The sequence below is a fragment of the Enoplosus armatus genome, chromosome 4 (assembly GCF_043641665.1).
Source record: "Enoplosus armatus isolate fEnoArm2 chromosome 4, fEnoArm2.hap1, whole genome shotgun sequence".
Lineage (NCBI taxonomy): Eukaryota > Metazoa > Chordata > Actinopteri > Centrarchiformes > Enoplosidae > Enoplosus > Enoplosus armatus.
Window position 1 is genome coordinate 8574469 of NC_092183.1, and position 60948 is coordinate 8635416.

At 40.5% G+C, this 60948-nt stretch overlaps 4 protein-coding genes across 5 annotated transcripts; 1 reads left to right on the plus strand and 3 right to left on the minus strand.

Annotated features, from left to right (window-relative positions):
• Nucleotides 1-13712: 13712 nt before the first annotated feature.
• pcna (proliferating cell nuclear antigen) lies at nt 13713-17203 on the minus strand. The gene is made up of 6 exons (XM_070904003.1): nt 16788-17203; nt 15479-15576; nt 15321-15388; nt 15035-15229; nt 14355-14478; nt 13713-14270 (listed from the first exon to the last, which is right to left on the minus strand). The coding sequence occupies exons 1-6, from the start codon at nt 17006-17008 to the stop codon at nt 14194-14196; spliced, it is 783 nt and encodes a 260-aa protein (XP_070760104.1). The 5' UTR covers nt 17009-17203; the 3' UTR covers nt 13713-14193.
• Nucleotides 17204-18862: 1659 nt separating this feature from the next.
• LOC139284129 (putative aminopeptidase W07G4.4) lies at nt 18863-24398 on the minus strand. Its single transcript, XM_070904305.1, has 16 exons — nt 24327-24398; nt 23629-23670; nt 23426-23516; nt 22811-22959; nt 22605-22713; nt 22231-22358; nt 22037-22136; nt 21787-21862; nt 21622-21707; nt 20831-20935; nt 20428-20503; nt 20198-20316; nt 20006-20089; nt 19813-19870; nt 19504-19685; nt 18863-19405 (listed from the first exon to the last, which is right to left on the minus strand). The coding sequence occupies exons 1-16, from the start codon at nt 24335-24337 to the stop codon at nt 19268-19270; spliced, it is 1554 nt and encodes a 517-aa protein (XP_070760406.1). The 5' UTR covers nt 24338-24398; the 3' UTR covers nt 18863-19267.
• Nucleotides 24399-24945: 547 nt separating this feature from the next.
• fahd2a (fumarylacetoacetate hydrolase domain containing 2A) lies at nt 24946-31420 on the plus strand. 2 transcript variants are annotated; one of them, XM_070904718.1, is made up of 8 exons: nt 24946-24952; nt 25942-26210; nt 27503-27719; nt 28862-28921; nt 29012-29174; nt 29843-29951; nt 30564-30651; nt 30873-31420. In XM_070904718.1, the coding sequence occupies exons 2-8, from the start codon at nt 25942-25944 to the stop codon at nt 30933-30935; spliced, it is 969 nt and encodes a 322-aa protein (XP_070760819.1). In that variant the 5' UTR covers nt 24946-24952; the 3' UTR covers nt 30936-31420. The 2 variants fall into 2 exon arrangements, with proteins under 2 accessions (XP_070760819.1, XP_070760818.1); XM_070904717.1 differs by lacking the exon at nt 24946-24952 and adding an exon at nt 24977-25084.
• A 1939-nt stretch (nt 31421-33359) lies between these two features.
• gpat2 (glycerol-3-phosphate acyltransferase 2, mitochondrial) lies at nt 33360-59934 on the minus strand. The gene is made up of 22 exons (XM_070904973.1): nt 59863-59934; nt 57091-57201; nt 56669-56739; nt 56463-56573; nt 55927-56049; nt 54196-54295; nt 51794-51927; nt 51394-51493; nt 49123-49302; nt 47742-47840; nt 46552-46634; nt 44438-44568; nt 44209-44279; nt 43786-43946; nt 43524-43627; nt 41908-42092; nt 41159-41236; nt 40599-40721; nt 37532-37652; nt 37173-37241; nt 36745-36800; nt 33360-33476 (listed from the first exon to the last, which is right to left on the minus strand). The coding sequence occupies exons 1-22, from the start codon at nt 59932-59934 to the stop codon at nt 33360-33362; spliced, it is 2400 nt and encodes a 799-aa protein (XP_070761074.1).
• Nucleotides 59935-60948: the final 1014 nt, after the last annotated feature.

The window sequence follows — 60948 nt, forward strand, 5'->3', positions numbered from 1 at the left end:
CGTGTTACAGCCATTTTTCACAATTTGCTGACAATTTGTACATTAATTAACTGATAATCGAGAAAACAGTCTGTAGATTTATTGATAATGAAAACAATCATTTGTTGCAGCCCTAATATAAATGAATAAGCCATTACCAACAAGCACACAGTAACATAGTGAATCAAAGAAGTGAAAATAAGAAAAACAAGTGCACATTTGTGCAGAAAATGCATCCACGCACACACTGAAGCCTGCAGGACCTCCAGCTCTGTTTGTGTGATTGATCAAACGATTTACTGACTGACAGATTGACTCACTGAGTGATTGATGATGAGCCTCATCATTCACAGAGAAGCTCTGCCTCATCCTCAGTATCCAACCACAATCTCACAATACTGAGAGCTGGGTGTGTGTGTGTGTGTTCATGCAGAGGTGGGTGTGTGTATAAGAGATGATCTCATATTTGCTGTGCATAAACAAACAAGTAAACAAAGATTAAACACACATGTTGCAGCTTCTTTTCTCCTAGTAAACAGTGTGTAACATGCAGAGAGGAGCTGCCATCATTGCATCTGCAGTAACAGGTTTGCTTTGTTTTCCAGCCCTCCATAAGAAACATTCATAACTCAACCAGAAACAGATCATTCTGGGAGCACTGATGAGCATTGCTCTGCAAGGTGGATGTCACTTCGGGGAGGCTTAGCTTTCACTTTATAGTCTATAACCTCGGATTTAGACTCACAGGCTGCTTGTTGCTGAGGACTGATCTGCTAAATTGTTTCTACAGAGGCAGAATTACAAACACAATGTCCGTCCTCTTCCTAGAATCGAGGATTTGAGGCCGACTGCGCGGATTTTAAAGCCAGAATCACTTGGAGCAACACGAGGAGGTCTCTCCATCACGGTTAAGCCACACACGTTAAAACACGGACGGAGTGAGAAGGAGGAAAAGTCGCGGTGGTGAGACGTGATGCCAAGTGACACTTGCTGGAAGGCGTCTGCAGAGAAGCGTCGCCTGCACAGCCTCCAGCGGGGATGCAATTACATAACTTCACTCCGAAACTCAGCTTTGGGCAAAAGTGGGAGCAAATGAGCCGCTGAGGCGCGTGCAGAAAAAACTGAAAAAAATATATAAATTCAGCCAACAAGTAGCCTGACGAGCAGATCCAGGCTGTTGATTTAACTCAACACGCGTTTTTTGCCTTTTCCACCAGCAAAAAAAAAATCATTTCAAACTGTCGTCTCGTCGTTCGTCGGACTAAAAAACAAAAAGGTTATATTTGTGTCTTACCTGCATGTTGTTCTGTGTTGTAACGGCGACACTGATGGCTGATTTCTGCCCGAGTGTGCGTCCTCTCTGCGCGGACCCTCAACCTCCGACTGCCGCTCCACTGGAGGCGAAGGAATGCGCACACACACATTCACACACACATTCACACACATATTCACAGACACACACACACACACAAACGGAGATAGAGAGGGGGTGGGGTTGGAGTGAGGGGTGCAGCCAGAGAGGAAACAAGTGGACCTTCTTCTTTTACAGTGTAATGATGTGAAGACAAAGTCAACAGGCTGCCAGCATATTTTCTACTTATCTTCATCATTTGTGCTGCTGTAATGATAGTTTGATCAGTTATGACATTAATAACAACATCCCTTTGGCTGGTGTTTACCCTTCATTATGACACTTGCTTTGTCTTTTGAGCTCTTTTTATCTTCATGAAGACGCCTCCAATAGACCGCTTAACTGCTTACCTTGTGGGAAAACAGCTGCAGGTAACACTTTACTGTGACACCTCCTATTTAACAATTACAAGCAGCATGTAAACACTTAATAAAATGTTTCCAACACACTATAATGTAGTTGCAAGGACATTTTTAACGTCCTATGAAGCACCCATAACATATGAACAGTTAATGAATTATTGTCAATAAACTACATCACACATATAATCATATAAAGCATGTATAGTGTGTCTTAAAGTGTAATACAATGTTATAAACAATGTATTCATTGTTTATATTGCTGTAAATTCTAAATATGTGGGGCCAAAGTGTTGCTGGGGTGCATCTAGATCTATTAACAACTTATTAACATTTACAACTTGATTAATTATTGTAAGAACTCTTTATTGATAACTTTACTAACTAACATGTATAATTGCAGGTGACTTACCGACCTTTGCCGTTGGTTAATTAAAAAGGGAGAGACACGATCATGAAGAGCTAAAAGACAAAGCAGGAGGATAAACATCACCAAATCTGGCAACCCAAAATGTGTTCTTATTAATGGCTTACAGCTGCTTTATAGAGCATTAGTATATTATTCATTAATCAATAAACATATTAGTTACAACATATGAAGCCTTTAAAAGAGTGTAAGTTTTATCTTATTTAATGTTAAATTTATTTCCTGCAACAAACGTTACCTTTGTAAAGTTTTTAATGTTCAATTTGTGTTAAGACGTCAACAATATGTCATTTTCAACACAGTAATTGGTAGTGTTATTTTTGGATTATATTGTAAAGTAATGTTGTTGAGATTTACAACAGCGCTTGAAGGCAGCATCTCAAAAAAAGAGAGACACATTCTTCACTATTTCGACCTTTTTCATTCATCTTTTCTCTCCTCTGTGATCACTGCAGCCAATTTCAGCATATCAAGTGAAGAGAGGGAGGTCCTGTGTGTGTGTGTGTGTGTGTTGCATTACATTACAGTACGTGATTGTCATTAGAGTGATTGGTACAGAAATGCAATTACAGCCCTGCTGGTGAATCCTTGTGCTCGGTGAGGAACTGAATCAATTTAGGTGACCTTGGTTCTCTGAGAAGCTGCCCGGATCAGAGAGAGAGAGAGAGGCAGAGAGACTGTAGCTAGATGCTAAATAGCAATCAAGCCAGGTCAAGCATCCTCACACATAACATTGATTGCATAATGAACAGCCAAGAAATGTAAATTGCCTGCAGGATGAATGAGAAAGGCCATCTGTCCAATAAAACTGCTTCCTATTAGCCACCAAAGCTGAAGGCATGTTTCCATATGTTTCCACAGTAATTTCAAAGATAGCCTCCAGTATGTCCACTAGTGGAAAGAGAATTAAACTCATGCCGGATGTAGTCGTGGCAAACACAATCTCACCTCCACACAGAAGCTGTCTTGGAGCTTTTAATCGTATCACAAGATTTTCCTCAGCAGGTGGAGTTTTTCTGAGTACTTTAGGGACTTGTCGTCTTAAAAATGGCTTAAAAGTTGAGACATTGTGCAAACTCCATCTCCTGAAGAAGGTCATGTGATACAAAAAGCTCCAGAGCAGCTACTGAATGGGCTTTGACGTAAGATGTTTGTCAACATCTCAACTGCTGATTTTGTTCCACCTGCACATTTTACTAATGACAACTAGTACTTCTATGCTAGTTTACTCCACTACATTCATCTGACAGCTAGTTACTTGGCAGATTTTTCATACAAAACATATAATCAATCAATAAAGTATGTGAAATTGCAACAGTATATAGAAAATAAGCTTCACCTTGACCACCTACAACATTAAGGTACGACTTACATGTCAATGCAGTCTTATTTGAAAGAGGAAATTCTGCATAAAAAGTTCTTTTAATACCTTAAGTACAGTTTGTCGCTGATACTTCTGTACTTTCACTTTAGTAAAAATTTGAATGCAGGATTATTACTTTGAAAGTATTAATATTACAGTGTTGTATTACTACTTTTACTTAAGAAATAGATCTGAATACTTTTGCTTTAAAACTCAAAACTTCTACTAGATTATGTTAAATTCTAACAATTGATATATGTGAACATCATGGTAATACAATACTAATGTCTGGATAAATCAGTAACTTTTTAATAATACTATTGGTAATAGGTTATATCACATAATCAGACCAAACATTTGTACTTAAATAAACATCTCATCATACGAGACAACCAGGGCTTTGAATACAACATGTTATCTCTCAGAGACAGAAACGCCTGCACATGTTGACACAGTTTGGTGATCATGCTGGTTGTAAATACTTTGAGGATATGCAACATAGTCAGGTCCCTTAGGAAAGGTCAAAAGGTCAGGAGACGATTATAACTCTTGTTCTTGAAGTTCTTATCTCTAAAGGGACTTTTAACAAAGTGGATTTCTTCTAATCTCAAATCTGTCAGCAACCTCGTCCTTGTCTCGCACCTTATCTCCATCTTCATCTCCGCCTCTCCTCTCTCCTCATTTTCCACTTTATCCCTGCCTCAGTCGCTTTGTGTAACACCCACACACACCACACACAACCACACACACACACACACACACACACACACACACACACACACACACACATACCAGCACATAATATGTTCACAGCTGACACAACACGAATAATTATATGTTCTCTCATTGGCTGAGCATCATTTAGAGGCCAGTGAAGGAGGACAGCATATTGATGTGTGAGTGAACGTTTGCACGGTATGTCTGTTCTTGTGAGGACCCTCATTGACATAATGCATTCCCTAGCCCCTTGCTCTAACCTTAGGGAGACTACATGATTATATACTGTGGACAAGAGGCTGGGATCAGTGTTTTATTCCCCCACCCCTGTGGCCTTGGCACCTCTTAAAGATTACATTTTTTATTTTCTTTTAATAAGAATTTTTTTTATTATTAGAAGACTTTTATGTGCCTTAAAACCCAGTCTGAACCCTCAAACAGCCCTTTGAAGGTCTGTCCCAAAGCGAGGACCAGCCAAAATGTCCTCACTCCCAAGGTCTAGAACTTGGTCCTCACAAAGATACATACACACAAAACCTTTACCCCTCTTCTGTTTCTGTTCTTTGTGTTACTCAACCATCCCAGGTTCAATATCTCATTCTTTAAGCCTCCACCTTATTCATGCAGACACACACACACACACACACACACACATTCAGCATTCGATTTGTCTTCCTCACAGCGAGGAAGGATAACAGTTATCAGAGAGAATGGCTCAGTAGGACAAACAATCAGTGTAAGGGTCAGCTCCATCTGAGCTCCACCAGCTCACACAGAATAAACATGATGGAAACAGCTCTGGTGGAAGATCATCTCTGATCCCGGTGTGTGTGTGTGTGTGTGTGTGTGTGTGTGTGTAAAGTGTGTAAAGTGTGTAAAGAGTGTAAAGTGTGTGGCGGGGGGGGGGGGGGGGGGGGGGGCATCCATAGTCTCTGCAGAAGAGGAGGGATAGCATCAGGCACACAGGAAACACGCTGTGAGAGGAGACAGATGTTGAGGCAACGCTGTGTTCGAGAGACACATTGACAGGATAATACAACCACTTAACATGTAACAGGTGTGTGTGTGTGTGTTTACATGTGTGTGTGTGAGAGCATGTGTCAGTTTCAGTGGTAGTAGTGTGAAGGTGTGTTTTTTTTTGTCACGAACTAACATCAAATTTTTTGTCCTAAAAAACAAATTCAATGTCTATAGAAGGATCGATTTGTGTAAATGTCACAGAGCCCGATAGGATGTTAATTGCTTAATTGTATCATGTGGTACACCTCAACTCATTCATTCAGGTCCTTTAGTTTGTCTGTACGCTCGCTCGTGATTTGTAATAGACAAGAGGTTGTGTGGCACAGGCCCTCAACGTCTTCCCGGATCCATTCATACTGTAAATGCTTGCAATCTATCTACCAAATATTGTCACTTCTGTCTACTCTGTATATACATCTGTTTCATGTCTGTTTGTCCTGGAAGAGGGATCCCCTCTCTGTTGCTGAGACTTCTCCCCGGCTTCCCCGTTTAACATCTTTAACTGAGCGCCTAAAGATAAAAGGCGCTGTCTGCTGTATAGATTGTAAAGCCCTTTGAGGAATATTGGTGATTTGTGGCTATATGAGTACAACTGACTTTATACTAGACAAGATAAACAAAAATAGTTTTATGCAAATTAAGCTGGCCATCATCTAAAAGTCCAATCTGAGAGAAATGAGAACACAATAAGAAGTTGGCTATCTGCTGTATTTTTACTCACAGCCTTGAAAGTCTCATTTGTCTGTGATTTATGTGCCTAATGTGGTGTACCACTGCCATTTCCTACTGGGATTAATAAAGTAATCTGTTATCATCTATCTGAGTGCAGCATGTGCATGAAGTGTCAAGTGTTAGTCTGTTTATATCAACTGGTTTTCATTAAAGACTCATTGAGTTTCCAGCTGTCACCTGAGTCATAATATACAGCTTTCCGGCATCCAGTGAAATTCATTTTTCAAAGTAATTCAATGTGTTTAAAATGAACATCAACCAGGCAAATTAATGCCATTGAAATGCGACATTACCCAGCGTTGCAGCAGGGTGATACTACAGTGTTACTTCACAAGCTTGAGGCCTCACCACAGAACCAAAGTGAACTCTGAAAGCACTGGGAAACCTCCAAATGATCTCTGTTAATGTTCATCTTCTAGACAAGGGTCATTTGGCTGTCGCACATTTGATCATTTCTGTTTAGACGAGGTAAAATTATAGGCTGGAGTTGACATTATTATCATGCCATTTTGTCTTTTCCGCATCAACTAGACAATTCCCTCCCACGGCAGATTAGCCACGGATTCACACACTTCCCCCTTTTTGCTACTGTAAACTAATGTGCATGAATCTACGCTGCGGCTGTCGGCTTAAAGCCCGTCGGTATGAAAGAAGGAAGAGGTGGTGGTGGTGGTGGTGGTGGTGGAGGGTTGGGGTTGATCATCAAAGCACTGTAAAATCCTGTCTGCTGCAGGCTGAGAGGGAGAGCGGAGATTCCCCAAGAAAGAGCCTCACAGCTCGGATGATACAGTCACTAATTTGCTTTCACCTTTGGAAGAAACAGAAGAATAACACACAGATAGACACACATGCACACACACACACACATTCACACACACATTCACACACAACACCAGCAGCTCGAGAGTAATTCACTGCTCAGAAGGATTTCATGTCTCTATGGAGAAGAATGTCTATTTTTAGGCGTGATATAAATAGATCTTTCTGTAGCTCCAACGCTTGCATTCATGTCTGAATATACCCAGCAGCCTTTACTGTATATTATTTTATGATCTCTGTGTGTCTCTGTGGACTTTGTGTGTGTGAATGACAGTCAGAAACGTGAACAGTTTACTGGGCAGGTGCAGACAATGAGCTGCTGTTTGTCTCGGTGACATTAGTGCTGAGGTGTATGGTCTCAGAGCACACTGGCACTCAGGTTGCGAGGACGACACAGAGGGAAAAGGAGAAAGCGCCAGAGTGTGATTGGTAAGAGGTTGTCACATTCGTCAATACACTTTCCACAGCCCTCCTCGGACCAATAAAAGCACCAATAGCATCAGGATAATAACCATCTCTCCACACAGAGGAGTGCTGTATCACGGAGCTGGATAACGGGCTCCTCTCCTGAGCACGAGACAAACGATACTGGTGCTTCTGTAAAAGCAGTTTGGTGTCCTGATGTTTTAAATTATGACGACCAACAGGCAGAGTTTAACAGCTGACCCTCTCCTAAGGCTAACGATTATTCTCATTATCCATCAATCTATGGATTATTTTCTAATAATATTTTCTAATCAAGCAGTTTGATGACGTCCCCTTGGGCTTTAAGAAACAGAATGTTTCTTAAAGCCCAAGGGGACGTCATCAAACTGCTTGATTTGCCCAATCAACAAGCCAAAAAACACTTTGTTTACTGTTGAAGGAGGCGAAGAAGAATAAAAGCAGCTTCACAACTGAGAAAAATGACATGATCGATTATCAAAATAGTTGCTCTAATCTCTGAATTTGGTGATTTTTTTACTTTTCACTTAAGGTTAAAGTGTACCTTCATGGGTTAAGAACATTTTCCAACTTCTTATGCTAAATAAACCATTTAAAATCCCACTGGATCATCTGAAACATGCCACAAAGCTGAAAACAAGGCTGGTTTTCTTGGCTCATGAAAGGTTTTAACGACATTACAATAATCTATGTGGTCTATGTGATATCTATACAGTATGTTTAAGCTTCAAAAACAGCAGTCCAAAATAAGATGCAGTTTTTCTTATCATTTTAATTCGGATCATCGCTCACCAAATAAAGTGATGTAATCTAGTTTATAGACTCAAGAGGACAGAAACTGGGATTTTTGTCACTGAGAACATATCAAGATCGATTACCATATTGATTATTTGTCCCACCTTTACCAATTACACTCGGCACCTCCACCTCTGCTCTTCCCTTCGCTCTTCCTCCCCATCCGCATCACCTCGTCATCTCCCTCACTGCCGTGAAATCTGAGTGACAGAAAACAGGGACAAAGAGGACATCCCATTAATATGCTAATCCATGCGGGGATGACTTAAACACGCGGGGCATAGTCAGAAATACATGTGTGTCAACTGTGAGGCACGCGGTGTGAAATCAAAGCCCAGGGATGAGGAAGAGGAGGAGGAGGAGGAGTATTGTGTGGGGAGAAGTGGGTGCATAAAATGAGGGAATCCCCACCATATATTTGCAATAACGACATCTGCAATACTCGACGGAGTGGTTTGGATCATGCAGCTGGTGTGTCCTTGCCATGTGCGGCCTCTGCGCTGCCATCAATAATCCATGCAACCTGCTCTTGTGGAGAGACACCAGAAGCACTGAGGGCTTATGTAAGAGAGTGTCAGGTCTGAGAGTGGGGTTGGGATCGACTGACTGACAGCCAAGAGGGGAGAAAACCCACAAGAACGTGCATATAAATCAGTTTACAGCGGAGAAACAAAGAGGCTTTCATTCAGTCCGCAGCATCTGTATTATACATCCAGAAATATACTTTTAGTGACAATCTACTGTATGCTTTGACACCTTTCATGTTTGTTTCGTTGCTGATAAGGCTGACGGCGGATTGAAATGGGTTTTGAGAGATGTCGCCGGCATCTCCTCAGCATCACTGACCCGAGGGGATGAGCGAGTACAACCTGCTCTCTCCTCTGTCTCAGTAAATGTACCGCGCTCAGTAGACTCGCCCTGCCTCGCAGAGTGTTTCATCCCATTCCCCTTATCTCCCTGGCCAAAATCCCCTGCCTCCAGAAAGCAATTTAAAGGCCAGACGGAGACAGAAGAGCGAGAGAGAGAGAGAGGGAGAGAGAGAGAGATGTAGGAATGCAGCCTCATGATAACACTGCAGAGATCAGGTTCACTTGAATACAACGGCCAAATGTAAGTACACTGAAAAGTTCATTAAAATATAAAGGAATCAAATACAAATACAATTTCAAATTGAGCCTGTTATGCTGTTCATCCTTAGTTTATCAAAGAAAGTCTGACACCCTACTGAAAGCCTCTAACATCACTATTATCATTATTTTCGTGCAACTTGCGTGTCAGGAACTAACAATAACACAATAATGTAGATAATTTGAATGTCTGATGAAGTGACTTGTGGAGGGACTGGCTGTTTTTTAGTTATACTAAGTTAGTTATACTTAAGACCTAGAAGACCTCAAAGATCAAGACCATCAATAACTGGTCTACTGGGCACAGAACCAGTCAGTGCCCCTTAACGTGACTCAGCTTTGTAATGTTTGTTTGTCAGAGTTAAAGTGTTTCTTCGTTTTCTTTTTGGGGCCTATTTTTTTCTCATGGAAAATCTTAACTCAGCTAGACCTAAACAGCTTTGGCTGGAGGACACAGTTGGCTGTATATTCAGATGGCACAGCCATACTTGCTTGTCTTGTGTTTCTTAATGTCATTTGTTTAATGTAAAGAACTTCAAGTTGCCTTGTTGTGCAAAGGTGTTATACAAAACAACTTAATATAAAAAGAAGAAAAAAAAGAGTGCCTCAGATAATGGGTTACTTCATTGTGCTCATTGTTAAATGAGGATTGGATGGCTATTACCACCATAGTCATGTGAAATACAGTAATTCTGAACTAATTAAAGTAAAACATAAAAAAAGAATAAGTCAGTCTGACACAGAAGTTTTGCACTTGTTTCAAACTTGACTATGTGGCTCTGGCATAAAGACATATTGTCTGTCTGGCCTGAATCTGCTTTAACCATTAAATATAACTCATAATTACCGCTCTGGCATTATTCCTCATTATGAAGCATGACTTGAATTGCAGTCTGAAATTGTGGCCCATTCAGAAGCGGAAACCCCCAATCACGTTGAACCCTCCTTGCTCTGTTCCAGGAAGTAATTAATTTGAACCTGGATGGCAGTGGTTAATTAAATATTGAGGCAGCTTAAATGGCCGCGCCGTCGCTTTGCTTTATCGGTCACTTCCTAAGATGACAGTCCCATCTCTCTTCTCTGCATCTGAAGACACGCACTTCTTGTCTTATCTGAAACAGTGGCTCTATCAGATTAACCCACGGCTGCAGAACATTGTGTTTTAGAAAATAAAATACTTTGGAGTACAGCTTAGGTTTTTAGGAATATTTCAGTACAGAGTGGAAAGCTGGTTATGGCTGGTTCGGATTTAGAAAACTCCAATAGACATACAGGTATTTGAGATTATGAAATACATTTATCAAATGTATTTGGAGTAAATAAATCCACAAAAAAATACAATCCTCTTTTCCTACTGCATGGATGCAAGCTCATTAGAGTCCGGCCCTTTCAGCGGATGAATTTTGATATTCCAGAGGAGTCTGGGATTACAGTGGCAGGCAATCTAATGGAAGGTTATAATCTGTTCTGTCTATGCTCTGCTGCCTCTACCTCAGGCTGCTTTTACTCTTTATTCAACCACGACAGGTAATAGCAAGATCACATTTTATAGTTTATAGTGAAAATGAGAAAAGGCTTCTTTATGGGAATAAAGGAGAGAAAAAAATAGCAAAATGGATAAAGGTGTGGTGAAAGTTGACACTTATTGGCTTTCTGGCCGAGTTAGGTTAACTACATAAGAAGATTGATACCAGTCTCACACATGTATGCTAATGTTAGAATTAAATATGAAGCTACTGCCAGCAGCCAGTTAGCTTATCTTAGCACAAAGACTGGGAACAGCTAGCCTGTCTCTGTCCAAATGTAACAAAATCTGCCTACCAGCACTTCTTAAGTTCACTAATTGACTGTGGTGGAAGAAGTATTTGGATCCTTTGCTTAAGTGAAGTACTAATACCACATTGTAAAAATACTCTGTTAGAAGTAAAAGTACTGCATTGAACAGGTTACTTGAGTAAATGTATGTGAGTATACTCTAGAAGTAAAATGTCCCATTATGTTTTATGTGACTGAATACTATTTTATATATAATTAGATTTTTATTACTCATGCATTCATATAAAAGCAGGTTTTTACTGCTATAGTTGGTTAGCATTTTTAACTATTTTGTATCGGACTGCAACTACTGGTCATGTTCATTTTGGATTAATCTGCTGATTATTTTCTTGATTCATTGATTGATTGTTTAGTATGAATTACCCAGAGCCCAAAGTGACACATTCACAATGTTGTGTTTTGTCCAACCAACAGTCCAAACCTCAAAATTATTCCATTTTGTGTTATTCGTAACTAAAGTTGTCAGATAAATGTTGTGAAGTAAAGACTACATTTAGTAGTATATAGAGTAGAAATAGAAAGTGGCATGAAAAGAAAATACTCAAGTCAAGCACAAGTACCTTATATTTGTAATTACAGTACTTGAGTAAATGTACTTACTTACATTCCACCACTGATAATTGACTCGTTATATCTTGTTTGTTTTATCCGTTTAAAAACTGAAGTGTAAAAACATCAATTCGCCTTTGACCATTAAGCTAATGTCTGGACTCTCGCTTGTTGCCTGGCAACTGGTCCTGACCGGTCCTGACCATACAGTCTATGGTCCTGGCCATAAACTCCATGTAAAAGGATGAATTGCAGTTTTTACACTTCAGTGTTCGAACAGGTTAAACAAACGAGATATAACATGTTAATTAGTGAGCTTTAGATGTGCAGGTTGGGGTTTTTTCACCTTTAAACAGAGCCAGGCTAGCTGGTTCCCCATTTCTAGTCTTTATGCTAAACTAAGCTAAGCTAACCGGCAGCTGGCTGTAGCCGTTAGCTTCATATTTACCAAACAAATATGAGAGCAGCTTCAACCGTATTATCTAGCCATACTATTTCTCAAAATGTCGAACTTCAGACAAACCAAAGAAACCATAATTAAATGTGTCATTATACACACAGTACATGCCCTGTGTAACTTACTGTAGTTCAGTTCAGTTCACACTAGAGCCAGATGTGGCTGCCAGTCAGATTAAAGCTTTGTGAGGATTAAAACTGTCTGTATGTACACTATGAACTGCACCAAAACACAGTAAACATCAACCAGCTGCAGACAGACAGGCAGACAGTTTGTGTCTCTTGTGTATTTCAGGCTTCGTGTTGTGAATTCTCTGAATATTCAGCAGTTTTATTCAGTTTGCTCACTGACCTGCATGAGAGCAGACCTGAGGCTCTGAAGCTGCCAGTCTCTGATGAAATCCCTGTAATTTGGTAGAATAAGGAGTATACAATGAGGCAACTGATGACATGTCCTTGACACTGGGGGTATAAAGAGCTTACCAATTTGATGCCGAGTGACTGACAGGTGCTTTCCATCCTGGAGAACAAAATGAACCCACATGCGTTTTGATTTGTTTTCATCCTGTAAAAATGGAAATTGAGAATACATTTCTTCAGAATAAATGATTTCACAAATGTGACCTGACAGGTGACTATAATTTACTCCCACTGACGAAAAACCAAAAGTAGTAGAAGAGCAGCACCTAGTGGCTACACCTGGTTACTACTGCAGCCACTGTCTTCATGTCCTAAGAAAGGACCTGAAACCATTTACCAGAGCTGGACAGTAACTAAGTACATCAGACATACTCCTGTAGTGTACTTAAGTACAATCTTGAATTTTCCATTTTATACCATTTATATTTCTACTCCACTAGATTTCAGAGGGACATGTTGTACTTATTAAACGGCTATAGCATAGTATCTAGTTACTTTTCAAATTAAGAAAAAATATATATGATATGCTTGTAAAATACTGTTAGATTCAACAGTGGTACTCTATATTTTTTACTTTTTTTTACTGACAAAAACATTGAGTTAGGGCTCCTTGACACGTTTCAGATGTTTTTGAGTTGTTAGTCGTTCCATCAGACATTTCCTCCCTAAACTTCTCATATGGGTTCATTTAAATAATTTGTATTTACATCACTTGTGTAGCAGAACTTCTCTTTTGTTCTTTTCTCTCCCACTAATCATCTCAAAAGCATTTATCTTGTGAACCTCAAACTATGTATAAAGTAGTTAAAACCTCTACCAGCAACAGTAAAATGCTGCTTACAGTATTAAGCTAATAATGTAATTAAGAAAGTTTTGATTCTTGAAGAACATTTTGCTCTCTGTGAATACAGATAACAAGGCAAGTGCAAAGGGAATAAAGTTGATGTAAAAATAAGGCCTTTCCCCACCAGGCTTAAGTTTAGCAGGCAAGTATATCAGATTGAGTTTAAGGGTAATCATTAGCTTGGCTTTGGGTTTTACACGAGATCAAAAAGAGTATAAATGAGTGCAGCAAGATTGTTGAAATTCAAGACTCTAGAGGTTCAAACTTTAAAACTTAACTGGACTTTTAAGGCCTCATTAATTAAAATGAGTCCAAATTGAAACACTTTGAGAACATGTACGCACCAATAAGTATACGTCGTCAGTCTATAACTATAACAATTTTATCCACAAACGTCAGAAACATAAAAATGGATGTTGGAAACAACTTGAATCATTTATTTTGGACTGAATCAATGAATACAAAAACATTTGAGATTGGCTGACAGTGAGGAACCACAGGAAGTATTTACAAATGCGTTATCTACAAGGAGGAATGGGATACTTGAAATCTGTTTTCCCAAAATGGGCACAAAAAAAAAAGAAATAGAGCAAGAGACACAAAAGTGGAGCGAACAAGTGCTGAAATTTACACTGGGGCCGTCTGGACCACATCCAGCCGCTCTGAACACCATCTGAAGCTTCATCACACCACACAGATGGAATCATTCATGCGGCTGACTGTTAATAAAAGTTGACACTACACCTCCCGCTGTGAATCTCATTAGACAGGAGGATGTCAGAAACCTCAGACAAACGATCATTACGAGATCACTTCAGCCCTTCAAATCACTCAGGACAAGTCCCAGTCGCCTGCTTTTCTCTATTCTCCCTTTTTGGGCCAATAATAAAACAACTTAGGAAGCCTCTTCATCGATCTTTGGTGCCAAGTAATATTTGACGTGTCCCATATCAGCAATCTTGTACTCCACCACTGTAGAGAGACAACAAAAAAAGTAAAGTTAGGGCCACGACAACGTCTGTAAACCTCGAGACTCCAAATGAAGACTTCACTCACCGAGGGGGATGTCGGCCGACATGCTGAGGGTGACGGTCTTGGACAGCGGTGTGGCCTTAGTGAAGAAGTTCAGGTAGTTGAGGGCAAAGATCAGTTGGACGGGTTCATTCATCTCAATAGTGACCTAAAAAACAAAGTGAACGGGAATGGTCAAAAACACATAACATCACAACGGTAAAAGTAGGGAAGCCAACAATCACTTTAATTATCAATTAATCTAACAATCTTATTTCTAAGTAGCCCAAGGTGACATCTTTAAATACATTGTTGCCTGACTAACAGCTGTTGAAACCATAAACATATTCTGATTATTCACACATAAGACAAAGAAAAGATTTTGAGAAGGTGGAACTAATGAATGATTTTTTTGCTTGGAAAAAAATGATTATCAAAATAGTTGCACATTAATTGTTTCATCTCTTAAGTAAAGCTCGGCAAATAAATAATTTGAATAAATCATCTTTTGTTTGAAAAAACGTTTATAAAAAGCTGAAATTGACATTTGAACTCGACAAAGACATTGATAGGTTACTTAAAAACCCCACTATCATTAAATCTTCAATATCTTTGGCATTTCTATACAATAATTTATTTTTAACCGGACTAAATACAAGATACCATCCACAGATTTATCGTCTGGCTTCACCATTATATTAACTCAATCCGACATTCATACTCACTGCCTCGTCCTCTTTGTCTACGTTGCTGGTCTGGGACAGCTTGACGTTTCCTGTGCCCAGCTCTCCTGTGGCGGAGAACTTGACTCCGTCCTTGGCGCAGGAGATCATGACGGCGTCGCCGATCTGGGACAGGTCACGGCAGATACGGGCGAACTCCCCAGAGGGCATCTTCACCACACAGCTGTACTCCTGCTCCTGTGAGGGACAGACAGAGGGAAGGTCAGAAACAGTGCGCATGCGGAGTATGTTGGACTCAAAAGACAAAGACAGGCCACAAATGACTTACTGGAATGCCCAGCTGCTCCACATCCAGGTCCATCAACTTCATCTCATAATCTGAGACTTTCTCCTGGTCTGTAAGAGTGAAAAGAAAAGGAGGTAAATAAGACACCAATGCTAAATAAAAAAATATGGATAAAAAATGCCAATAACTCAAAAACTTACTGAGCGTCTCGAACACAAGGGCGAGTGTGTCTGCATTGTCTTCTGCTCTAAGGGTGATGATGTCTTCGTTTCCTGCACATTTCAGGATTTTTGACATACTGTGTGGGAATGACAGGGAGAAGAAAAACAGTCAAAACTGTGTTACAAACCACAAAAAAAAGGAGATGATGCCCTGGCAGCATATTTTGTAATATCAAAGACTAAAACTTCCAATTTAAAATGCATTACTAAAATGTGACACCAAGATGACGAATCACGTAATCAACAACTATTTCAATGATGGATTTAGGACATAGGGAAAATGAGAAATGTTAATCAAGTGCGAGTATGTGCTAATTTTCAGTTTTATACATTTAAAATGTAGCATAGAATTGAATATATTTGGGTCTTGCAGTGCTGTTCAGGCACAACTATTTGATGTCAACTTGGGCTTCATCGTTACATTTCAATTAATTTGCCCATTACTTTCACGATTTATTAATTGGTTCATAAAATGCGTCCTCTTTCATACTAGATTTATTTTGGCTATGTCTCAACTAAATGTTTTGTGCTCCAGCGGTCAAGTTATAATAAATGTACTGCATTGTATGTGCAGCAAACAAGAAATGGTCAAAATGTGTGTGACTGTAATACATGCAGCCACAAACAAATTCTGGATAACCAAAACTATCCTGAGCGCCGGTGTCACGTTTCAAAGAGAGGCGGCAGGGAAACGGAAGTGGAAGTTCCCGGGTTCAACAACAATTCCCGCCAACCCTCCCTGCGGAGAATTTGGCGCTCAAATGACGTCGCTACGTAATCACAGTGTAGCTGTTGTCGCTCAAACTGCGCCAGGTGTAATTTAAAACACAAAACAAAAGTTAGATCAATCGACTTATTTGTAAATGACGCGTGTGTACACCGCTGTAGTTGAACAGTAAAGGGTTAACTGTGAGCAGGTTTAGAGTTCAGTCTATTAGAGACATGCCCGGGCAAATCCGCCAAGATGGCCACCTTCTTTGTAAGCTTCAGATATTTAGACAGACCATTAACTTATGCTAACTAAATATACTACAGCGAACGTTTGACCGTGTGCAACATAAGCAGTTTGCGATGGGCATAAACGCCGCTCAGACAAACCAAACCTCTAGTGTTTTTACACCGATTTTTGCAGCATCCAAACTTTGACAACTCGACCTGTCAAACAAGCTAGCTACATTAGTCAGCAGATTATTTATCTCTCTGAGAGCCAACAGCCTAATAACGCAACAGATTTCATTTTATGTCCATGTTTTCTAGCGAAAAGCGCGGTGTGTAATGTTTGCTCCACCTGCTGAGGTTGACTCCCATAGCGAGGTTTCTGTCGCAGCGGTACGAGTCAAAGCCATCGTGCCGCAGGGTGAGCTGGACCAGGGAGACGTGAGAGGAGTCCATGCTCTGCAGGGAGATGCCGGACGAGCTGACGTCCCAGCAGGCTTCTGTGATCAGATCCTTCAGAGCCTCCAGAACCTTCTTCAGGATGGATCCCTGGACCAGGCGAGCCTCAAACATGGTTGCTGTAGAGTTTTTTTTTTAAGTCTATGTAGATTCAAACGGAGAGATTTTGGTCGCCTTTAACGTTACTACGTCAAAATGGACACTGCAGTTTGAGTTATCGCCGAGTAGTAGAGAGAGCGAGACTCCTCTAAAAGTTCAGTCTTTGTGTTGTTAGCTAGCAGAAGTGCAGCACGCAGACACCACTGTCACCGCAGAGGGGAGGTTTGAGTGTAAGCGCGCGCTAACGTCAGGTTTTAATGATTCGGCGTCTTTGCGTCATTTCCGTGTCCTTGTCGCTCCTCCCAACCGCTAAAACGAGTGGGCACTAATGTCGGCCATATTGGAGAGGAAAATTCTGTAACCCATGGACAATAAACACGATAATCAACATAGGAAAACTACATGAAAACATGTTTAAAACCTAAAAATATAACACGTAAAATAAATAAATAAATGGACAAGTACAATTATTTTTAAGTTGTCAATTTGTTTTGCAGATTTAAGACTTTTGGACAAATTTTTACTAATGTTATTGTTTACCCTACCTCTTTAACAAATATGCCACATTGGAACATGAAATACATTTTTTTATGCGAAAAAGACACTGCTGAAAGGCTTTTTTTCTCCAAATAAAGTTAAAATATTCCGCTACAACCCATTCATTTACAAACTTGTAACTATCACAGTGGTTTTGTCCCTTGTGCCACAGCAGCCCAAAGTAAAATAGTTTGCTGACTACAATGTATATATGTGCGTAAATATATACTGTATATGAGCATGTGTATGAGCATCATATCTTAAAGAGCTCATAGTACCTTATTACCCCACTAGAGCACTCCGCTCCCAGAATGCATGGCTGCTTGTGGTTCCTAGAGTCTCCAAAAACAGAACAGGAGCCAGAGCCTTCAGCTATCAAGCTCCTCTCCTGTGGAATCGGCTCCCAGTTTGGGTCCGGGAGGCAGACACACTCTCTACTTTTAAGAGTAGGCTTAAAACTTTGCTTTTTGATAACGCTTATAGTTAAGGGCTGGCTCAGGCCTGCCTGGACCAGCCCCCTAGTTATGCTGCTATAGGCCTACACTGCTGGGGGACTTCCCATGATGCACTGAGCTTTCCTCCTCTCCATCTTCATCTTTGCACATTCATCACAGTCCAATGCATGTTACTAACTTTATTTCTTCCCCGGAGTTTCTTTGTGCTTTGTCGACTCGTAGGTCGCTGTGGATCGTGGTCCTGGTACGCCTGGGTGCTGCTGCCGCCATGGGCCTGCCTGACTCTCATCTCTACAGTTATGTTTAGTCGTAGTTCTGTTACTATTAAAGCTCCTATTATTAATCTAAGCTAATATTACAGCTATTTCTACTGTTAGTGCTGCCATACATCTTTGCCTACCTGTCTGTCTGTCTGTCTGTCTCTCTCTCTCTCTCTCTGTCTCTCTCTCTCTCTCTCCCCCCCTAAAACCCAGCCGGTCAAAGCAGATGACCGCCCACCTAGAGTCTGGTTCTGCTCGAGGTTTCTGCCTCTTAAAAGGAAGTTTTTCCTTGCCACTGTCGCCAAAGTGCTTGCTCATGGTGGGAACTGTTGGGTCTCTGTAATAACATTATAAAGAGTCGGTCTAGACCTGCTCTATTTTGTAAAGTGTCATGAGATGACTTTGTTGTGATTTGGCGCTATATAAATAAAATTGAATTGAAAAATTGAATTGAATGTGTACACAAACGCAAGTATATGTTGGGATACATGTAAAAGCATGATGTAGATGTATGAGTATACATGTACATAGTACACTTCTTCCTATTATTTCCTCTGTGATAACTTGTTCAATAAGCAAACCTGTGCAAAAACACATGTACATAAAAAACAGAGACCTTTTAAATTCCAATTTTGTTTAATTTATCAATGAGGAGTGCTTTGTTTGACTCTCACAGCGTCACTAATCACACAACCATGTCCCCAATTTGTCGCACACATACAGACACACACATAAAAAGGATGGTATTTTTATACTGCTGTTTAACCCCTGAGTATATTGATTCAGGCCACTTAACAGGGTCTTTTGACACTTGGCGCATATAACATGAATGTCACAAGGTCTTAAAAAAGAGATCATTTCTGCAGCAAAGCAATCTGAGGCGTTAAGGAATGTCAGACATGAAAAATTTCACATTTTGCATTATGTGTTGTGGCAAGGATTTCACTTATATTTGGACGGTTACAAATTTGTGTTGGGATTGAGTGCAGAGACCGTAGTCTTTTTACACTGGGGGTATCTGTTTAGAGACTATCAGACAGGATGTAGTTGGTTGCCATGGCGAGGATCGGGGCTCCTGTTGGGACACCAGGGAAAGGACCACTGGACCCAGCGATGTCAATGTGAGAGTACGGCAAAGGTTTGACAGAATCCACACCATGCTGAAAGTAATAAGACAAGTTAATCACTGCACTTCTTCCATATGATATACGTTTCATACTTTGATGAATAATAACTTATTCTGAGAATGTGTGAGCACCTTGTCGAGCCCCGAGGCCATAATGAGGAAAGCTGCAGGGGTCTGATGTCCTCGAGGTGTAGCTGAGGACGGCAGGTTGTTGCACTGCAGAATATCCTCGTACTCAGACTTGCCCTTGTGAAACTCGTAGTCCTCTCGTCTGATACTGGACACCTCGAACACATCGCCCAACACCTCTCCAGCTGCATTGGAGAGGACAAAGACCATGCGTTAGTAAGTGATGTCGAAAATAAGTAACTAAGAACTTGAATTAAGAATATTTTGCCTGTTCCCAACAACAACAAAAATTGATCTGTATAGTTTTCTCACCTTTCTGCCACTGAGTTGCGTTGTCGTTGCGATGAGCTGGTCCATTATCCATGATGATCTACAATGACACATTCAAAACTGAACTCAGAACAAACAACGATTCTTACAACAGTGGAATATTTGACTTTTTAAAGTTTAAGTTGCTGCATCTCTCAGAAAGACGCAGTATTGTCTGTGTGTCAGCAGCACTTACAGAATAGTTGGGTCCCATGGCTCTAATGGCGTGACCAGTCAGAGTAGCAATAGTAAACAGCTGAGGAGACGTCTCACGTACTGCCTGCAGACACAGATGACATGGTCATGAGAACAAGAAGGGATAGATGTGCAGAAAAGCTGTTGGGATGCACAAATTAGCTAAGAAGTATGAATAACAAGATGTTGTGACCTTCTCCTTCATCTCGCAGAGCAGGTCGACCATCACCATACGTCCCTCAGCATCTGTGTTTCCAACTCTCACCCTGCGACCCGCACGGGAAACCAGCAGTTCATCAGCCACATAGCAGTCTGAGAAAACACACACACAGTCACTTGAGAGGAGGTGCTGTAACACAGAATGTATACACAGAAATGCAAAAAGGAACATGTGTGATGGGAAAAAAAGTGGCTAAAACCAACCTGCTCCGACACTGTTCCTCACCATAGCCATGGAGCCGATGACCTTCAGATGTTTTGGCCTCAGCTTGGCTAAAATCTGGAGAGCAAGAGGGGGATTAGGTTAAAATGTCCATGTTAACATTTCCAACTCTGAGGATGTTCCAAAAACATAAATCTGAGTTTATGCCACATTCTACAGAGGGCCCTTTGTTTTCTTTTGAAGGCTACATAAGGGCTTGTATAGAGGAAAATATTACTCTCTTTGCACCTAATATGCTTTTTGTTAATCATGACTCAGCATCATCCAGGTCACCTAAGCTAAGTCACAGGAGCTGAATATTTAGTCCAAGTCCTGAGGTGTGGACTTGCAGTGAAAGCTCCCTGAGGGTTAATTATTCAGCAGCAGAATGGGGGGGGTATTCACCTGGAAGAAGCCGGCCACAGCAGCAGCTCCACACTTGTCCCTGTGCATCCCAGCCATGAAACCACCAGCCTTGATGTCTGCTCCGCCAGTGTCGTAGGTGATGCCCTGGAAACACCACATAAGAACAAACCTTTATTAAGTAGTCAGTCACATTCATATACAATACATAACCTAACCAATTAAGCCAAACCTTCCTGTCTTTCATTTCTCCCTGATTAGCTTAAAAGAATCATTATTTTCATTATCTGGTATATTATAATTTCCCACATCCCAAGGAGACTTCTTCAAATGTCTTGTTTGTCCTACCAACAGTCGAAAAGCCAAACATATTCAATTTACTATCCTGTAAAAGAAAAGCATAAAATTTAAGAAGCTGGAACCAGTAAATGTTGTAAGAAATGACTAAAACAATCGTTCGATTATCAAAATAGTTACTGATTAAGTCTTTGGCACTTAACTATGAGTTCTGTAGGTCATTCAGTCATTTTTTACTCACTTTGATATCAACTTAAATCAAATTTGTTAGGTCGCCGCTGCAGTAAGTTCACCACCACTGTTCCATCTCAGCCTTTCACCAAACTAGACTGATGAAGTCATCGTTTACAGCTCCGAAAAACACATACAACTGCCTATTTCTCCAAAGTCTGGTGATGTTTGGGGAACATTTAACGGTTCTGTTTTGTTCTGAAATGTACTCATGTTTTAAAGGGAGTATAAGACTTGATATTTATTTTGGGGTCACGTTTTCCTTTAATGTTTTAGTGGACAGAAGTATGAGAGTCTGCTCTCACCTTTCCCACCAACATGAGTGTCTTTTGGACCGGTCCCTCGCCACAGTACTGCAGCTTGATAACTCTGGCCTGGTGACGAGGTACACCTGTATGGAGGAGGAATAAGTATGCAAATAATCTTTTTAAAAATCTGTGTGATAAAGACAAAATATGTATATCTCTTACTGTTGGCACAGCGGTTGACTGCAGCCAGACAGGGATACTCCTTCTCCAGAACCTTTAGGTCGCTCACCACTTCCACCTAGAGGTTAACAAACACAGACACGTTCTTAAGTTTGGGGCCATTGAAGAACCAAACAACAGTTTCTACACATTTTCCACCACATGACGGTTGAAAACAGTTTCTCCTATAATAATAAAAAACAGAGCACTGTGTGATTCTGTTTGCACACATGATATTAATATTTCTTTCTACCTTCACAGGGCTGTCCTTGAAGAGCTCCTGGACGTACTCGGCCACGCGAGGAGCAGCCATACGTTCAGGGTCTGAGCCACCGATGTCACGACATGCCAGTCTGAGGAGGGGAAACGGGACGAGTGATGGTGAAGCAGTGAACAACACAACGTGAGAAAATCTTAGCGGGGAATGAGGTGAAGAATTTGACCCACCTCCCGCTCTCCAGAGCATCGGCCAGCTCCACCATTCTCTTTCCCTCCGCCTCCTGTGCTGCCCACAGACCCAGAACACACACCTTGTAGTTGGTGGGTTTCACGTTCCCCTCCCTGACTTCCAGGGGCTTTTGAGGAAAAGAGATTATAACAAGGTAGTGTATTTATTTAAACTGGTCCATGCCCACAGAGTTCACGCCACAGAACACATTATATAATGTTTTTTGCAGTCTATTAGCTAAGTAGCACTTCACGATTAAAAAACTAAACTTTAGTTAGTGGAGTTCCCCTTTAAAACTGTCCACGGATCATCCGAGACACATTAAGTGTGAACTTTATGAATTATTTATCTTCACAAAAGTGTCTTTTCTCACCATGTAGAGAGCATGAAGGGCCCCGAGTGCAGCCACTACAGTGCTGTTCTTATAGTCCTTGTGTGGTGGGCAGACCAGCAGGGGGCGCTGCATGCCTGCTTTCAAGGCCCTGAGAGGACACACAGATGAGCAAGATAGCAAAGAAACCTGGGGGTAAACCAGCAACATGAGATACTAAACGGGGTTAAAAGCTCCCATCAACTGACCGTTTGATGCCATTGACGGCTGCGTCGCTGAAGCGCCTGATGTCATCGTAGTCGCGGTTTACCGGGCCGGTGGAGGCAAACACCAGGCGGTTACCAGGGAGACCAGGGACCTTCAGGACCACCACCTCCTCGCTGAGACTGCTGTCCACCTAGAGAGAGGGCAGATAATGAAAGTAACGCGACATGTTACAACACCTGGACAAAAGAAACACTTCACAGTCCACCTTTGTTTACAGTTTTAGTAGAACACTGTCAGATCCTTTAACGCAGTGTTCCCCAACCTCTTTGCCTTATGACCCCTTTAAATGCAGCAGCATCTACTTGTTTGGACTTGAATCTTTGAAGACTGAGTCACATCTGATTAACTGATAGATTGATTTTAAGAATCAATACTGTATGACTGAACTTAAAATCAGAATTCATCTGAAAATCAATTGTTTTTCCAGTCCTACATGAGAACATATTGTCTTATTCTTGATATCCCCATTCGCTGCAGTAATCTGTGTTTAGTGTGTGTCAATTTAGTCAATGTGTGAAAGAGACAAAAGAGAGATCAGGTGTTTTTATGGTTTGTGAGGTTGGTTGGCTGCAGGTGGTAGAGGAACAGAGACTTACAGAGCTGTAGTCCTGCAGTGGAGCTTTCAGACACTCAAGCTCGGAGGGCAGGGTGTCATGGCTCTGGGTCACCAACACGACGCCATCAAAACTAAGAAAACAAAAGACAAAACTATCATTTCACTGTCTGCTAAGATGCACAAAATAACCCATCAACATCCTGGCAGCTTAAGAGGAAGCGCAGCATTTCTCCGAATACTCACTTCTGGTTCTTGAGGTCGGTGGTCCATTCAACAGGCTGGACGCTGGACAGAGAAACACACAAAGAAAACAGAGTTATTTCCTGTTGTATAAGCAATGTCAGCATTTTTTAGATATCTCAGACAGAGTGAAGCAATTAGACTCTTATAATGCAGGTGAATGATAACAGAGTGGGTCAAAGTGTGGAAACCTGCAAGACCTTTGAGATCTGCTTTAACATCAACTGTTAAAAGAGTGCGACAGACAGACTGATTTTTACCAGTTTCTTTTTCATTCTTCAGACATTTCTGGCAACAAGCGACACTTGCAGAGGATACAGAGAAGTGTAGTCAGACTGAAAGTGATATGTAAGCATAATTGCCTGAGGGCCCTTTTAGTGGAAACTGAACCCTGAAGAGATCAAACCTCTATTGCAACATGAGAGGATCAGATTTATCCACTTTGAGTTGTGAATGAATAAACAAATAAGGCATTTGGCCAACTATCACAGATCGATTACATGAATACATTAACCCAGTTGAGCAAAGCACGATATCATATAGCTGGGGTGGATGGGTAGGGGGGGGTTCCTATCAATCAAAACCCTCTCTGAGTGTCCTCGGCTCTGATTTTTATCATGCACAAAGAGCACGTGGCGGAGAGCGGCGCGTTATGAAACCGTTGAACCAGAAATCAGGAGGCCAAACACCGTTAATCTCACCTGGTGCACATCGTGGTCCTCCTTCTCCGGTGCCTTCAGGGTGAAAGAGACAGCTGATAGCCGGTGATAACGGATCCTTCCCTTCAAGCTTCTCCGATTGATCACATGATCCGTGAACCTGTACCCGTGATGCCTTCGCGGGCCTCTCATAGCGCGTAATTACGATCATCCGAGTCGTAAAATGCTGCTTTTATCTGATTTAAGAGCTGTGGGTGTTATAATAATGTCAACTGAAATATTAAGTAGTTACTTTATAGCAGTTAAAGTGTGTACTAGGAGTCTGGTTATCTATAAAAGTGAAGTTGTTAATCACATTTACGGTAGCTAGCATAGTTGTGTCGTGTAAGCTAAAGTGGCTAAGTTCCCACTGCACGTTAACGCCCATTTAAGAATACGGTAGGGAATTGTAGTCCAGAAATTATTCAACAAACGCGAGAAGCAGCATTAAGATGATTATATGAACAATGCAACAATTTGCTTGACATGATATAATTACAATCATGGGTAGACTCTGTCGTTAGCTTCGGCTGAGCAATGTATCTCGCTTTCGCCAGGACTGACCTCATGGACTACAAACACTAACCGGAAGTAGTTAAAGGGAGTGTTTGCTGTGGAGAACAGGAGAGGTGAGTATTAACTAGAGACGGTCCAAAGGGCAAGAATGAAGCAGTAGCTGTCCTAGTTATTCAGTAGCAGGTTATAATGTCACTTTTATCTCAGATAAAGGCCAAACTGCAAAGCTACAGATCGAGCTGCAGGTAGGCAGAAGTTACCCGTTGCTGCAGCTGTCTTCATACTTTTCTTATCCTGGTTATGATTCACAGCTCTATTATCAAGCGATAGCAGGCAATCCTGATTGCACGTTGTGGCAGACATGGCATAACGTGTACTTGCCACATTTTGGCAACTGCTACTCTGGATAAACTAGTGTGGGTGCAGTTCACATGCTGCTCATTTCGTTCTCACTGTTCTTGTGATTTTATGAGTGTTGAGAGTTTAAGACTTTTCCTTCAGACAGTAAAAGTCAGAGAAGTTGACAGATTCTCTTGGTAAGCATGAGAAACTTAAGACATTTTATCAAACAAGCGATTTTTCTTTTATAGGAACATACCATAATTTCACATTTTATTTGCATTAAGTGCAAGTTTTCATCTGCCCAGTGTGGTATATAAAGACCTGGAAAGATCCAGTAATTTCAAAGCAGGGCCAGTGCTAAAAAAAAAGCCAATAAACTCGACCAGTCGACAGAACTGTAATCACTGGCATTTTTTGATAATTTTTTCCATTATAAACTAATTTATAAAGGAAAAATGCCAAACCTTCTCTGGTTCCAGCATCTTAAATGTGAGGATTTGCTGCTTTGCTCTATTTTGTACAATTTTTAATGTTACATTTTGGGATTTGGGACTTTTTGTTGGGCAATGTGAAGCCGTCGCCTCGGCCTTTAGGAATCTAATGGGTACTTTCCCCTATTGTATGACATCACACTAAGGATTGATTAGATTAAATGAAAAAATAAATGGAGGATTTGATTTGTTTGATTTCTGTTTTCTCTCAGCTCGTCTGTCACCTGTTTTCCTTCCTCTTCTCCTCCTTCACTTGTTTTTCTCGACAGATGAGACTTCCTCTTCGCTCCTTTCGCATCTTCAGGAGTTTGTTCTCTCAAAGGCCAACAACAAACCCACAGAGGCGGCGAGGCTTGAGCGGTGCTGCGATGCGTCTGGTGCAGTTTCGTCGCCATGGTGACGGAGGAGGCATCAGGGTGGGAGTGGAGCAAGGCGAGGGGCTCGGCGTGGTGGATCTGAAGGCGTTTGACCCCTCCATGCCCTCGACAATGAGAGAGCTGCTGGAGCTGGGAGACAAGGGTTTAGAGAGTGCGCAGAGGTATCAGACACAAACACATTCTTACATTCAGTATTCAGTATTACTACTAAACATGTCGACTCTGTTTTGACTCTGCATTAGTTCCTAAATCGCTCTCTTCTTCTTCCTAAATAATCATCATCTTCCTTAATTATGCTGTATTTCCTCCAAAATGATTGCCTTCCTCCTACTCATCTTCTGAATAAATCATCTTCATGGTTACCATCATCCATCTTCTTAAATCATCCCCTAAATCAGGGGTATTCAACTAAAATTCGAAGAGGTCCAGTTAGAGAAAATGTCCTCAAGCAAAGGTCCGGAACATCATAATGTCTAACTTGCGTTGTGATTTAGTGTGACATATATCGAAGTAGCCCAGTAGTTGTATCAACGTCTGCATGTAATCAACAACTGACTGTCAAATCAAATAAATAAAGTACAATTCAAAAACATTTTGACAATATTTATTGTCACTTAACATTGAACTATACAGATATATAATACTGTAGATATGTATAATGCTCTTCTCTCATTAAGTAAAAGAAGGGCTGCATTTCAAAATAAAATAGCTTTTGAAAAATTGTGCATCTTAAAATAAAGTGCTTAATATTAGAAAAACAAAATAAAGTATAGCAGCAGCTTGAGTTTCCCTTTTTCTTTGTTAACTGTTTCACATCTTGACTCAACAGTCTCTCTCCTCTCTCGTCTGTCTGTATTCAGAGTCGCAATGTTTAGCGCCTGGCATGCACAGATTTGATTGGCTGAGTAGTATCACGTGGGCTGGCGTAACTCGTATGCAATTGGTCTGTGAGTTTCCTGATCCGCTAAACCAGTGCCGTAAAGACTAGAAAAGCTGCGCCGGTTAAAATAGAAGCGCCCCGTCAAAATGTAAAATCCCGTAATAATTTATTGATTATAGGTCAGGGTCCCATGCCCTAAATCAACAACCTTCTCTAATGTTTCATCTTTCATCCTCATCTACTTTCTAAATTCTTTCCATCGTCTCGGTCATCTTGAATCGTCACCACCTCTCTAAATCAACACCATATGCTTGTTTAATCGTCTTCATAAATCACACTCATCGTAAAACATCACCATCTTCCTCAATCAACTGAATTGTTCTTCTTAAATTATCACCTTGCTCCTTCCTCCTTTGTTAATTAACAACTTCCTATTCTTGATAAATCATCTTCCTCCTAAATCTTCCTGAATGGACTTGTTTAAATTTAAATCTCTTTGTTCCTACATTTTTATCTTCATCTTCAATCAACTTCGTCCCAGATCATCATGTGGCACCTCCTCCTCTTCCTCAGAGCCTTGTCGTCCGGTCAGTGTGTGGTGGAGCGATCGGACATCCAGCTGATGTCTCCCGTGTTGGCCCCGGAGAAGGTGGTGTGCGTGGGCATGAACTACCGGGACCACTGCCTGGAGCAGAACGCCCCGATCCCCAAAGAACCGATCATCTTCAGCAAATTCCCCAGCGCCATCACCGGCCCGTACGATGACATCCTTCTGCCCTCAGAGAGCCAGGTGAGAGGAGCGTGCAAACTTTATTTAGATGTCCCTCTTCAAAAGGAGAGGGGACGAAGTGCTTTACAGGAAAAAAGAGGGAGAAAACAAATTGGTTTTAAGTCACTGATTTGGTGTCTTTGAGACATTGTTGGAGCACAATCACCTTTAGTTTTCAGCCTTGAACTCAAAACGGCCAGAAGTTTCCCCCCAGTGGTCAAAGAGCACAACAACTCTTTTACTGTGGGTCAAATGTAGTGTCTTCTATGTGCAGAATAACATTTTAAAATCAATCCTATAAGTAACAGGGAGCCAGTGGAGAGAAACTAAAACCAGCGTTTTTGTTTAAAACCTTGCTGCAGTCGAGATAGAGAAGAGTTGCTGAGGCAGTTGCACGAGGTGAAACGTTATAAATCCAAATCTTAAGGTGGCAGTCTGCATCTAACCATGTTTGAACCAGAAAATTTAGTTTAGGATCAAAAGTAATCCCAAGATTTTTTTGCACTGGGTTTATCATTTTAATAAGTGGGTGAATTGAATTAGAGTTATGGTGCATGACTGTGACCAAACAGATTATTCTTATTTGCCCAGATACTAATAAGTTGTTTCTAGAGACTTAAACTAGAGCGCTATTTCATTTTTTTTGTCTTGAAATAAGAGTCAAGACAAATTTATTGAAGGAAATTGCTGACATAACTTAATTTACACAAAATCCAATCACTTCCACACCTCTTGAAGTTTTGTGTCAGTAGCACATTATAGAAAGAGATGAGCGCAAAAAGACACTATCAATATGTGTTAGTGACAAATCCTGCACTCTGTTAGAGGTCCACACTACATACTAACCGTTTACAGTATGTACGGTGCAGGATGTCAATTAAACACATTTTTTTGTTTGTTTTCCAAGAATTTTTTGGAGCCATCTCACAAACAATTGGAATATATTTAAATGTTTTGCAGATGTAAGCAGTGCCTCCATTTACTTTGAGCATTGTGGGACAATAATGTGCATCAATAGCAACATTTTTTGAAATGCATACGAACTGTTTTGAGTATATTTAACTACCCTACACACTAAAAACCTGCTTAGAATTAGTATGCAGTTTGTTGCGGTGCTTCTTCATGCTATATTTGCTTCATCTCGGTCTTTCGTCTGACTGAAGGAGGTGGACTGGGAGGTGGAGCTGGCCTTTGTGATTGGACGAAGAGGAAAACACATCAAGGTGAGCATCACAACATCACCTCTGATGTCCAGGACACTCTGATGCTCCGGTGAAGCATCTATTCCGACTCCATTTCCTCTTGTTGTTCAGGAGGAGGACGCTCTCTCCTACGTGGCCGGGTTCACTGTGGCCAATGACGTCAGCGCACGTGACTGGCAGATGAAGCGCAACGGGAAGCAGTGGCTGCTGGGAAAAACGTTTGACAGCTTCTGTCCTCTCGGCCCTGCATTAGTGACCACCGACGCTGTGAAAGGTGAGATGGGACAAGAAACCACCGCAGGGAGAGCCAGACAGAATAATAATATCATTCTGGTTTCTGTAGCTGATTGGAGCTTTATAATAATGCTGAATATCAGTCATAATGGACATAATCTGCCAATTTGAAAGAAGAGATACTTCAGTGACTTCATGTTTGACAGGAAATCAACGGAACAAGTATCATTATAATGTATTTGTCCTATGTAGCCTGATGAGAAGACAAACAAATCTGTTAATCCCAGCACTGTTAAATTTGGAAAAATTATTCAAAACCATTAATATAAAAGAGAAAGTTAATAAAATAATAATAGCTACTTTCAGATTACTATTGAATATTTACTGCAGTGTTTCTACAGTGTTCACTGTGTTTAAATCTAAGACTTTTTAAGAGGTTTTTAAGACCACAAAGAATCTGCAGGTCTGATGGTGCCGACTGAAACTCATCAGTCTCACTTGTTGTTTATGCATGTAAAAACATCTGTAAATGAAACTGAAGTCTTTTTAATACCTTCTAAGGCCTTTTTTTGATGGAAGTGAATTTGATGCTTTTTAAGACCGGGTACCCTATATCTACCATTATTCAATATTATTGAGTGAGCTTTAGTCTAGTTCTAAAGTTTGAGTCACAAACAGGAATATCAACGGTGCTGCTTTTTGTATCAGATCCTCACAACCTGAGCGTCCGCTGCCTGGTCAACGGAGACACAGTCCAGAGCAGCAACACTGATCAGATGATCTTCAAGACGGAGGCGCTGGTCGCCTGGGTCTCAAAGTAAGTCCACGATTTCTGCTCATGACGATGGTGTCTTTGCTTCAGGGAGACGTGGGGTGTTTCAACCTCACAAAAGGTTTTTATAATATATACAGAACTTTTACATGTTTCTGCTTCAAAGCGTCCATTTAAAGAAATTATGCAAATCAACTCGTGTCAGAAATGAATCCATAAAAGGAGCACTGTGCGAGCAAATGGCCTCCCTTCATCATGGTCTCGAAGCTTAAATTACATGCTTCAACTAAGACTTATCCACCACGGCTGAAACCCTTTTGCCCTGAAGCACCCTGAACTGGAGCGTTCTCTGATCTGATTTGAGATTCTTGGACGGAAAAGCCTCCCTCCCTCGCCCGACTTACTGCAGACAATGACTGCGTCGTTCCAATAATGGCAGCCCACGGCAACTTTCACAGTATCTGTATATACACTGGGATGATCTGGGGAAGTTTTGCATGCCCCTGCCTAATCTAAATGAGTCTAAAAATTATACTGCATGGCCATGAGAAAAAAATCTTAATTTTCCACAGTCAATAGCAAGTCTTTGTAGTTTTGATGCTGACAGCACATGCTTTTTCCTGCTCCTGACTCTGGGCCTCCACTGTTTTCTTTCAGGTTTGTGACATTGACTCCAGGAGATGTGTTCCTGACAGGCACTCCTCCAGGTGTGGGTGTGTTCAGAAAGCCCCCCGTCTTTCTCAAGGTGAGTTGTGTGTGAGACTGACGAAGATTGTCTGCACAACTTCTTCACATCAACTGCAGCTTTACTTTCACTTTATCCAAAATAACTAAAAATAACGTAATGTAATGATAACGTATTCTTTGGGACTCTGTAAAATCTGCAACACAGTATTTTAATAGATAGTGAGGACGTGGTTCCATTTAAAAGGAGTAAAGATGTACTTTAACTGTTTCTTATTTCAGAAAGGAGACATGGTGGAGTGCCAGATTGACCAGCTAGGCTCTATAATCAACAAAGTGGTCTAAACCCTGAGACGACCTGGTGAAACCACATCAAGGAATCTCAGCTGTTAAATAAACTGCACTTCTGATCGACTGCTTCACACAATGAACTTCCCTAAAAGTTAGTTCCCCAAATAGTGTGAAAATCAGCTGGACATGTGTAAAAACTGTGTGATTCATGATGAATGTTTTATTCATGATACTACTGTAATTGAGAGGAAGGAAAACATGGTATTTTTACTACATGAAACTGTGTAATTACGTGACTCAACATGGTGCTTTTGCAGCTCGACCTCAGTTATTGAGTCATTGTCATCAGTAGCTGTAAAAATACCCTCTTATCAGCAGCCACCCACTCATGTTACAGAGCTGTGAACCTTCTTTTAATATGTAGAGAAATAAAAAGTATTTCTAATTATGTTTAACATTCAGGATTATCAAGTGTATATAAACTTTTTCTAATAAGTTGGAGAATTCAAACAGCCACTTTCTTTTAAAGAGTAAGCAGATTTCCAGTAAAATAAAGAATTTAATTGAATTAAAAATATGCCTTCTTCAACATTTGTCCTTTACATAGCCTGGGAGAAAATTCTTTATAATTACTTCAATCTGGGCTTTGATTCGTGTGTTTGGTTGCTTCATTTTCTTTTTGCTGAAATCACTGAAGGTGAAATTCCTCTGACAGAAGCAGCTTTAGAGAAATCTACAGACTAAATGGACCCATTTACATTTTGCAGTAGATGATGAGGATGAGGTGACTTGTTGTGCCTGGTAATTATGTTTGACCATTGAGTCACTTGATGTGTGAAATGATTAGATTCTAAATTTGGCTTTAAATCACATTCATTTGGCTGATTATTTTGTTCAAAGCAGCTTACATTTTCCCCAAACACACCTAGCTGTACATGGGGAGTAAATTGGACACTTAAACAGACATACAAACAGGAGGAGCCGGAGATCAAACTGCCAACAACACCTACAATTAATAACCCGCTCAACCACCTCGTAGCTTCAGCCGCCCGCAAACATTCACATGATGGGACATTAATAATAATAAATACTCCTTTATGAAGGTTATAATGTTCAGTTTCTTTTAAACTGTTGATTCAACTGTATGATCAGGATGTAGTTTGTGGTGCTGTTGAATTGTATTGTATCATTATGATGAGAGATGTTTCTATTATTTATTCTACTCTCATTGATATAAACGTGGTGGACAAAATATCAGAAACTGCATTTACATCCACCAAACAGTTGGATCAAAACAAAATGAACATCATCAGCTTCACGAAGGAGGATTTATTGCAGGACGGCATTAGTTTTAAGTTTTAGCGACGTGTGATATTAAGCTGTGTCCAAATATTATACAACATAGTTCTTGTGTGCAGTATGTAGTATAGGCAAATATAGTGTACTGTTTTTACATTTGGAATTAGAGAAATCAATATACTTAACTGTTGTATACTGACGGGACATTGCATAATGCTTGCGCTGGATGTTTATCATGCTTCTGGAACTGTTTCACCTTCAGCCACAATTCGTTTTTTCCAGCTGTGAGCAGCAATGCATTGTTGACCCAGGCATGTGTGATAAGTACTGATGCTTTAACAGTACACTCGATTCAACACTGGGTGGCAGTAGAGCTTCACGGTCAATGTGAGCCGATCAACTGCAGCTTTGGTATGTGGTTGAGTTAAGAGGACAAAAAGTCTGTCGCGTTGACTCTTGACTGTTCAAACAGACGGTTGTAAACTCCAAAAATATTCATTCTTGCCAGAAAAATCTCTACAGTCCGGTCAAAGCGATGCATCGATTCATTTCTGCATCTCGGTGTCGAGAGGTCGAACAGAGAGACTCTCCTGAGGTCTGAGTCAGCAGAGAAACATCTACACTCAGGAGGAGAGCAAGTTAGATTGATGACTTGTTGGGAAGATGTTATATCCATAAAAATTTGTATAATATACTGCTGTAAACAATTTGTCTGTGTACAAGGGACCTATTCAATTGTTGAGTTAATAAGCAAATGTGTTTATTGTCAGTATGAACATTGATTAACTTTAACCGATCAACTTGTGAAAAACTAGAAAAAAGCAAAACTAAGCTTAATGTTCACGTTACAAAAAAAAAAAGTGGCCTTCATTACAACATGAACATGGTCGAAACACAAGCTGCACCAAGTGTAGTCCTCACGACTGATTACAGGGACTTCATAATCCTCGTCTCCTGTGGCTTTATGCTAATGCTATTACTAAAGATAAACTTAAAATCAATGTCTCATCACTGAAAAATCAAAATGCAATTAACCTAAAGGCAAGAGGCTCAGCATGCGTCTTTTGTTTTTTAACACCGAACACGAGCTTCTCTGACATGAACAGAGGATGAGGTCAGACTCTGCAACAAAAACAAAGCCGTGTCAAGGCCTCGAGTCAGACTTCTCAGTTAAACACATTAATTGTAGAGGTACTGTGAAATGAAGCGGTGCAGTTTCTGCCTGTTTTCTGACAACTGGAACAAAGAACTGACGCCCAGGAAGACGCCTCCTTTCTGACGCTCCTCCGAAAGGACCTGAAGTGAACATAAACACAGCACTTTCAGGACACTCGCAGCCACAATGCTTTTTATTCAGTAACCTTAATTTGAACATTGTGAGCTTGGAGCTTCTCTTATCTATAGTGGTGTGCTTTTTTGCACAAGGCCAAATAAAAAAACTCAGAAGTAATAACAGAGATAAAAACAAGACCTTTCAAAACAAGAACACTTGAAAAAAAAAAGACCATGAAAAAGAAAAACAAAGCTAAAGATGTTAAATAAATAACTGAACCACCTTATTCAGTCTGCAAGGCCTGAAATAATGAGGCGAAATGAGAGAGCCGAACTTCAGACTGTGTTGTCCTTCCTTTTGTTTTATAGTTGCATAAACACTGGAAGCACGTTTCCTTTGATTTGACCTGTAGATCTTAAAAGTCACGTCGTCTTGACATCAGGAAGTGGAAATTAGCTGTCAAATCCTAAAGACAAGCATAATAACGAGCCTGTCTGACTGATAACCTTGATAAGAAAGTTAATAATTGCCTCATGAGATCTTTGCAGATATATAGGTCAACGATGCTCTATTTTTAAAGGCAGCGATTCCCAACACACAGACTGATAGAGGAGACTGATGGGCGCAGACACTGTCTACTTTATTGAGTTGAAAGGCTGAGTGGTAAACTGTGAGAGCAGTGAATTTGTGCCCAAATGTTGATTTATATAGTTATGGATAAAAAGACTGCATCAGAGTTATGAGTGAGCTGCTGTTTTCTCCCTTTTTCTGAATATAATACGGGTGTTTCTCTTCAGTTTTTTGATTTTAAGTTGGTGCCAATTGGCAAGGTTGCCCTTCTCCTTTTTATTATTCCTTGCTGTTGTTTGCAGCGTCAGTGCAGATGGAGATATGGAAATAACAGACGCTCATATTCCTATCTGCAAGACAAACCATGAGCTGCCTTCCTTCTTGCACTGTATGAAAAACAACATCCACAGACTTGAAAATTGCCGCAGCCCGATAATCCTTCACAATAAACATGAAGCCTTTATCTGGTCCCATCAAAGTTTCTGTTTAATCCTCGGTTCATTGTGCCTGAGTGGAGCGTTTTCATGTCAGGTCACCTCACAAGCCACAGGAAGAAACAGAAATATGTCACTGAGGAATCCTCAAAGATAAGTCACAAGAAAATGCACGAATAAGGTATATCTGGTCAGAATATTGTTAATAGCTAGTAAAAAAGCTATCACAAGGAAATGGGGTAAATAGGATCCCCCTACTCAGGAACAATAGATGGAGATAATAGAGGAAATCTACATAATGGAAAAACTGACAAATCGTCTGAGATTGCAAGAAACACAGATGGAAGAAAAACGGAAGAAATGGACACTGTTCAGGACCCAAAACAGCTATGAAGACTACAGAAACTGAGAATGGATAGACTACTGAACATGTAACTCCCGAACAAAACCACTGTTTTTTAAATTTCCTTTTTGTTTATATATCATTTTGTTTTTTAGGTTTGTCTGTTTACATGTTCATCTGTTGGTTTTATATGTTTAGATTTTATTGATGATTTCAACATCTATAAAGTGAAAAAATAAAATAAATAAATAAGTCACCTTACAAACATTTTTCCTGCATTCAAAATCTTAATCTTACATTGCATTATTATTCGTTTTATCATAACTAGTATTATAAAAGAACAGTTCAATATTTTGGGAAATACACTTGCTGAGAGTTAAACGAGAAGATCGATACCACTCTCATGTCTGTGCGGTAAATATGACATTACAGTCAGTAGACCTTTAGCTTAGCTTAGCATAAAGACTGGAAATGGGGGGAAAACAGCTAGCCTGGCTCTGACTAAAGGTGCCTTCCAGCACCGCAAAAGCTCACTTATTAGCACGTTATATCTCTCAAATCTGCTGGATAGTTTAATCTATAATAAAATCATAGTTTACATGCTGGTCATATATTTCGTGAGTAAATTCATTATCAGTAAACTCACTAGTACCTATCTATCAAATAAATGTAGTAGTCCAATATGTATGTATGAGTGCAATGTTGTGTTGCATTTTCAGTTGTCTGTCTCATGCACGTCAGATTGAAGATCAGAAAACGCTTTATCGTTATAACAGAGGTTATCTCGGGGCACCTTTCATACAGAGCAGGTTTAGACCATACTCTTTATAATATTATTTACAGAGACCCAACAGTTCCCACCATGAGCAAGCACTCTGCAGCGCAAGAAAAAAAACTTAAAAACAGGCTGAAACCTTGAGCAGAACCAGGCTCTGGGTGGGCGGTCATCTGCCTCGATCGGTTGGGTTGAGAGAGAAAAAGAGAGAGGGGGAATGAGGCTTCTACTTTGATCAATACAGCTGTCCACACAGGCCGCTCAATGCCTTGCTTTTCAATAGCACAATACGCTTGTTAAAATGACCCAAAGTGTATTTTTACGCTTCAAGTCTATTTTCTTCTGTTTTATGCTCATAACTACACTGATCGTGTGTTGGGCTCTGAAGCACTGCCAAAATACGGGTGACCTACACTCAATACTGTGCCTGAACGCATCCTCTGTAGAGACGCAGCACTGAAGCTGCTGCTCTGCTCAGAGTATAATCTAGCAGAAAATGGAAGTACTAAAGTAAAGTACATGTACATCAAAATTGTTCAAAAAAAAGTACACCACGGATCCCTGCCATGTTATTAGAGGTGTCTCTGTGATCCTACGCAGCCATTAAACGTGTGCTAAAATAAAACGTCGACACAGACAACAATAACAGGATTGTAGGTCCATAGGACACCAGTAATTCTTCTTTTTAAAAGACCAAAATGTGAAATGTAAATCACTTCTGCATGGTTAAGAAACCAAGACGAAATGTTGCCTGTACTACACTTTTCCAATTTCTAATTTTAAATCGCTTTGTCCTTGGCCCAGTGAATTCTCTTCAAAGATTGACATTTCTGCCTCAAACATAATTGGATATGGCTGGCTCGAGTTGGGCCCAGTTTCTCTCTTGTTGCATCAAAATCAGGCTGTGTTCCTGCTCATGCTAAGCTCGAGACTCAGGAATTTTGTTAAAAAGCGCTGCCAGCAATTGACCGTTTATTTGCGATTTGGGGATTTGGGTTGGATTCAGTCTCACCTGGGAGCAGATTAATGTTAAAACTGAAACTTTTTGGGAGTTGGACTGCACCTAAACTTTCAGTCCTGAGTCGAGCTGTAATTCTCCGCAGACAGACAAATTTAGGAACACACACACACACACACACACACACACACACATAAAGGCTGTCACTCACCCCCAGGTCTATTAGTGTTCTAACTGCAGTGTGTGCAGCCTCCTCTGAGCAGCTCTCTGTGAGATACGGCACAAAGGCACACATGAATCAAAAGAACAGACAGATATCCAATATAGAAAAACCAGGTCGGGATAACAGAACAAAGCCATTACCAGTGGGATAGATGGAAATTTTATACTGTGTATTATTGAAGGGTGTCATGGGTAGTTTCTGATTGTCTTATATGGTTTTTTTAAGAAGAAGATGATGTGAGTGGAGGAGCTGCTCTGTGTTTCTTCTCTGGTCTCTGCTGGCTTGTTACAACACACGCTGAATCAGTGGGAAAAGGCGAGGTGACAAGCTTTTGAAGTTATGACACAAAGAAATGGAACACCTTTGTGTGTGAGTGTGTGTGTTTTTGGGAGAGGGGGATGTCAGGTTGAGCTCACCGTAGTGCTGTTTCTTCGTATTTGCTGTGTCACACAGATGGGAGTGTGTCCGAGCCACAAACTCTGCCTCTGCAGCAGGACAGACATGAAAATTGGGCCAATCATTCCACTCAAAGCAAAGTGAGGACTGAGATACTATATGGAGATTTTATGGTATAATACTGTATATTTATGACTGGTGGCCACTGCAAATGACTCAGGGTGAAACATAAATATCAGAGACATGAGGAACATCATTAGCATTTATTTTGACTTCATGTGACACGAATGCTTTAAGTATTAGCTTTAACTAAATACATGAGTGATCCCCAACACCAATCAAAGATGAATGCTGTCCCTAAAACATATAGTACACATACCTGGCAGAGGTGTGAGTAGCAGGTTCAGTCCGGTGGTCGTCCAGCAGAGCGCCCTCAGATGACCAGCTAGCATACTGCAGAGGAAGAAGAGCATCTCTGGACACTGACTTGGCTGGCTTATCTACAAAAGTACAGAGAACGAAGCAGGAGTGGTCAGAAATGACAAAATGAGGATGAGGAGGAGCGGGGGGACAGGAATGAAAGAGCATTTTCCGCTACAATGAGCACATAGTGAGAAGTCAGTTGGCCTGTCGGCCCCAGAAAGTAATACAGCTGCAAGATACGGAGGCACAGTATTATAAAAGTACCACTTGCTAGAGCAGCATACTTTTGTGTGGGTGTCCCAGAGTCAAAAGTGAAGTAGGTTTTGTATTTGGTTTCAAGCGGTAAAACATTCATGTTTTTATGTTCATGTAGACTTACACCTATAAACCTATTAGTCAAAGACATAAAATATACTAATAATGTACAGCAGTCTCTCAGTCACCATAGCCCAATTCAGCTCCAAGAGCGTTAGTGAGGTCAGGTACTGATGTTGGGTAACAAGGCCGGCTCAGAGGTCAAATTCCTCCATAAAGGTGTTGGGTGAGGTCGAGGTCAGGTCTCTGGGCCGGCCAGTCAAGTTCTTCCACACCAACCTCAGAAAATGGTTTTATTTATGGACAAAAAGCTGTAAAATTAAGATTTCCCTTACTGGAAGTACATGAAAGTATGTGGAAAGGGGTGCCCACATACTTTTGGCCATATAGTGTGTACTGGACAACTCTTCCATAAAGAAACCCTTTATCAGTTTGAGGGATTCAGAAGCTGGAAATCTACTTCTGCTCTGCATTCATGTATTGAAACATTTACCATAAATACTGAATGTTAATGTTACATCTGGTAAATGAGGGAGGCCATAAAACTATGGGTTCATAAAAGCACTTCATAAATAGTTTAAGAGTGTGTATGGGGCCACTATAATCATGTAATATGGAAATATGTGGGAGCAGAGTTTTGTATTGTAGAGTGCAGCTGGTCTTGTAACATTGCCTTGTATTCCTTGATTATTACAGAGCCACACTAAACCAACATGAAATGTTAAGTCTCTCAAGGGATGGATGCTCATACCAGTACAGCATACTGAACAGGCTGCAGCAGATATAGTATCATGGCTTTATTCTTCTGCTATCTATAAATGCGAACTCATCCTAGTGTAGGAAACTTATCAGATCATTTTGTTTTTGTCATTGCCGCCTTGTTTTGTGCACAAACTATTTCACAAAATGTTCTTAAAAACACAAATCAAGACTTCATAACAAAGTAATGTTTCATTCAGCGTGACATTGTAAATGGAGCTCATCCAACTTTTCAATGAGCAGTCGCCATTTAGTCAATGAGGCTAATTCAATCTGCGTTAAAACAATCATTACGTGAATGTGCAGCACTTAGATTTAAAATCAACATGGCAGAGAGGAAAGAGAGAGACAGCAGTCTGTACAACAGTCATTAGCTGAGTTGTATGAAGAGTAAAAACACATTATAACAAAAAAGGGCAAATCAGGAACTATGAACAAGGTCAGAGAGGCTGCTTGGCAAAATAAATACTAATAGACGGAATGAGCAAGAGGATGAAACGCACTCTCAGCATAATATCTAAAAAGCCAAATAAGCAGAAAGTGACTCAGAAAGAATATGGTAGCAAGTAAAGATATAAACACTAATATATCGGCCAATATCAGCTCATCAGATGGATCTGTACCAGTGTATATGTTGGAGATAAGTAACAAGAAATGACAGATGTCAAAGAAATGTTTGATGTAGTAAAGAAACACTACATTACCTCACTTGTCCGATAGAGAGCACTTTTCAACTGTTCAAAAAAACTGTTTATTTTTAAGCTGCAGGTCATAAATTAATACATTTTGTGTATGTATACAACCATGTACATCGTTGCTATGTGAGGGAATACTTTGTTTCAGAGCTTACATAGCTGAGCAATATCAATAAATAAAACATGTAAATGCCTTTGGAAAAACTAAAGTTCTACATGTCAGTGAACAAAATGAAGCTTTTAAAGTTCAGTTGTTTGGGCATAAATCTCTAAACTTTGAGCCTACACAAGACCAGTCTTCTTCAACTTGCCAAGCCTGCTGTGAGACCACCTGAAGTGAATTCAACCAGCTTAACCGATAACAGGCAGTAGAGGAGGAGGTAAGGGGATAGCTAAGGGAATATTTTCCATTGGTTGTATATGGAGGTGTTTGCTGTCCCTGTTCAGCATCTGAGCTCAGGGCAGCAGAGCAGAGGCGTCAGGAGAAGAAGAGTGAGTGCATTGGATGGAGAAAGTTTAGAAAGATTAGAGTTGAAAAAAGTAAAGCTGTATAAACATTGGTGAGGCTCTCCCTCAGTGGACAAGTCAGAGAGAGGATTTTATACCAGTGTGGAGGTGGCAGTGGTTTTACTGGACTAGTAAGTGAACTTGCTTGCGGCAAGAACTTATTTGGATGTATTCTGTACAGTTTTCTGTAGCTAGTTACAGTGTTCCTTAAATTTTCTGATAAAAACAGGGTGTCAAACAATGGCTTAGTTGGGATAACTAAGCAAGGAAGAAGATAATGTGCACATCCAACCTCAGTTCAGTAAGGGTAGGTAGTATAGGCTACACTTTACACATGGCTGTAATCCACCAGTACACGTACTGTCACGACTCTTGGGACCAATGCACCTGCACTTTGAGCACTGGCTGTTTGGTCCCTTTGGGGGTTGGTTAGCTGCCTTGCGTTGCTTTGAAGAATCACATATAACAGTCATGACAGTTCTTTTAAAGCTTTAACACATACTGCTAATTGGCATTCAAGTTATGTGACTCAACTGTGTGGCTGCTTTTGTAATGGAGATTTAGTTACTTCAAAGTTCTTTTTCATGTGGTGTTTCTGGTATAATGTACGTGCCCTGTAGGCAGTCACCTAGGGTGCCATCTTTTGTAGGTCGAGCCAGCACGGAACATTTTTCCCTTCATATAACTTATGATGCTTCTCTAAAGCATGTGAAGAAGCCAGAGGGGCCCAGCAGTCCTCTTGTGTACCTTGTAGGAACGCAGGTCCTGCCCCTCACAGTCAGAGTCGCTGTGATAAGGGTCGTCAGTGGTGGTCCAGGTCAGAACACCCTCCTTCTTCCAGAAATCACAGATGGGGACGTCCCTGGGAATCTACATAGGATGGAGGGTAGAACAGACGTAAGAAAGTCAGACTATAACTCTTTCTGCCATGTGCGACTGACTTAAAATCAGTCTTAAAGTATGAGTGTTTGAGTCCTCAAGGGAAATTCCCCAGTGTGTGCTATATTGACCGAGAAAGCTGAATTCTCCTGCTTGCGAAGAAGTGCCGGCAGTGAGCTTCTGATGCCCAACTCCCTATTATTAATCATAAAAATAATCCCTAGAAAATAAAATAATGGAAATGCATATGATTCAAACAAATAAAAAAATACTGTATGAAGGGTTATTCAAATAAAATGCTGACCAGATCCTTTAGATTTTTGATTAATGAAACAAACTTGCGGCAACATGTTTTTCAAAACAGTGCATCATTCGATGATGTAGCGTTTTAGAGAAAAACTTTTTTGAAATGTGTACATTTATCTTACTTCTTCCATGATCAGGATGCCACAGCGTACCAGACTATCAACTGCATCCAGGGCGAAACTCTGGGGCGACTGACAGGGCTGGAGAGGGAGAGAGAGCAAGAGAGAGAGGGAGAGAGATTGGCAATTTTATTTTTGAAACGTTCATGCCAATAAAACCATCTGAACTGAATTGAATTACATTGAATGAGGGAGAGAGAGAGAGAGAGAGAGAGAGAGAGAGAGAGAGAGAGAGAATGAGTAAGCTCGATTGTAAAGCTAGTTTAGAGGTACAAACAGCTTCAGCCCATCACACATCTAAGAGGACAGCTGACAGAGAGCATAAAGTGTATAGTAGAGATGTAGCAGAGATCAGAGGACGAGAATGAAAGATGGCCAGCAGGAGGATGAGAGCAGAGCCATATTTTTCTGTGAGGAATGGGGGGAGAAACATAGCTGCAAGCAGAAGAGACAAGAAAGAGCAGCTGCCGAAATGAAAGGTGGGCAAACAGAAAAAGGAATAGTATTTCTGGCTCCCATTCGGAGCCCTTAAAGTCAGTCTGATGGAGCACGTACAGCCACACACAAACACACACAGATACACAGCCACACTCACAATTTGAAACCTCTCTGCCAGAGATAGAGGCAGCAGAGCAGGATGAATGGCTGTTCAGCTCCATTAAACATCCATTGAATGAGACACACTGGGTGCGTGTGTGTGTGTGTGTGTGTGTGTGTGTGTGTGTGTGTGTGTGATATGAATTCAAACTCACTGGCATGAAGCCCGGAGGCAGGAGATGGCAGAGCTGCAGGGCTCTCTCAGTCAGCTCAGACTGGCAGAGCACCACGTCAAACTCCATGTCAACTTTGACCTCCTCTCCGTCCACGCCGTCACTCCTCACCCTGTTGCTGACGCCACTGCCGGCCACCTCGCACAGCATAGCTGACACCGCACACGCTAAGAACAAAAACACAAACATTTGATCATTTGATGTTGTTCTTCACGCGCCTACACATGGTGAGAAAACTGGTGTTTGGTATTATCCAGTGTAAGCAGGTTTTGGTCTGCATCATGTTGGACGCTGGACTTTGGCTGATGGATCAGTTGATGAGATTTTGCTGATAAGTAGGATCTAGGATTTCCGCCATTTACACAAGCGTTATCTGTTTATTTATTCTTTTTATCCCTATTATCCTGCTTTCATGTGCTGGTGGGAAACTCTTGACATCCAGATTGTTCATGTCTCATTTTGTCACAAATATCGAACCTGGAAACACTGAGACCATTATGGAGGCTGGTGGAGATTTTAAGTTTAAGTGTCCTTAAATTAGTATTTATCATATGGTCCATAGATTTGCTACAATATTACGCAACTACATTTAGCTGACTTAAATCTATTTTCACCACTGGAGGTTAGCAGTCACATCAACTACACGGAGGCTTTCAGCCCACTGCCCACCAGCATCACTTCCTATACAACCAAACAAGTCATGCAGGAATAATGAATCATGCAGGCGAAGTAGTTTCCTGTACTTCAAAACACTACATTATTTTTACCTCCAACAACAATGCTAAAATGGGGCTGCAGTATCTATGGCTTCACTCCAGTCTGCCTGTTAGCATGATATCTAGAAACAAAACATCACACATTTAAAGGGTAATTCCAGTATTTTTAAACCTGGGCTCCATTTTTACAGATGTTGGGGTCTAAATGACTAATAGTGACCAACAACAAGCACTTTTAGGGGAATTACTTTTGACAGGGTGCAATTGCCCCCAAGGATTACATTGTAGGCCGTTTTTTAGACCCCAAAATTGTAAAAATGGGGCCCAGGTTTAAAAATACCAGAATTACCCCTTAAGACCAGTCTTAAACTAAGTTCAAGCAAGTGATGTTATGTATATCTTGGTAACACAGGGAGCATGGTTTTGTATATGAAAACACAGATATGCTGGTTGCTGTGTTGACTCACTTGTTGCAGGGGCAGCACTAGATTAATTGTCTTGACACAATAACATACAAGAACTGACAAAAGAAACAGTTGAAACCAGCTGAAGAACTGTACTGCCACTGATGACCTGTCCTCACATCACTTGTTTGTTTTTGCATGTTTAGTGGGAAAAGATCTTCTGATGCAGGTACAGTACTCTGACACTGCTCAAAGCTTGATATGCCCTTTTCATTCAGAATATTAAGTACTTAAACTTTAAAAATGTCCAAAAATGACCAAAAATGTCCGACATGCCAACATTCAGAGCCACAGCCAAAGCCTCCCACGAAAAATAAGGTGTCTGTAGAAGACAGGGTCTCGAGATGATATTTAGGCTTAAATGTTACAGGAACATTTTTGTCAGCTACACAAGATACATGCATGCAAAGTCACTCACCACCGACAGCCTCCAAAATAAAGGTGTGTGTGACAATCTGGGCCTGGAGGGTGAGGTGAAGTGTGGCAGCAAGAGATGGACGCGGCGCAATAAAAGGGTCTTTCCTAGAAGGAAGGAGACATGAACCAAAAGAAGGAAAGGGCAGTAATGGAGATAGAGGTTTCACTCAAAGGGAAATTGGATTTTTGATAAGCAACAGAGTTTTGCTGTATAGAGCTTATCAGTGTTCTTTGTTTTTTCTTTTGACAGACAGAATACCAACCTAGACGGCGCTGCAGCTATGATGAGGTGAGGGGAGAGCAGAGAGAGGGAATAATGGGCAACCTCCACTAAACTTCCTCCAAAACCGACATCTTTGTTCCTGAACAATAGTTCCTCCGTGAGCCAGGCCACATCACGACACAGGAGAGACGCACTCACACCCTGCAGAGGAGAACGATGGAGAACATTTTGTTCCAAATTCAGATGTGAGCATTAACCATCTGGTGACATTAGTTAGAGACTGGTGGGTATGACTCAGAAAATCATTGTCATACGCTAATAAACTAGCACAAAAACCAATTCTGTTTATGAGCGTCTTGGAGTATTGTTGGTTCCTTAGAGGGGCAGGGGCGGATTTCAACAATGACAGCACCAAGTGGAAAATTGCTCAGCAAACACACAAACACAGGGATGATGCATCTACCTTGCGGTGTCTGTACAGCAAAAGGCTGGACACCAGACTGGTGGACATCACAGCCATGCAGGAGGTTGCAGCTAGAAATAAAACACACACACACACACACACACACACACACACACACACACACACACACACAGTACAGAGATACTGCAGAACAATTTGCATGCCATTAAAACAACAGCTTATAAAGATATATTTATGATTCAGCAGGGGTACATAATCCTGGACCTACAGAAGATTAGGTGGAGGATGATGGCGATGCTGAGGTCTGTCTCTGAAGGAGTTGGCTCTTTGAGTTCAGATGCATAGTGAGAAGAAGGCAGGAGCCACGACATCTCCCTCCGCCCAAACACACTGTCGGTTCTTGACAGAAAAGGTGAGATGAGGGAAGAAGGATGTCAGGATGAATTTACAGAAATGTTATTTTAGGTCGTCTCAACTGACTTATACTTAAAGTATTTTTTGTGAATTCAAACCCCATATTTGAAACTATTCATGGTCGGCATTTTTTCAGCAATATCCATTTAATGTATTCACATTCAGTGATTACCCTCAAGGGATTCACTGGAAACATGTAATCCAGCGCAACTTTATCTTTTAAAGCGTTACACTGGCGAAACATGGGCTTTTATTGTTAAGAAGCCACAAGAAACGCAGTGTATTTGCCACTGCGGTTAGCGCTAACCATGATCAAAAATGCTTCTACAAAGCAAAACATGGACATTTTCAGCATTTCTCTGACAGCGTATCAGTTTTAAATATTGCTGGGAGTAAAGGAACAAGAGGGAGCAGCCACAGTGAGGTGTTAGATGGAGAGTTGCAGGCCAGGTAACCAGCTTTACTAAGTCTGCTGTTGTGTGGACGACTCTCGCGCCGTGCTCAGCATGAGAACTAAAGTTTGTTTGGCTGCACTGTAAACAGATACACTAGTTGCTCTTCTGTTGTATGTCTGACAAAGTAACTGCTCACGGAGTGTTTGCTGTATTAAACCACACTTGCTGATACCACAGTAATCACAGTTGTTGCAAAATCAACAAGGACTGAAATCTTAAGCATTACAGGAAGGATAACACAGTTGCTGAACTACTGGCCTTCAGAATGTCTAGCAGTAAATTGCATTCATTGTCAAGGGAGTTACATAACAAATCATGTGAATGCCAGTCTAAGTATCATTTATTCCCACGGAAAAATGGAAGAGCTTCTTTTCATTATATTACATGGAATTTTTCGGTAATTATCAATTCTATCTTATTACAGTATTTGTGGCCAGGGACAAGAAGGAATAGCTGTATTTCCAGTAAACTCTTAATGACCATTATGAGTTCAGTGGATGACTTAACAAAATATTTCTGAGAATAAAAGGAACGTGTGTGTGGGTAAAATAACTCTGTAGCAAATAACTCAGGTACTTTATGTGCATACAAGCATATAACATATCAGCTATATTACTCTAAAGTGGAGGTGTGTGCCATACATTTTATGAGTTGCTTATCTGAGGCTATGCTAGAGTGATATGAGTGTGTTATTTATGCGTCTTAGCTGTGCATGAGACAGAGAGATATGTAGTAGTGTATCAAGGAGAGCGTGTCACATCTGGCTTTGCTAATACACAAGTCCTACAGACAGTGACATCGTTCATCTCAAACACGAATGAATAAACTGTGAGTCCTCTGTAAAATAAGTGTTTGTATGTGAGGGCTTTTAATTTTCATTACGGCAGCCCTCACATTCGCTGCATTTTTTATACATGGGAACAAAAAAAAGAGGCTTCAAAAGCTGAAACTTGAGCAGCCACTGACAAACAGAATGAGGAAGCATGGCAGAGACACAGTGTTTAGTGCAGGGGCATGTTAATGATGTAGACATGCAGAAAGAACTAAAATTGCTCACATGCTGATAACAAGCCAATCTAACTATCCCTCTCTACCTCTTTTCATCTATTACTTTCATTTCTTTCTCACGTTGTTTTTTTCGTCAGCATCCCGCTTTCACAGAAGAATTAAACATATGAAGGGAGAAGCCACTTTGCTTGTCAGAAGCCAAGCAGAGACTGAGTGAGGATGTTATTTTCTTTCTGTTATCTTTTTCACTGGCAGACTCTGTAATGTCGATGGTAATTGGACCGAGTCTAAGAGGATGAAAACTCTCCTCAGAACTTGCATTGTATCTGTGCCAGATTCAAGGTTTAGAGGAAAGTTTATCTTCAAAGTTTGCAAGAAAGTAACTTTCCAATTTCACAGATGTTAGATAAAACACAATCCAAATCCAAATCCCATTGTGGTTTGATCATATACAGTATAAACACTCACTCGTGCATACAGTTATGTATACAGGTGGTTTGATTACCTGTTGTTGAGGATAACAGGCAGCAACAGGTCCTGTAGAGGGAGCCATTCATCTACTCTGCACCTCCCCGAGTCACACATCTCCTACACACACACAAAAATATGCAGACCTGCAAAGTAGCATCTTTAAGTCTTTCAATATTGGTGCTCTGGTGAAGAAAATTAGACAAAGTTTGCATTAAAACATTTAATTACAGCTTTTATTGCTGCAGCCCATTCCTCCATTATTATCACCACATGATAACCTTCAGCTCCACTCAGTTGCCAGTTTATTAGGTACACCTAGGTAAAATTAACATACAACAGTCCTGCAATAACTCCAACCTTCATAAAGGGTATAATGGTTAAAGTTAAAATTTTTATATGTTTAGAGAGCAGCTGATTTGACTTTATGATCATTTTGGAGGCTAACTTTGGCCAATGACAACAAATGACGTCAAAGCCAAACTCCCAAACCATGCCTGAAACTCTGAATCATACTTATGGAGATTATCCTGCTGGCCAAATGCAGCCTACGAGTGACTAGAGCCCCGATGCAAACTATCCTGCCTCTGCCAATAGGATAAATCATTCAAATACATATAGCCTTGAACATGCTGCTGCCAATCACACTGTGAACACGTGTACCAACTAATATAACTAATTTAGTATGCCCTTTTATAATTTTTTATCGTTTTTTTATATGGCCTAAAATTAAAAAAAATCAACACACATTGGTAGAAGCTAATTTAGTCAGTCCACTTCCAAGGTCAGCGTGATTTATGACCAGGCTTATTCTTTGCCTGCCCAACCTCACCTGGAGGTTTTGAATCTGGGGGCTGCAACCCCACAAAAGGCTTAATATGAAAGATTAATATGAGGGGTTACAAGATGATGATAGAATGATAACAGGATAAGAAAAATCTGTTACACAAAAATATGTTGCTTTATTTTTACTTACTTGTAATACTGAATACTTTTACTTTTTAAGATCTCTAAAAATCATTAAAATGAAACAATCAGGGAAGGAAACACCACTTGCACTGGTTGCACTGCTCACAACTCATGCCCACACTTCTAGTCTATAACCTGTGATGAGGTATCACGTGTAGACATTACTTCATTTTAAATGGGTTTCATACAAAAAATGTTGAGAACCACTTCTGTAAAGGATAAGCAAGTGTGTGATGATATGCTCTTTCTGCTGTGCACCTTGAGAGAAAATGGCTGAGCAAGGTGGATCCTCACACTTCCTCCTGGTCTCCTCCAGAGAAGAGACCACAGCCACTGCAACACAGGGATTAAGCCAACCTGTGAGGACATATAAAACACACACATTCATAGGAGTAATACATGCAGCGAGTTAGCGATTCTATCATAATGAGGCCTTGGCCTTAGAAGGGACATTACAGCAGCAACACCACTAATAAGCAGGATTTATGATGAGCTCCAAGATACATAGCCAGTCTGAGAGTGTGTGTGTGAGTAGTAGGAAGAAGTAGTAGTGTGTTCAGTACTGTGTGTGCACTGTGTATGAATGACAGAACAAAATGATGAGGTGAGGACCTTATTATGGAAATTAACCGAAAGCAACACCCACTCTCCAGTATTGTCTCAAAGTGCAGATAACAGAGGGAAGACTAATGGACACTAATAGCAATCACCGATGCTTTGAAAAAATTAAACGCAAACCTCAAATAATCAACCAACGCTGGCCAGTGAGAAATTAGAGAGCAAAGTTGTGAAACAAGACTCTCATACAGTAGCTGTACTGGATCATTACTGACAATTTTGTTTTTTTTGTCTAAACCAGAAGTTTGCGACTGTGGGCACCCCTTCAGACAAAAAGGAGACAACTGCGCCCTCCACCACGATATTCTGAGTTAGGTCAGAAATTATTGATAGTGCAGCATGAAATAATAATATTAATGTATTATGTAATTCCTGTTATTCCCTGTCTCACTTCTATTTGAGGGATAACCATGCTCTAAGTTTTGGAACTGCAGTTCCCATAATGCTTTAGGGGATGTAAACAGGAAGTATTATGTTGCCATGTATTCAGTGAGTTATGCTGTAGGCTACAACTTGAGCCCCCCAGTCTTTGATATTGAAGAAAATGTAAAAACCTGGTGATTTTCAGGCTAGTTGTGAAGCTATTATGGGGATATTTTCATCTGTGATTTCTAAGCAGATATATGGAAGTTTATTAGCGATGGACATCGGAGATACTGACTATATCTCTGACTATATCCACAGGATAAATAAATATGTGTGAAAATATGTGTATCATGTCTGTGTGTTCAGATTTGACTGAGTTATGATTATGATTTGTGATGCAAATGGCAGCAATCTGGCCCTAAGGGTTTTAAAGTTCCTTAATTTCCTCCATGAACTGTGTGTCACGGCCTCCGCTGCAGCTCCACCTGTCTTTGCCTCACGTCTCTTCCTCTGTGGCCCCGGGGGAGGCAAACCACACAGTTTGAAAACCTGTGCTCTAAACCAAACCTGTTCACTTGCTCCTAAGGACATTACAGGCGGCTCTTATTAAGTGTTGTTTGTACGTACTTGCAAGTGTGTGTTTATACGCATCTACCTGTATGCTGGTCTTGGGCACACAGTCGTAGGAGATGCCCACAGGGACCAGACTGACATCGGGGACAGATCCCCCTTTGATGAGCTGTCTGATGCGAGCCAGCCACTGGCCACCTTGGCCAGACTCCGCTGACACACCAACACTTAACGCCTGGCCCTCATGTAGCAGCTCACGTACCAGCTGAGGAGGGAGGAAAGAGAAAGGGGGAGAGGGAAAGATGGCTGAGACAAAGGTCTGAAAAGTCCTGGCAGTAGGGGAACAATTAACACAAAATGTCTGCCATTCATTTTTAATATATACATAAGCAATTTTGCAAACTAGACCTTGGAGGGTAAACAAAGAGGAAAACAGTGTGTGGAGGGCAGCTGAGGGAAGAGAAGTCAAAATGCAGGAAGCAGGCGGGATAAAGAGCAGAAATAAAAATGGACTGTAGGGGACACTTCATGACATTCAGAGATACTTCCCCTGCCCCAAGTACTGTTTTCCCCTTACAGACAAGGAAGATTCAATTACCATTGAACAGCAGCTAAGCAGACCCACACTCAATAAACAATAAAGGTCTATTAACATTGAAATACAACCAATAAACAAGCCTGCTTTCTCACGCACAGCCAATATGCTTACTCACATAAATGGTCAATGAAAAAAAGACAAAGTACTCACGGCGTCACTCATAAACAACCTGTTTATGTTCCACTGTAGCTGTAGTCTTGTAGATTAATGTCAGACTGAGCCATTTTATTGAGCTGTATGGCACAATATTGATCTTAATAAAGCCAGTAACTCCTCCAAATGAAATATGTCTTTAGGCAAACTGACACAAAGCACAAAAGAGCTCCCTTGCCAGATACAAAGACAGGAAGATATTAACGATGAACAGGTGTTGATCATTGATAAAACTCAAGTAAACAGGGACACAGCAAAGAGTACAAAGAAGGTACTCGAGGAAAGTGTGATAGATGTAAGAGAGGAGAGAGAGGAGGGAACCATTAATATAGACCACATAAATCTCCAAAATAAGGGGAAAAAAACACAAATTACCTTCACATAAAAATAGAAACAACCTGTTCAGACCTGCCAGACTCACACAATCAAACTAACCACCATTCTTCTTGTTTCTCCACCCTCTCCTCATTGCTTTGTCTCTCCAGCCAACTCCAAAGCTGCAATCTCTGTAGCAAAACTCAAGCCCCTTGGTAATTTTGAGAATGAATAGAGAGTGGGATGGGGCTGGGAATGAGGGAGAGGGGGAAAAGACAGGTTGTGATTCTGATTGAGGAGCTGACTGTGATAACACTCCACCATGGAGTGCAATGAAAATTGTGCGTATGTGAGTGAGTATGAATTGAACTGAATGCACATGTACTAAACAGCCAAATTACAAGGACAGGTATCGTTTGCTTACCCTGCAATTTTATATAATTACCTGCTGTCTCTGAAGGTTTTTTTCATCAAAATGCATTAGCAACATGTTTTCTGATTCATGGCCCAGTGCCTCATTTCCATCTACTAGTAAACAGGCTGTTTTGAGGTTCACACGCGCGGCTAATGAGGAACAGCTCCGATTGTCAGGCTGGAATGGTTTGAGAGGGTGTTTATATGGTTGGTGACTCTGAGAAAAGGGTTGTTGAAAACCTTCTGTGGCCTTCCATGAGCATTGAAAAGTGCAGAAGTTACTGTACTTAAGTGATGATACTTAAGTACATTTTAATTGGGGGTGGAGAATACAAATTTGAAACAGAAAGTCTGTCTTTGGGTGGTTGTTGGTGTGAAGAAGTGGGCATCACTATCGATAAGCTCCAATCAAGGCTAACGGCATCATTAGCTTAATGTAGCTTGTCGGTCAAAGACTTTGGTCCAGACTGAAATATTTTAGCAACTATTGGGATGGGTTGCCATGACATTTGGTGCACATATTTACGGTCCCCAGAGGATGAATTGTACTGTACTGACTTTAGTGATCCGTTAGTGACATTTTCATCTGGTGCCAGTATGAAGTTGACATAGCTGATAGCTCATAGCTCAACAACTATTGGATAGATTACTATGTAAATTGGTGCAGACATTCATGGTCCCCTCAGGATGAATTGCAATAATTTTGAACCCCATGACTTTAAATTTAGCGCCACCATCAGGTCAAAATTGAAATTGAAATATTTTTAGGTGTTCACCACTGTTCTTACTTCAAACCTCATAGAATTACAATCACCATGTATATCACCACATCCTACCTCATCTCAACCCCAAACCATCAAAACACGTCAGACTTACGGCGGTCATGACAGGTGAGTACAGACTGTCCATCTCAGCTTCCTGCTCAGTCAGTGCAGAAGGTGGCAGGAGGACCACACCTACTTTCTGCAGGAGTGATCTATAGTGAAAATAGAGGATACTGTATCTCAGACATAACTAGTTTCATTTAAGAAGTTTGGAGCCATGATGCATCTTCGCACTGTGTTTAAAATTTAATTGACTGGCCTAAATATAATGCTGTGAATAAAAGTGATACATTCAGCAACTAATTTCGGGCAAAAAGGGTGTCTGTATTATTTGTGGGGGAAGATACTGTATGTTCTCTATACAAGAATATATACTGTATACTTGTTATCTCTGTGCAACCTGCCTGGCAGCGTCTATGTGGGTTTGTGTGCATGTGTGTGTGTGATAATACCTTAGGAAGGAGCTGTTAATCTGGAGAGGACAAACAGTGTATGGGACTCTCAGGTTACGACAGAAAAGCACCAGAGGGATGAGAGCACAGTCCATGATGCTCTGACGCACATGCACATAAACCAGCAGAGATCCCTGAATTACAGAACAGACTCAGCTTTAGATAAATAAGATTCTTCACATCGTCCTTCATTATGGCAAATAATAGTGGACTGTGCAGAGGTGGCGCACGGATAAGGAGAGTGTTTCTGTGGCCTTATATTCGATCAATATTATAATAAAGCCCCACAAGCTTCAGATAGTATCAGCAGAATGGAATGTCAAGAGAATACATTTATAATTTAAAACCTGCAGTGATACAAAATTGGAAAATCTTCTAATTTTTACACTCTAATACTTAACACAGATGCAGGCAAAGATTAAGCATGCATGTGGGGAGTATGTTTAAGTGACTGTATGTGCTGTAGAGGGTGACCGCACACAATGAGTTTTTTTTTTCCCCAAGGTCAACAACAGCTCTATTATTCTGTATGTGGCCCTTTATCTTTTGAGCAGATTTTTTTTTCATTATGGACATAGAAATGAAGAGCTATTATCGCTAACTCAATTATATATATCGAGTGAAGTCAAAGCAGAGAGATAAAACATGATTGTACGTGGATATGATAGTATCACTACAGTAAAAAAGGCAATAAGGTTCGCAATAAAAGTGCTGCAATATTAAGACAGGCAAGTAGTCAGAGTATTGCTCGGTTCTTTTAAAGCCATGGTGAAAACAGGTTTATTCCTTTTTTTAATTTTGTTTTCTCATCTTTTATCTATCTGGCAGACCTGTCCCAAACAACTCAAAAGACAATTACTGGCAGTCACAATGACGTCATATGGATTCGTTTTTATCTATTATTATTTCTGTAATCAGCACACAGCAAATAAAACTGTTATTTGGTGAGAGTGCCACAGGCAGTTGGACAACAAAACATTTTTTAAGTCTCTCGTTATACTAATTTATGTGTGGAATAAATGTGAGATTACGAGGTGAAAATATAGAAAATCATATCATACATTTGAGGGTAAACTGAGACACACTGGATCAACCTATTTCTAAGTTTCAAAAATGCATTTAGACAAATGGAAAATCATTCAGATGAGAGGACACTATTCACATGGTGTAAGAAACCTTGAATATGCACTAACAACCAGCTGACAACCATTGAAATCCATCAGCATCACTAGAAAACATCCTAGTAGTTTTTATGGATGGCTCAACACCACTTTTTCATCTCTGATACATATACTGAAAGCTTGAGTGTGAGAGCCGATACCAATCCAATACCGTCTTTTTCCCCTCTCTTAAACAACTAACTAACAAATCTAAAAACAAACAACTTTATTCCCCTAAAAGAAGAAATAAAGAGCCCGCAACAGGACTCAGTTATGGACAGTACAGTAAAATTGGCATCTCAAGGCACTCACAACTGAAACTCAAGACTATTTCACCTGATATCAAGTTAGCTGCATTGAAAAAAATACATATCTAAGGGTCGAAACAGTGCAAGCTCTAAAGTTTCTTTCACATGTAACCTCTAAGGTTGAACTGTATGTAAAGGTGCAAGTGTTTAATCGGGTTCAAGTTTCCACCCCGTTGAAACACTCCCATTGCATAAATTGCACTCTGCTATTTTGCTTTTTTCTTCCTTGAGCTTCATGGTGACATGATGACAGCGCTGCTCACCTGTGTTACTTGTGACACATCTCTCTTTATGGCATGTTGTTCCAAGTTTAGTTAAGCATTTACATGATAGTGTAGGCTGATGAATTGTATCTGATTACAGACCGATACCGATACTGACACAGTGGTAGTAGGTTTGTCTTGGTTTATGTAATTGACTGATTTTCAGTGAGATCTTAGCTAAAGGCAAGGTTCACTGAATTCATTCATGCCCATCTTGAACCTCTGCAACAGCAGCCTGACTCAGACTTATTCTCAGACTTATCTACTTGTATCTATTTAGTCAACCGTGTAATTACAGTTGTGTAGACTTTGGTAAAAAACTGAAAATAATTAAGTATAACAAGGCAAGTAAGAGAAACTTGAAAGTTTCAGGTATTTCTTGACAGACTCTCGAAAGTAATACATTTCAATATTTTTTACTTTACTTCACTGAAAATATTCTTCTATTCTATATTTTTGTTTATCTACAGAGTAAAAAGGCAGTAGCATCTCATTAGATAGCTGAGACTGGTTTCACATCCTGAGTGTGGATGTGTGTGGAGCCAAAACATCATAGTATCTGTGTTCAAACATGTGCTTTCCATGTTTTGCAGGAAGAGTTGACACCCTTTGGGGCAGCGGTTATGGGCACATTTAATCATCTGTGAATAAAAAAGTTAGGATACTTGCACCTCTTGTGAGGCTCTGTGCAAAGCCGGCAGATGGTTGAGGTTAACTTCAATGCTGCCAAATACCGAAGCAAACATCTTCAGCATCAACCAGCCCACGAATCTAGTCAGGAGAGGATAGTGGGTGGAGAGATGTATAGAAAGAAGGAAGAAAGAAGAGGAGAAAAAATTAATGACTGGAGATAAGGAGGAGAGGGGGACACAAGGGAATAATGGACAGATAGTGGTGAAGCTAAGAAGAAATAGCCGCCAATAACATGACGTCAATCAGGGAGCTTCAGCAAAGAAAGTGAAGATGGAGTTAAGTGTGACAACATGTAAATGAGATAGATGGGAGTGAGATAAAGTGAAGGGAAGAGGGATAAGAATAAAAAAGAAACTGATGACATCGAAAAAAAGCATAACGGGAAGCGATAAGGGGGTGTGTGTGAGGGTGACAGCTGTAGATAGAGACGAAGACCGAGGCTGTAAATGAGGGAGAGTGAGAGAGAAAGAGAGGAGAAAAAATAAGAAAGACAGGGGGGAAAAAAGTTTCCATTCCATTTCACTAGACACTTTCAGAAATCTAATACTGTCTGTGGCTACAGGAACAGGCTCCTGAGACCTGACAGAGTCATAACACCCAACTTCGATTTAAAATACAGCACGCATCTTTTTGCCAGGAGCGTTTGAAAAGTGTTGCATGTCCTCCACTGCCCATGGACAAATTTATGCTTCATCAACTGTCAGTCATCTTGAAGAGCACGATGACTGACTGATGGATGGTAATGTCAGTAGGTGGTTAAATATAAAACATTGGCAATCTGAACAACATCCTACATGTCTAGTAGCACACCATATGAACCATTTCATATGAACCAAAAAAACGTATTAGAAAATATCTTGTACTTTGAAGTACAAAGATACACGCCTGTGTACATAAAAACAGGGAGGAGCATTTTGATTAAAAAAAACAAACAAACCTAATAACCGAGCCTCAAATTCTGTTGCACGCTATCAGCAATAAGAAAATAAAGATTGCAACAAAAAATCATCAAGATGAATCAGGTTATTTTCATATTCGTGGTGCGCTGTTTCGTCCCTAATTATACTACGAATTGTTTCTGAATCTGCTACAGATATGATTCCTGCTTTGCCTGCATTCTTTCTAATGGCCAGCAGGGGGCGACACCACTGGCTGCAAAAAGAAGTCCAATTGTGTGAAAGTCCACAAGAAAATTACCTCACTTCTCACTTGCTTTATTACCTCAGTTAACACAAGTTTATGTTTTAGGGCATGGCTACTATACTATACTTTAATTATTGTCAACAAATCCAATGAAAAGCCGTATCCATTAAGTAGTAGCACCAAATTTATGAGAAAAAAACAATTTGCAATAATTTAAACTGCTGGCCACAACAAAAACCTTAAAATAAGTATCATTATATTATCCAAAAAGACTATTTTTCTATTTTGGGGAAGACTGAGGAATAATCATTAAAAGAAAGCTTTCAACTAGTGGCTCATCGCATCTCTATTTTTGCATCAATCATACTGTTAATGTAGAATATATCCTATTAATTTCTTGTTACATTTAAGTGAAATGGTTGCATAGTGCTGCTTTAAATCAATACACAAAAGTATTGTATTAATAAATAAACAAAAGACAACAATCTCTGAACCTCACCCTTTGCCCACACACACATAAACAAACACACACACACACACACACACACACACACACACACACACACCTTAAGAGACCAGGGGAGATGCAGGTGTTAATGAGGGGGAGGAATGGTGAGAGGCGGTTGATCTGCCCTCGGCCGTCTCCCCCCTCAGGTGCTTTATGCTCTGCTGTGAGCGCCTCCTTCACCCTGAAACACATGGTCACAGGACAGCAGGGTTGGCACGGCACAAAGCCCCTTTTGTGCTACACACAGACAAACACCCACCTCCCAGTAAGACAACAACAACAACATCTCTGAGTAAAGAGGTTACATAAAGGTTAAACTCAATTACACCGAAGGAGAGAAAACAACAAATACAAACTGAAGACTCTGTGACAGTGATAGGGAAAGTGTGACGACAATCCCAAGTTATCCCATTTCTCGCCATTCACTCTGCACAGCCCCCATTTTCAGTATCTTTGTTTGTGTCTCTTATCGCCTCTCCTCCTCTCTCTTTCCCTCTCTCTACAACTGCAGGACCCGTTTCATTTTCTGTATCTCTGCCTATCATTTATTTACTCTCCTCTGGCATCTCTCCACCTCTTTGTCTTTCTCCTCACCTGTTGCTCTGACAGACTCTCTCCAGTCTCTTGCTAACAGGACTCGCGTAAACCTTGCACCCACTCACAAACAGCGCGCAGCACACCCTACGCACCAACCAGCCTCGATACCTACGATAGAAAACACACAATGCAGAGGCAGAAAATGGGCATGGGTGAATGTGTTGGGACTGAAACATTGTGTATGTTTGCCTGAATATCAATACCTGGTTTGCATCTCGTTGACCCTCAGCAGGTTGTGGAAGCCAAGGGAAGAGTTCTGTCTAAGCTTTTTGCACTAAGCCATGACAGAAAAAGACACACAGACAGATTTAACCCAGAATGAGCTCTGTTGGACAAATCCAATGTATCGTATAAAAGACACATGCAGCTGAAGGACACCATCTGAGTGGGGACATAATTTCACTAAACAAGCTTAAGTATCTTTGAAGTGAAGTAGTTGGTTTCATTGTAATTTGGATTTGGAAGCAAACCTCCAGGAATAGATTAAATAAATGAAATTTGTAGGATGGTGTCGACATACAGCCTACCTCTCTCATTTTATTAGCCTAATTTTCAACCTTTTTCCTTTCCTCTACTTTCTCTCTCAGACCTTCTCCAGACTTGGAGAACTACGCTGCACACTCACCAGACTGTCTGGGGTGCACTGGTGGCAGCACTGGTCAACAATTGGTCTGAACTTGCCCAGGCAGGGAGGCACCGTCTTCACCTTTTTCTTGATCTTCAATTCCCATGACAACTGAAAGAGAAGGAATTACACAAACATGGTGTCACATACACAGGAATTGCAATAGTATCCACTTATTGAATCTACATGCAGTTGCCAATTTATTAGGTACACCTAGCTAAAACTAAAACAGTTGCAGTAATACAACAGTTCTGCAATAAATCCTAACTTCATGAAGGTTATAAGTTTTTATTTTTATTGTTTTACTACCACAAGCTACATCCTCCAATATGACCACACAGCCAAATCAACACCTTTCTAGAACAGTTTAAAACTGAACAAAAACTTAACATTATAACCTTTATGAAAGTTATAATTTATTGCAGGACTGTTGTGCTAGACTGCACTAGGGCAAAAACTGGCAACTGAGTATACATAGTAATTCATGATGACTGGACTTGCTCTCTCTACTTTTGGATAGGATAAGTCAAAGATGTCGGATAGACAAAGACTGACAAACAATCACCATGACAGCAGATCATTACACATAGCAATGTATCCTTATATTCCGAATAATTACATTCACTAAAACTACCTCACAGTAGCATCTAAAAGTCTAATTAAGCCGGGTTTTTGTAAAATTAAAACACATTTGTGTTGTAAAGAAAAGCTATAGAACTTGATCTCTTACTGCACCATTAACCCGCCAACACATAAAAAGTAAGATTTCAAAATAAGGTCAGGGGCAGAGGAGAAATCGAATACTGACCTGCCACATTTATACCACATTTATACGTGGATTTACTGAAGCCAGGTTATTACAGTGCATGTAAACTTGTTCTCTGATTACCTGAGTAACCTGATTTCTCCCAATAACCTGGTCTCTTTGTGTGTATGGAAACTTGACTAAAAATGGCAGTATCGATAAAATGTCACATTCCTGTCAGAGTTACGTTTCTCTTCAGAAATATAACAGCACTGGTAAATCAAAAGAGAAAAAAAAAGCCAGTTTAAATCCTTCGATTCTTTGCTCTTGATTTGATTTTGGGTTTGTTATGATTTCTGTGTTGCTGTGATTGGGTTAACTCTGAATCCATGGGAGCATGCAATAACTTGCAGTGCAGTAAATATTAATACGGAGCCCATATGAGACCCTGTATCAGGCAATCAGTGCACATCAGGCATAAACAGCTCATGCACTGAAGCACAGGCCAGACTGTGAACTGTATACTAATCAGCCAGACTTAAGATCTCCTGCAGCAAGTAGATTGCTGGTCAGTTGTACAAATATTTTATAGTTAACCCTAACCCTAACCCTATAATAACAAACAGCAACATTACCCATAATTATCATGCAGTGTGTGCGTGTGGGCTGTTACTGTGCCTTAAAATAAGTGTTAGTCAGGATTCAGACTGATTACCCCGCTTAGACGGAATGAGCAAATGAATCTCTCCTAAAATCAATGACACTTTCTCCTGGTTGAGTGATGATGATGGATCCCAGAAAACAGAGCAGCTAACAGAAGCAGCGCCTTGCCAAGGAAAGGTCGATTTAAAGACAAAAGATTACTGTAATGACAAAGCTCGGATCAAACTATCAATAATTCCAATTACCATACTAGGTGTGAACAAAGAACGGAGAAATAGAAACACTCAATGATACAAGTGTGAAGGCAAAGTTTTAGTATCATAACCTGTTAAAGGAATAGAATAGGCCTTTTGGGAAATAAGCTTATTCACTTTCTTGACCAGAGTTAGATCAGAAGATTGATACCACTGTCACTGCTTTTCCTACCTTCCATTGGTTTAATTTTGGTACATTATCAAAGTCAACTTGCAGAGCCTTGAAACTTAGTAACATAGTTAATGCATCATAATGAAACACACGTCCATGTTGGCTTTTGTTAGTTACTTTAACTTAATTTTAGAGTTTTAATAGTGTTAAAATCATGGAGTGATCTGTGAATCCTTCCTGATGGTGTATTCACGTGCTAAAGTGAAGGTCTGACAACAGAGCCATTCAGCTGCCACAAAACACTGTATTCATAAGCTATGGTGTTTGGAAACTCAACAAGGAGTACAAATAATTATCAGACATTAATAATTATCTGACATGAACACACACACACACACACATAAAAACCCCATGGAAGAATGACAATTTGTGGCTTGAGGAGAAGAAATGTACTGTTATATTATATTATATAATATTTCTAGACAAATAACAGTTTGTTATCCATCCGCCTAGCATTCCTGATGACAACAAGACTCTGGGAAGTCATCATGCATCAACTGTTTTTTGTCAAAAAAAAATAGTAAAAGTAAAGCACCCAACTCTCTGTGTGTACAAATTAAACAAACATGATATAACACAGCCTTTTGAACTCTGGACAGAGCCAGGTTAGCCATTTCCCCCTGCTTTCAGTCTTTATGCCAAGCTAAGCTAATCGCCTCCAGAGGCATATTCAACACACAGACATGAGACTGGTATCGATCTTCTCATTTAACAGCAAATAAGCATATAAAAAAGTCAGTATTCCTTTAAAAACTCTCTTCATTTCACTGACGGATCAGTATGACTCAGTGCTGCATCATATCCTGTGATTTGTTAAACATCAAACAGAGTTAAACACATGGGGCCATGCATGTTCTCTTGTGATTGCGAGGAACAAAGAGTTTGAGATTAGTGCACATGGAGCAATTTGAAGAGAGTCATGCAGGTCGTGTTCTTACAGCAGTTCTATTCTGTTGAATTGATGGAAGGACGAGGTCTTTGTTTATCTCGTCATTCTTCTCCTGCACCATGGTGAGCCCCCTGCAGACTTCCACCCAGAGACCTACCAAAGACAAGATTGGGGGAAAAGAGTATACAGCGTCATGTTAAAACAGAACTCACATTGTGTTGGGTAATAAGGATTGTTTGTGAGCACATGTGAATGTCAGTGGGCAGTCATTTTTAGGAGCTTTACGATACAAGACCAATTTTGTGAATTGTCAGAGGGAATTTTCTTGCTTTGAGAAGGCAACTTCATCTCTCCAGTTTAAGAAAATAAACACACATCTACTCGCACACACTATCTCAGTGTGACACAAAATTCATTTTGTGCTCTGGTCCTTGGCAGGGGAGTGTTGGCAGCACCCTGTGCCCATAGCTACAATTTCACCCATCTAACCAGCACTTCTTCTCCTCCACAATCACAAATTCTCTCAAATTCTTAAGTTTTCCTTCATTCTTTTCAGTTAAGGGAAAGTAGCTTCTTGCTGCCGGTTTCCTTGTGTTGGTTTCCCATTGTTTCCTCTTATTGGACTGTCAAACTTTAGTTTAAAAGTTATGTGTTCACTCCTGTATGCAGGTAGGAATAAAACAAGGACAGAACTGCCATTAAGAGGTTAGAGATTGAGAGGAACTCGAGGCTGTCTTTGCTAAGCAGCGTGCAGGTGGAGCGGGGCAGACACTCACTAGAGGGTTATAAATCATTAAAAGCAGGGTACATAGCCATCAAATGAAAAACTGCTCTTATGTAACTGATGCTGGTCCCTTGCCCACTCGAAAACCCAGTAATGAGAGTTGGCAACATAGGTCACAATGCAATACGATCAAGCTTAAATAGGTTACCTAATTGATAACATTGGTCTGAACTCAAATGACTAATCATCGGAAATTAAGGTAGATTTAATACAGATCAAGAGCCAGAGCGCACTCTCCAAAGAGAGAGCTATGCCACTATAAAAGCCACCATCCTGAGAGAGCCTCCCCTCAGTTTAACGTAAGGCTTTGTTTCAACTACAAAGGGATGAAGACGTGGCCAGCTGTCATCC

What these genes read in the sequence shown, in the direction of transcription:
- gpat2 (XM_070904973.1), bottom strand. Translation starts at nt 59,934, where the DNA reads ATGGTGCAGGAGAAGAATGACGAGATAAACAAAGACCTCGTCCTTCCA. An exon ending in TGCTGTACAGACACCGCAAG is followed by an intron (nt 43,947 to 44,208) that starts GTAGATGCATCA and finishes TCTCCTCTGCAG; the next exon opens with GGTGTGAGTGCGTCTCTCCT. An exon ending in TACGAAGAAACAGCACTACG is followed by an intron (nt 36,801 to 37,172) that starts GTGAGCTCAACC and finishes CGTATCTCACAG; the next exon opens with AGAGCTGCTCAGAGGAGGCT.
- pcna (XM_070904003.1), bottom strand. Translation starts at nt 17,008, where the DNA reads ATGTTTGAGGCTCGCCTGGTCCAGGGATCCATCCTGAAGAAGGTTCTG. An exon ending in CCTTGTGTTCGAGACGCTCA is followed by an intron (nt 15,389 to 15,478) that starts GTAAGTTTTTGA and finishes TCACTCTTACAG; the next exon opens with ACCAGGAGAAAGTCTCAGAT. An exon ending in TGGAGCAGCTGGGCATTCCA is followed by an intron (nt 15,230 to 15,320) that starts GTAAGTCATTTG and finishes TGTCCCTCACAG; the next exon opens with GAGCAGGAGTACAGCTGTGT.
- fahd2a (XM_070904718.1), top strand. Translation starts at nt 25,942, where the DNA reads ATGAGACTTCCTCTTCGCTCCTTTCGCATCTTCAGGAGTTTGTTCTCT. An exon ending in GAAGAGGAAAACACATCAAG is followed by an intron (nt 28,922 to 29,011) that starts GTGAGCATCACA and finishes CTTGTTGTTCAG; the next exon opens with GAGGAGGACGCTCTCTCCTA. An exon ending in GACCACCGACGCTGTGAAAG is followed by an intron (nt 29,175 to 29,842) that starts GTGAGATGGGAC and finishes TTTTTGTATCAG; the next exon opens with ATCCTCACAACCTGAGCGTC.
- LOC139284129 (XM_070904305.1), bottom strand. An exon ending in ACCGACCTCAAGAACCAGAA is followed by an intron (nt 23,517 to 23,628) that starts GTGAGTATTCGG and finishes TTGTTTTCTTAG; the next exon opens with TTTTGATGGCGTCGTGTTGG. An exon ending in CCCTTCATGCTCTCTACATG is followed by an intron (nt 22,359 to 22,604) that starts GTGAGAAAAGAC and finishes TTTCCTCAAAAG; the next exon opens with CCCCTGGAAGTCAGGGAGGG.